Here is a 69,866-nt window from a genome sequence, read left to right on the forward strand (position 1 = left end):
CTGTGTCCGAGTTTTCCTCTCCGCCTGAGCGATGTCTAGATCATGGGGTTCTGGGTGTGCAGTTTCCGCTGTGTTATCATTCCCAACAAATCATTTGCGAGTTCTGAAAAAAGACCCTGAGCCATAAAAGGAAAAGAATAAAAATACCCCACAGGTCACTAAAGCCTGCATCCCCTGGGGCACAGTCATTGCCCAAAATACATCTCTCGGTGCTTTGCTTGACCTAGTTTTAAATGCCGTCACCATCAACGCAGGTTTTTGCTCATGAGTCCAGTTGCACACCTCCAGGTCTGGGAGAAACATCAAGGACTTTAAACACGAAGGCATCGCAAAGACTCTCCTTCTCCTCCCCCAACTCTGGGATCTTTGCTTCTCCTTGGCCTTTGCCTAAAATGAGCCAATGCTCTGAGCAAGCCAACCTTTTAAAACCTCTCATTTTTCAGTTTTATACCTTCAGCTTTGGCACTCCCAGCAATCCCTGGGTTATTTTAGCTCCTCTGAACTCTGCCTTCCTCTAGTCTCTGCCTCTTTGAGAGAACCATCTGGAAAACAGATGAGCTGTCCCTCCCTCCAGGTGTCCCCAGAAGCAGCTTTCCTTTTTTGCAGGCCCCTCCTTTTCCCCCTTCCCTCAAATCCTCCATCCTGTGTCCGTGCGTTGGTGATGTCTGTCCAGCAGCTCACCTGGCTGTTTCCAGCCCTTCGTCCTAACCTCCTGATGTCTTCTTGTATTAGGTCTCAGTTCTCCCTGATGATTGCTACATACCTCATTTTAGTATCATATGCAAATTCAATTAACGTGCAGTTGCCTCCTCGTTCCAGGCCATTAATGAAGATGTTACGGCAGTACCCAGCTAACAATATTTTCAAGGTCATGAGGAGAGGAGCACTAAACTGCTAATACCTCTGCCCAATGTGGGAGACAGAGACAATCAAGTGCCCACATGTGGTTTGAGCCATTTCCTCTGAGTTTTGTGAACTTCCTTTCCTAGCCTCGGGCTGCGATTTTAGCCTCTCCTCCCTCCTCCTCGCCACTGCGTATCCACATCCGCATCCGTGGCAGCTCCCATTCGGAAAATGAAGAACATAGATTATGCCTTCCTTTTCTTTTTGCCCAGTTTCTAGCAGGGGAAACAGTCACTAATTGAGTATTTGTAGGGAGAGACATTGTACATGGTAAAGACAAAGTAGCCGTTATTAGGCTTGTTGTCCAGCCTTCTCTCCATTTCTAAGGCAGAAACCATGACAGTGGAAAATGTTCGACCAACGAGGCCCGAAGAGTGTGATAAAGGAGGGAAAGAAGACATATTCCTGGGGCGAGATGATTTGCAGAGAGCTGACCCACAAGATCTCAGCCCGATGGGGGAGGAGGGAGGCTTCTTCATCCCGGTAGCTTGTGCTGCTGGCGCTGTGGCCCAGAAACCAACCTGGAGCGCCTCCTCAACATACACCCCAGTAGCCTACAGCCTCCTCTTGCTGTAACTCCTTGTGAACCCCGGTTTTCCTTCCTTCCACACCAAACTGTAGGCACACACTGTAGTGCTGCAGATTACTTGAATCAGAAATACCGACTCATGGGAGAGGTCCAGGATAGTACAGTGTTATGCTCAGAAAATTGATCCTGGGTTATTTACTGTTTCCAGGACGTTCCCTCTCCCTGTCCCTCATTGCAAGCCTGTCTCAGGCTCCTAGTCATCTCCCAGACAGAGCGTCTGCAAGGCACCTCTGGACCGGAGCCCAGGCTGGCCCAGCTGAGGCAGAGTATGGATCTCATAGCCTTGGTGTGAGGACTCTTGCGGGGCAGCCTCAACTTTCTCTTGAGGTCCATGGACAGGCCTGGCCCACCAGCTCCATCCTCCTTCCAGCCTAGCTCTGGTTTCTCTAAGCTAAGCTCACCTGAGAACAACCCGTTCCTGTCCTGGTTGGTCAGCTCAGACTGCAGCATGATCCAACACCTTGAAGGGAATGGCTCAAGGAGAGAGCGACAGCCTGGGAGAACTCACACTTGGTCACTGTGTGTGTCTACCCCAGCCATAGATATCCATGTGTTCTCCTGCTAACACCAAGGGGAAGAAAAGGAAGTGGCTAAGCCATGGGTTCTAAAGCCAGATGCCCTGAATTTGAATCTGGGCCCTGCCAATTTCACAGCTGGGTGACTTTGGTTGTCTTGCTTGTTTCCCCACATGTAAAATGGATAACAACCATATGGACCCCCATGAGGCCACTATGAGATTTAAGTCTGGATAATGTCCAGCTATTATTTATTAATGCCCCCAGATGTAGTTGAGGTTGGTAACCAGCAAATGTTTTCCACAAAGACCCAAGTACTAAACATTTTCAGCTTTGTGGGTCATGAGGTCTCTGCCACTCAACCCAACTCTGTTGTTGTAGCCCCAAAGTGGCCTCAGATATAGTGAATAAGAGTGGCTCTGTTTCAATAAAACTTTATTTGTGGACACAGAAATTAAATTTGCATATAACTAAATACTTTGATTTTTTAAATTATTTAAAAAGTGTAAAAACTATTGTCAGATAACAGGTTGTATAAAGCAGGTGGCAGAACCAGGCATGGTAGTACATGCTTACAAATCCAGACAGTCAGAAGGTATGACCAGAAGAATTGCAAGCTTGAGGCAAGCCTAAGCAAAGTTAGCAAGACCCCATCTCAGAAAAACTAAAGGCATGGCTCAAGTGGTAGAGAGCTTGCTTAGCATGCATGAAGCCTTGGGTTCAATCCCTAACATGCCAAAAAAAAAAAAAGAAAAAGAAAAAGCAGTCTAGGTGTTGTTGGAGATGTGGGTAGGTGTTAATGTGATCCACTGTTGCAGGCCACAGTGCTGATAAAGCTTGCCAGAGTCTCCCACCCCCAGCCTAAGTAGGTGACGTTATCTTAAGAGTCCCTCTTGAAACTGGGGCAGCAGACTCCAGTCAGGAAGACTAAGGAAGTCCAACCACATCTACCAATGTCACTGACCCAATGTGCTGCCAGTTATGCAATGGTCTACCCAGCATGCAGAATGGACGCCAGCACAGAGACCCTGCTGGAAAGGCGAGGTTGCCCAGCACCATCTGTTTCCATTACCGTCACTGAGCGGAGAACTTACAGGTTGTCTGTGTTGGGTTTGAAGCACTGCACACATTTGAGGAGAAAAGCCAGAGCAGATGGAAGGACTGACAGAACAGAGGTTGCTAGACGAGAAGCAGATCCCCCTGGAGGTTGGGGCAGCTTCTCTGGAAGGCGCTACTGGCCAGTCTGGTTCCCTTGGGGACATGGCCACTGCCTACGCAGACCCTCCAGATCTCATTCCTCAACCGTTCCTACCTCGGCTTCTCTCTTATCCCAGCATGGAGCCATCTTCCAGCATGACACTTTTGTCACCCACCTTCAAGACATCATGAGGGACCCCAGTATCCCTGCCACCAAATCTAAATCCTTCTGCTCAGATTCTGAAGGCCCCATGCTCCAGCCTGGTTGAGCCATCCCAGCCCGCACAGGGACCTCTGGGAGTGGGCATCCTCCACGTGACTCTGCGCCTGTGTGTACCCTGCATCCCAAGATGCCCTCACCCCACCCTCTCCCACACCTGGCCGTGCCCAGCCTGACCTTTGAATGATGAGACCTTGCAGTGGGGTCCCAGAGGAGCTATTTAATTGTGTCTCAGTTTCCTTCTCTGTAGATTTTGGAATAAGAGCCAACCTCACAGGGTGACTGAATTTAATTAGAAAGTGCCTACGAAAGGTTCTCTGAGTAGTTCTGGGTTCTGGAGACACTGGCCAACAGCAACAGAAGCAGGCAGATGTGACCCCGATGACAGCCACCTCTGCCCTCTTTGCATCTCTAAAGCTACTGTGTGAATTACACAATTGCCACAAAACATTTCCCAGATAGGTGTTGGGTCACCTATCCCATTTAGGCACAAGCATCCAGCCCTGTGGCCCCTCACCTCTTCTGCATTGCCTCACCTCCCTGGCCACATTGGGCCCTGTGTAGTCCTGTGTCTTCAATCATTTTCTTTCATTAATTGATTAAAACACTGCCACACACACTTTTCCTTTCTTGGTTGTTCTGGGGTTGAACTCTAGGCTTCATGCTTGCTAGGCAGACGCTCTACCATTTGAGCCACTCCACCAACCCTTTTTGCTTTTATTTTTCAGATAAGGTCTCACACTTTTGCCAGGGACTAGCCTCAGACCTCAATCTTCCTACCCCCACCTCCCAACTAGCTGGAATTACAGGCATACACCCCCAAGCCCAGCCCCCTGCATGTTCTCTTTACTTAGGGGCTTCAGCAGGAGACTGAAGAGAAGTTATCTTTCTGATAAAGTGCTCTGACAGATCAAAAGAGAAGGCCATCACTGAAGAGCTGGCCTGGAGACACTCAGCAACATCATATATTGAAGGACTAGGAAAGAAAAGACTGTCATTAAAATCATTCTCTGAGCAGCACTGAGTTTTAAGTGGACAGGAGAGTGCTACCTGGGCGGGGCTGGCTTTCCCAGAACCCTGACTGTTGCTCACAGAACAGGCTGTCCAGGACAGTCCTAGAAACCTACAGCTTGGCGGCCCTACCCATGGTTTCCACACACCTCAAGAATCCAGGTTTCCCACACAGAGCCCCCAACAGTGTGACCAAAGGTTAATGGGCCCCAAAGAGAGGAAGGGAGACATATAAGGGCCAGTCAGACCAGCAGAACACCAGAGGACAATCAGAGAGCATTCTCCAGGCCCGCTCAGCCCTGCTCACACAGTAAGTAGTCACAAAAGGTAGGTGACATGGCTTCAGTGTGCACCCTATGGTAGCACAGGATTCCAGCTAGAACCAGCCCTGCCCAGAGCTCTCTGGCTGAGCCAACCACTCCTGTCCCTTGCCACATCTACACGCCCAGCTGGGCCTTAGACCAGGAGTCCTGAACTCATTCCCAAGGAGATGGGTTGGAGCTGCATGTTGTGTGTGAACAGGAGCCGGCTGAAGTGTGGAGGGAGGAGAGAAGCAGGTGGGTGCCATCAAACAGCAGAAGCTGTTTGATGGTGGTTGGCACATCCACACAGACCAGGAACCCAAGGCAGAGCTCCACTTGGCTCTGGAGTTAAGCAGAAGCTGGTCCCAAGGTGACCCCACAGCTAGGCAAAACCACTGGCCTGGCACCACGGCCAGAGGGGAGGAGACAGGCCCCCACACTCAGAGCTGAGCACCTGAGTCCCTGGTGGTGAAAGAGGGCGGTCAGCACCTCATTATGCAGTGACAAGCTCCCTCTCCCAGCTCGTCAGAACATGAGCAAATGTAGGTGACATGCTGACTGCCAGTTGGATCAAGAAAATGAGCAGCAATTGGATTTTGCCTTTTTTATTTAAAGTTTTTATTGATTCTTATGGAGTGAATTAAATGCAAACACCAGAATGGAAAGGGATCTAAGCGTCTCTGCGAAGGAAATGGGGTGCCATAAATGTGACACATCGTCTCCGCTAGAAGGGAGTGGGGACACGGACTCTGCAAGGAGGTGATAGGAATGGGGGAGAAACAGGATCTGGGCTCTGCCACCTCATCCTCTGAGCCCCTCACACCTCCAGGGCTTTCATTGGCTGGTGGCCCTTCCAGCCTCCTGGGCATTGTGCGCAGGTGGAATGAAGACTCTGGCCATCCTGGCTCACAGGGTTTGAACAAAATGGAGGAGAACATAGGGAGGGGAGGATGTAGAATGGGTGAGGGACAGAACAGCAGAGTGGGAAGGAGGAGGGAGTCCTGACTGGTAGTGGAGCTTGCGATGACAGAGACCGGCCCTAGTGGAGAGGTGGGATGCAAGACAGTTTCTCTCCAAAGGCAGAGTCTGAGTTGGACTCAGGACTCAGAGAAGCTTTGAAGCTGGCCCAGAGCAGGCTCTCCCCTACCCACAGAATCCAGAATCTGGGCTGCCTGAGCCCTGGGCAGTGCTTTATCTGAAATCTTGAGATCAGCCCTCACTCACCACCCCCCAAGCTGCCCTGGACTCCCCTCCCTGCTCTAGAGGCCTCACCCCTGCATTCAGCAGTTCACCCAGCATAGGAACTATGTACCCAGCCTTCATTCAACAGTCCTATCCTCCCTCCTTTTATGGGTAGAGGCAACATGAACTGGGTATGGGGAAAACACCAGGCTTCGGAAGGCCAAGGTTCCTGGTACTACCTTTGAATGAGTCACTGGGGGGTAGCAACCAGCCAGACCATTCTACCCCAGCCCTGGGACCATCCTAATGTCTTCCTTGAGTCTTTGTACCCATGTAGTCACCACGCCCACCTGCTCCCTGGCAGGACCCAATCCCTGAAAGCCCCCCAGCCCCCTGCAGCCCCTGGCCTGCCTTCCCGGTGACCATTCCAGATATACCCACTTCCCAGGATGCAAGAGGCACCCACCAGCCCTCATGGTGTCCTGGGGTGTCCACAGCCTGCAGGGAGGAAGCCCCCACCCTGTTACAATCTGGTTGGTGGCTAACAGGCAGCCAGACACACAGGAGCTGGGAAGGGTCTTGCTGAGAGCCTATTCTCACTCAGTAGTGTGGGGGGGCCCCGATCTCAGCTGAATTTTTCTATCTGACTCTTCCTCCCGGTGGGCAGTCAGCCTTTTCCTCTTTAGACCTGGGACTTTGGATCCCAGGTAGAGCTGGGCAGAGGGTCCTGGATTCATCAACCAAATCAGCACATGAAGAAGGTAGAGGGCTCCCTAGGTTCTGTTGATAAACTAAGTGTTCTGTCTCTGCACAATGAGATCCTTTCTGCCTCATGAGGGAACTTGCTGACTCCAGAAGACCTCACCTAACAAAGAGGAGGGCCACCAAACAGAATGACTTCCTTGGAGTGGGGCAGGGGCAGCCTTTTCCGGGAGCTGGTCACCTGCCACAGTTCTGGGGAAGTCAGGGTACTCAGAGCTCATTAGCAGACCATGATACCAGGCCCCAGTTCAGAGAGGCCAAGCCCTTGCTTGGGATCACACAACTACAGATGGGACATGGACTAGATCAGAGGCACCCGCTTTCCATGCAGTAGTCCATCACTGTGCCCTGAGCCTGGTGACAGGAGCCCCTTGTCCTTGTCCAGATCCAGGATGGTGTCCCGCAAGGCCATGGCCATCCTGCTGGTGGTGCACATGGCAACCATGCTGGCCTCCCAGACTGAAGCCTTTGTTCCCATCTTTACCTACAGCGAACTCCAGAAGATGCAGGTAAGAAACCCTGCTGCTCAGCTGGCAATGTGGCTGAGGGAGTTCCTGCCCTGCACAGCCTGGAGAGGGCTGATCTTTCTGAAGCACAAGCATTCCTTTGGTAAACCCATGTTCAATGACCCATGCCAGGGACACCAAAGAGAGCCTACAGAACCAGGACCAAGACAACCCAAACACCAGCCATCCCAGGGATGTCAGCTGCTTGAAGTAGTGACATGTTTTCCAACCCCCACTCATCCTTCAGAGGAAGCTTTCAATCAATAAGCCAATAAATACTTACTGGGCTTCTCTGTGGTGCCAGGAGTCCCCTGGTGAGGAACCTGAACATACAGGACATCTGAGCCCCTCCCCTGTCTTCAAGGAGCAGACTGGGAGCCCCGACACAAACTATGAAAAATTAACTAACAATCTAAAACAAAACAGAGATGTCACCAGGCAGGCCGTGATTAATTGTCCCATAAGTGATGCTTGTGCTAAATGCTGGTGTTCAGAGGAGAGAGAAATCCCCATGGCTGCTGGAAAATGAGTCCAGAGCAGGACTTTGAGAGATAAAGAATGAAGGGTGGTTGTGAGCCACCACCCAGAGTTGGTGGCAAAAGGTGCAGTCCATGTGGCAGTACCACAGCCTCTTCCCTGTGGACCCCGGAAAGAAACAAGGCAGCCCCAATGGAACTCAGGCAGCAGGGACGAAGGAAATTGGACCACTGCCTCTACCTCCTGGTACCTTTTACTTTGGACTTCAGGAGATTCTGGTGGCTGTGCAGACATTTGGGTCCCTTTGACCAAAGACAGGAAGAAATGAAACTTTCATGTCCTACCCAGTCTGCGACTGAGGCGCCAGTGGGAACAGGTGCATGAGTTATCTTGTGTCTCTGTGGCCCAACCTGTCCCTGTCTGCACACTGCATGTGCTAGGCCTCTACATTCCCAGGCTGAATGCAGTTGGCCCTCCAGGGCAGGCCTCTCCACACAGCTTCCTCCCACCAAGAGTCATCACATCTCAGGGCAGGCCCACACACAGCAGAATCCCAGGAGAATCATTAGAGACACCAAAGGAACAGGGTGTGTCTGAACTCAGGGTCCAGGAGCTGGCATGCAGCATGCCGGGTGAGATTTGGGGCTGGACAGAAATAGTCAAACTCAGTAGCGCACGAGCCATCAAAATGCAACCCAAAGACACGTTGCATGAATCTGCACCGTGGTTTTCCTCCTCATAATTGCCAGGCACCGAGATTTTTATGAAGAAGCTGCAAACTCCTTCCTCCATAATTCATTTCCCTGTCTCGCCTCTTATAAATCACTTCCCAGGGACTCTGAGTTCCAGGCCACCCCATGGCGCCCTCTCGGGTTGGGCTGTCTTGCTACCTTTTTTATAGGCTCTCTGCTAAGAGAGACACATTTTCACACTTAATATGCATGAAGGGCGGCCGTTATTCTCAGCGTTTTAACTTAATTAACAGTAACAATCTGGGAGCAATTTTTTAAGCACAAAGGAATGAGCTCTTCAAGATGGCCTGTTGGAGGGCAACTCCAAGGCCATCCTCAAGCCACTGGACATCTGAGACGCTTCATGTGGGTAGTACCTCAGGACAAAGGGGTCTCTTGGTCCTGGGAAGCTGGACATGGGAGGGTTGAAGAAGGCAGTTTTGTGCAATGCAGTGCTCTGCCCCTAGGAAAGGGAATGGAGCAAAGGACAAAAAAAATCCCTGCGCCTCTGGCAGAGGTCTGAGGAGACGGGTCCTCTTGACCCTGAGGAGACTGGCGAGGAAGATGAAAACATAAAGATCAAGGTGAGCAAACCATGGGGATGGTGGAGAGAAACAGTTTGGGGTGTGGTTCCCTGACCCTGCAAGGAGGTGGAATGTTCTAGAACATAGCAGTAAACCATGCAAGCAAGAGTTCCACCCTGGGAGAGAGAGCTGGGCACCAGAAATGAGACAAGCCCATCATTTTAGGCAGCAAAGAAGCAAGTAGAGTAGAGAGTGACTGGGTGGTCTGGGCACTGCTTGTCCAGGGGAGATGAGGGAAGGCTTCTTGGAGGAGGCAACAAGAATGAAGATTGGATCTGAATGGCAGTGGCTATCAGACAGAGCTGCAGCAACCCAGAGGAGCAGCAATTGCAAAGCTGTGCCTAGGACTACTGAGGGGCTGCTGAGAGGACAGAGGTGGCCAGGGCCTGGCATGCCAGCCCTGATGTCAGGAAGACACGAAGTCTTCAAAGCCGGAGGTCACCTGATGTGACTTAGAAAAATCTGGGGCAGCACAAGTGGAGACAGGAGGCTGCTCTGGCCTCAGGAGAGAGGTGGGGAGGGCTAGTCCCTCCCTCCCCTCCTGGGCGGGAACCCAGAGCGCTATGGCCTCCAGACCAAGGTCTGGGCTCGGCCTCACTGAGTCAGGATGCGTGGAGAGCCTGGAGCCTATGCGGGCAGCTCCTTAGCCTCCTGATCCCCCTGTTCAGAATAGCACTGGGGGTAGAGTAGCGAACAAAACAAACAAAATCCTCCACCTTTGGGGAGAAGCAGAAAGAAGACATGGGCCAGACCACAAACAGGTGAACATCAGATTCTATAGTGCGGCAGGTGGTGATAGGCACCATGGAAGAAAATTAAACAGGCAAAGAGACCAGCAAGGTTTGATTTTAAATAGAAGCAGAGCAGCCTCATTCACAGATAGTATTAAGTGCAAAACCTGAAGAGAGGGAGGGCGTGAACCACAGGGAGGTCTGGGGATGAGGTACTCCAGGCGCAGGAACAGCCAGTGCAAAGGCTCTGAGGCAGGAGAGGGCCTGGTGCATTCTGGGATAATGAGAAGGGGCCAGGGCGGAGAGATCCTGGGGAGAGAGCGAGGGTGAGGCCAGAATGTGGGCTGCACAGGGAATTGTTTGGATTTTGAGTTCACTGTGAGGTGGGGGCTTTGGGCGGCTTTTGAGCAGAGTGGGGACATGATCTAATTTACATTTTAAGTGGGTTTGGCTGGGTCAAGAACAGACTGAAGGGGTAAAGGCAGGATCAGAGAGACTACTGGGGAGGGGGAGAAACAGAGAGAAGAGAGAGGGAGAAAAGAGAAGAGAGAGGAGAGAGGGAACCGAGAGGAGAGAAAGAGGGGACAGAGAGAGAGGGGCGCAAAGTGGTTGGATTTTGGAAATATTTTGGAGGTAGATGCCCCAGCATTTTCTAGAAGGATGGACACAGGATGTGAAGAAACAAGGTTTGTGACTAGAGCAGCTGGCAGAACCAATTTGCCACTGAGACAGTGAAGCCTGTGTGGGCTGCACGTGGGTCAGAGGAAGATCAGGAGGTCACGCTGGCCGTGGACCATGTGAAGCTGTTGGATCCAGGTAGAACCGCGCGCACAGACAGATGGAAATACAAGTCAAGAGGTCAGCAGAGAGCTTGGGGCTGGAGACACAAAAGTGGGCGTCACCAAGACTAAATGAGCTCCCTGAGGGGCACGTGTGGACAGAGTTGAGGAGAGGCCATGGCCTGAGGGGACACTTCCATGTTAAGGAGTCTGGCAAGTGACATCCAGGGAGAGAAAGGTCACACGGAGGTCAGGGCAGAAACTGACCTGACTCCTCCCCTCAGGCCTCCTACTGAACTCTCAGGCCCATGATCTTTCCAGTTCTGCTGGGTGTGTGGCCCCAAGAGTGACCTCCAAATTGTCCCTACACCCATCGAGATGGGGGCTCCTTCCTTCCCCCACCCCGCCTTTCCCATGAGGGAGCTGGAGTGAATCTGCAGGGCTGGTGGCCAAGGTTCCCACGGGAACCTTCCTGGGGAGGCCAGGGGTGAGGGGCCACTTAACCCTTTGCGTCTCCCAAGCATGAAGCCGGGTGGCTGCGAGGTACTCCCTGGACTGACAGTCAGCCTCCTCGTTTCAGAATGGGAAGGGGTACAGGTCTTAGATGAGTCCCACAGAGACACCTTTCAGACAACCCTGGCCTGAGGGGCTAGATGGCAGTCCCCACCCACTTCCCACATCCAGGCAGCAGATGGGAGGTGGGGGACAGGAGCCTCCAGGGTAGCTGTCAGGAGAGGCAGGGAATCTCCTTATCTACCAGGACAGTTTGGTAGCAAGAACTTTGAACCAGGAAGCACTGGGGCAAAAGGGAGATCAGTCAGCACCCTTCACTCTGTCTCAAGGCCACAAATATCCCTCTAGGTGGACAGCTGTCAAACAGCTCCTGTAGGTCCCACGTGTCCCCACATGTGAAAGAAAGGGTAGCCTGAGGGTCTTGGTCACAGACCCTGGGGGAAGGCCCCCTTGTGCCTAACCTCTTTCTACAGTGTGGCCTTGAGCAAGTTACTCAACCTCTTTGTCCTCAGTTTCCTCATCTGCAAAATGGGAACACTAGATCCCTGCCTCACAGGGTCACTGAGAGGCTTAATATAGATAAAGCAACTGGTGGTTCCACAGTGTTAGCTATTACATGGAGGAAGGGTGCCGACTGCACCCTTCTGTCCCAGCTTCCCTATCAGGACCCGGCCCTACTAGAACGCAAGAGGTTGCCAGAACTCCCAAGTGGCCCCAAAGCTCCAGAGGAGCTGAGCTAGAGGGCAGGACGCGCAGCTACCACCTCCACCTGGAGGGCACCCAGGTGTTAACGCCCTCCTCCGCGCCTGCCTCTCCCTTCGGTTAACTCTGCCTTATTTCACAGCTGACTGCTCCTGTGGAATTGGAACGAGGATGAACTCCAGGCAGCTGGAAAAGTACCGGGCCGCCCTGGAAGAGCTGCTGAGGGAGGCGCAGCCGCCCACTCCGCACGGTAGGCAGGGGGACCGCTACTGCGCTTCTTTGCAGCTCGGGCAGGGCCGGCTGCAAACACCCCGGGTGTTAGTATTCTAGGAGGCATCGGAGCAGGGTTTGAGGACAGCGATTTGTTTTTCCACTTTGCATTTGAGAACCGTCCATCTCCTCCTCCCCTGGCTCCTGGCTGCCACCCGAGGCGAGCACAGAGGGGAGGGGCCAGCTAAGATGTGGGGACAGGGAGGGGACGGAGCCCCCTCCTCCATCTACGTCTCAAACCTGGCTTGATGGCTCAGGCCCTTTCCAGACACCCTTCTTGGCAGAGGCCACAAGTCAACCAACCCCCAGATCCGCCCACCCTGCAGCGGATATTTTCACTCCCTCCCAGATACCATGGTGAAGAAAGCCCTGTTTCAGTTTATTTATTTAATTTTTTTTCTTCTCATCCATTTTTCAAATCCAAGTCCTGCGCCTCATTTGGCCTTGCCCAGTTCAAGGTCTGCTCTAGTTACTTGTGCAAAGCTAGATCTTGTCTGACAAACAGCCGCTAATTACTTCTCCCTGTCCCCCAGAGGAGAAGAGAGAAATGGAGGAGGTGGTGTTAGAGATGGAGAAACAGGGAGGTTAAATGACTTGCCCCAGGCTACAGAGAGCTTCCAGGCCTCTGGGAAGCCTCCAGCTCCCTGCCCCCAGCCTGCCCCCGCGCCCTCCTCCTTGGCACCCCAGGCAAGTTTAGAAGGCGGGTTACTTAGCAGACCTGCCCACACCATTGAGCTGCAAACTGTGCTTTTCCCCAGCAGCCAAGTGAGGGCTCCAGAAAGAAGGTGGACCCACCTGGGCGCCCCGCCCACCTGAGCAAGGTCTTGCAAAACTGCCGGACCACCCGCTGGCCTGGGGAAGACAGTCCCTCTACAGAGCACATCTCTCCTGAAAATAAACCATAGAATACACAGAAACGCCTCTTTTATTTAATGTTCTAATTTTCAAAGGGTAAACTCAGGTCATGGGGGGTGGGGCGCATAAAGCTTCGAGGCAAGTGGCCGCAATGCTGCATGCATTAGCAAAATGTATGCCTTTGGTAAGTGCCAAGTTCAAATATCAACACAGATCCAGGGAATGCGAAGATGCACCCAGCATCTTACCATTTCAGTGACACCCAGAGAGGTGGCATGTTTGGAAAAGCAGGGACCAAAATCTAGGTCTCCTGAATCCTGGTCCATTTTCTGTTTACTGATGAGCTCAAGGTCTAATGGAACAGAGGATTTTAAGGCCTCTGCACATCACGCCTTGCTGGGTAACTTCCACCCAGCCCTTTAACAAATGACTATCAGTATTATCACCTTGTGACTACAGGCTCCAGCTTCCCCAGTAAAATTGCACAGCCAACCCACTTCTTTCTGCCTTCTGAACAAAACGGTTTGGGAAGTTTCACTCTAACTTAATTTTACATTAATGAAGGTTCATTTATTTATAAACTGGGGCCATATAGGAATCAAAGCTCCCTCCATCCATAGGTTACAGGCAACTAGACACCATGTCCGCTCGGTATTGCCACCTGCCCACTTGAGTTGGTATCAATGGCTTAGCCACAGAGAGTACCAGCACAAGACCCTAACCATCAAAGGGCACTTTGTTTGGGGTGCTTGGAATTCTCCTGGGTACCCCCCAACCTTCCATGGGACCAGTCCCTATCCCACTGCATGTCTCCACACCTTTCCAACGCACATACTGACCAACCCCAGAATGGCAGCAAGTTTTTGAGAACCACTGCCAAGACCTGGGCACTAGATAGAGATGCAGCAAAGCAGGTGAAGGGGAAAGGAGGAAGCCCTTAGGTTACACAACAGGCATGGAAGAAGCTACACCTAGACTCTCCCTCCCCTTCCCAGCTCCCAGAATCGAGTTCTGTCACACACTCCAAGGAGCAGAAAAACAAGAGGGAAACAATTTCTGTACTCCCCTCACCCTCTGCCCACTGGTGAGACATCTTCCCCCATCACCAGAAGGGGGTGCCTATTTCTGGGGTAGAAAGACTGATACCTTCTACAGAATTGGGGGTTGGAGAACAGCTGTTGGAACAGGTGCCAGGGAGTGGAATGGGAATCCCTGGGCCATTTCACCCCAGGCAGTCTGCATTTTTTAACTGACCCCTTGGGAAGGATGCAGTGCTGTGTTTTCTGCAGAAGAGACCTGTTCCGGGCTCAGCGCTGCAGCCCAGCGTCCCAGTGCTTGCCCTGTGGCCTCTGATGGGCCTTCTTGATAATAAGCCGCAACAGGGACTCAACTACCACCTGCATCTGTATGCACAGCACCCCAACCACGCAGTTAGAAGTGTCAGCTCCTTTCTTCCTCCTTTTTCTCCTCCTGCCACTGTTGAATTGCTCACAGCTCAAATAATTCTGTTTTGCTAAGGAGTGCCTCCAGTTTCCAGAACAGTAGACTTCTTTCTTACAGGACATGCACAGCCCTAGAAGAAATTAAAATGGGGGAGAGAGAGGATTCTGTGAGCTGAGCCAAGAGAAAGTGTCCATGTGTTCACACCACAAGAAAAGAGACCATCCTGGTTAAAATTCTAGAAGGACTGAAGCAGAAACCGGCCAAGGTCAGAGATAGGAGAATGGTCAGGGCAACCAGGAAGCCAGGGCACTGTCCCTCCTGCAGGTTCTCCATCCATCTAGTGGAGGTTTATCCCACACAATGTGCAAAAATCTCTGTGATTAACAGAGAAGTACAGATTGGCCCCTGTTGGTCTAGAATGTATTTTACTCTTAACAAGACCACAGGTAATTACAGGGCACCCTGAACCTAACTTCACAAGATGGAGATGATGAAGTATTTTCTCAGTAACCACATCGGTGTGATTTCGTAATTATTGAGCTACGTGGATTTGCCATGCAATTGAATAGTTAAAAGCAAAGAGTAATTGCCTGATATCTGTACTCTGTAATTTAGTATAATCAAATCATGGACAAAGCCCAAAAGAAAATGTTCAGAAAGCATTGCATTTTTCTTCATACACAATTTGTTATTGACATTGGGGAATGGATTCTATGCCTCCAGGAGAACTCTTACCCACAGATGGCAAAGCGTGACAGTGGCCAAAAGAATGAGCATTTCCTTTAAAAAATTTTGAACAGATTATAAAAAGCAAGAGGCAAAACTGCCATCAAACCCAATCTAGCACTTCCCTGGGACTTGATTTACCTCCTTCATTGACCACCCCTAGACCTGGTGAGAGACAAAATGAGGCAACAAGAAGTTGGGTGCTCCTGAGATCATTTCAGCCAAAACCTGAGGCCCCAAGTAGCATTCACTTCTCAACCTGTCTCCTAGTGGCTCCCACCTGCCCCCAGTGAGTTGCCACCTCAATGTTACTGGAAGTAAATCCAGAATAGCTAAGATCGAGGACAAGTCCATAGTTACCAAGCATCTTGGAGGACCTGATAAATGTATGCAGGGCTTTCTTCAGGAAGAGAAGGAGAATGAAACCCACTAAAAGATTTATGACCGTTATTATTGTGGAGCTCTGCTGGGACAGGGAGAGGTCAGCCGGAGGGAAGGCAGTGTGGTGGCCCTCCAGGAATCCAGAGGGTACTCTGTACAGCCCCTGGCCTCCGCTAGCTGTGTGGATGTGGTTAGTAAGTAGATGTAGAAGCCACAGCTTGTCTTTCCTCTTCGTCTTTAATAAATCCAGAAGACTGACCACAGCCTGAGCCCTTAAAAACCCACACAAAGTGATGAGAAAGGAGGCCATGCAGCACAGCCAGCAGCTTTGCAATATTTTCCTGTTCTTTAAAATATGCCTTCCATTCCAAACAGACCTACAGGACATCCATGAAGAAGACACAGAAAGACAGACTCTGAGGCTAGAGGGCCTGGGGGACAGCTCCCTACATGACAAAGGGCAGTGGCAGCTAAGCATTGAGGCCCAGTCCTTCTGAGGGGAGCGGACGTGTGTGGCTGCCACAGATCCACTGAACCAGGGTTAAAGGGTCTTGGGGGCAAAGAGTATTCTGGAGGACCCAGGACCCCAGAGAAGGGGTAAGACCGGAGCTGGAAGTTCAGGAGGAAAATGGGAAGGCAGACACCTGTGAGAGATCATGGGTTGACCTGTGAGGGTTGGGGAGGAGCTGATCAGTAGACCCACTGTGAGTGACTAAGATCTGGATACCTGTTTGATTGCACCACACCAGGCCTATTAGACCCAAAAGACAAGACCGTTGGCTGCCCAAAGGCACTGCAGAGGTGAAAGGGTGGACCCAGTGGCAAAAGGCCACTGCTGCCAACACAATGGGCTTTAGGCTAGAAGAAACCAGCAGGGTTCCAGGGAAGGGCTGTGGGTTGTTTGGCCCTAGGTGTATGTAGCAGCAGCAGGGGCTCTGACACAAGAATTGACAACAAAGTCCCCACTTCGTACCTCTGCAGATGGCTCCAGTTCGTCCATATTTTTTAAGCGCCTTGAGATCCATTGTAATGAAATAGACCATCAGTCTGAAATGCTGCAACGTTCACTTTGTTTAAGCATCAGTTTCAAGCCCTGTTAGAATACACAGGGCCAGTATTGATGCCGAAAGGCTCATTCTTTATATATTGAACTGCACAGCTGCAATGAGTTGCACAAATGTTACCAACTCATTTGTCATGCAAACAGTGCTTCAGAAAGAAATAAAATACTATTATGTGGTATATGTGTTAGGCAATCACTATATCAAATCCATGGCATTCCGTGCAAACACAGGCAGAGAAAAGGAAAACAACACTTGGTAAAAGAAATCTCACCACATGGGAGCAGCTAAGTTGGGGAGAAAGGGAGGCTAACAACAGAAGCCTGACCTAGTGGAGGCTGTAATTTTCCCAGCGATGTGACCAGCGTTGAATACCCCCCACGTGGAGCAAGTGGCAGGAATGCAAAACCCTGACAGAGGAGCATGGCCCAGGGGCCCAGGGAGGGGAGGGACAGACATGGGGGGGCAACTATAGGACTGTTGGATAAAGCTATAGGGAGATCCCAGGGAGGAGGAGGATGGGGAGGGAGAGAAACAATAAATGTTTGGGAAAGGGAGTTGATGAAGGATGTGGAAGGAATAGGAAGAGGGAGGGGGTGGAGTAAGGCAATGAACTGCAGCTCTATTTCCATTTGCCACCACTACCCTTCCTTTCCTTAGGGGTTCCTGCTAAGAGCCTTCATGTAACCAAACCACCTGCCCTGTGGGAGGCTCTGCACAGCACTGGCTGCAAAGATTTGGGTTAAGTATAAATAAGGATGAGCATGTGCCAGGCACGGTTCTAAACACCCTACACAAATTACCGTTTCTAATCCTCACAGCAGCCCAATGAGAGTTTCTGGCAAACAGGCTAGGAATGTTAATTGGATGTGATCACACATCTAATAGTTGTGGAATTGGGAATGGAAATCAAACTCTCTGGCTCCGGAGCCCACATCCCAAACCACCGAGGCAACAAGACTGGGCCTCGGGGTCTCCCCCTACCCATCTCTCCTTATGAAATTCGTGTCACCAGCCCCATGGCTTCCTCTGAATAGCCTCACCTGCTCACCAATGACCAGGACTTTTCTGCCTCCAGGTGGAGGCTTGAGCATAGTGAGGGGCAGAGCCTGTCCTATGGCAGGGCTGCATACACTTGGTGCTCAGCTGTCACCGAGTGCATGTCTGAGGACCATCCGCAGCATTCTGAAGTCAGGACAGGGTCTAGGAGCATACTGGGGCCTACTCTACCCAAATAAAACCCAATTTCCTATCTGTCCCCAAGCACAGAGATTGGCAAATGATCTCATCTGCTGACTCTTGGCAGTGGCTTGTCTTTAACCATTAAGTAATTCATCCATTAAATCAACACTTTATTGAATGTCTACCACGTGACAGTGACAGCATTAGGGGTGGCGGATCTGTGATAAACACAGCTAGATCTAGCTGACAAGGGAAAGAGAGGGTAGAGCAAGAGTTGAAAAGAAAAAAAGAAAAAGAAAAAAAAAAAAAATCCAGTCTGACCTCCCTAACATGGCGGCTCTAGTGCCAAATCAGACCTCCTTATTATGGCGGACACATCGGCCAGGAGCCGACCTTCCCAACATGGCGTCCGGAGCCGACCTTCCCATCATGGCGCGCGGCCCCGCCCGCTCCGCCGCCGCTGCCGGCGGTAGCAGTTCCGGGTGCGGTGCGCGCCAGGGGCGGGCGGGGGGCGGCGTCCTGGCCATGGCCGGCCTGTCGGACCTGGAGTTGCGGCGGGAGCTGCAGGCCCTGGGCTTCCAGCCAGGACCCATCACCGACACCACTCGGGACGTCTACCGCAACAAGCTGCGCCGCCTGCGTGGCGAGGCCCGGCTGCGCGACGAGGAGCGGCTGCGGGAGGAGGCTCGGCCGCGGGGTCAGGAGCCTCTGCGGGAGGAGGCCCGGCTACGCGAGGAGGCGCCGCTGCGCGCCCGGCCCGCCGCGGCCTCTGTGCGGGCGGAACCCTGGCTCTCCCCGCCGGCCTCGGGCCCGGCCTACAGGACCTCAGGGGCCTATGGCGACTTCGGGGCCTCCGCCGCTTCCTGGGCTGGGAATCGCGGCCTTGCCTATCCCGCCCGCCCTGCGCCGCTCCGGCGCCGCGCCTCGGTCAGGGGCAGCTCCGAGGAGGACGAGGACGCCCGGACGCCCGACAGGGCCGCACTGGGCCCGGCCCGCCGCTGGTGGGCCGCGTCCCCGGCCTCGGCGCGGCCGCCCTCCGCCCTCCTCAGCCCTGACCCGCGCCCCGGCCTGCGGGCCACGCGAGCGGGCTCTGCGGGCGCGGCGCGGGCCCGGCCCGAGGCGGGGCGGCGGCTGGAGCGCTGCCTGTCCCGGCTTCTGCTCTGTGCCAGCCTGGGGCTGCTACTCGTCTTCCTGGGCATCCTCTGGGTGAAGATGGGCAAGCCCTCGGCGCCGCAGGAGGCGGAGGACAACAGTACGTCCCGGGCCGGCGCAGGGGAGGGCCGGGGGGCGTGGGCGGCCCCCAGCCCGGGCTCACACCCTGTCAGCGGCCTCCGGACTGTCTCACCTCCAGCCCGCGCTTCCCCTCTGCCCAGCATCTGCAGTAATCTCTGCCTTCGCTCTCCCCTGTTCTTTTCTGCCCTCGCCCTCCCTTATGCCTCTCTCTCAGCCACGTGCCCGATGAGTGCCACCCCAATCTCTGGTTTTCCCTCTGGAGAGAAAGCCACACCGCTCTAAAGAGAGGCCCATCCCTTCCCGTTTTGGTTCTGTTCTTCCCTTTTGATCTCCTGCACACTCACACACTAGTGCCCATTTGAAGGCTCCCCAGATTCCGCACGTAGTATCTGGTTGGGGATGGTTCCCCTCATTCCACTTCTACAGACCGTTGGGTCCTCATTCTCAAAAGAATTCTAGCCCTGCCTGTGGAACAGGTGTGGGAGAACCTTTTGAAAAGCTTAAACTGATACCAGCGGGGGCGGTTATCCTTTCAGCACTCTGGTGGACTCTGTTAGGAGAGGGTATGTGATTTAGGACACTCATAGCTGCCTTCTCTCTACACTTAGTTACACTACTAGACACAACAGGAAGCAACATAGAGATCATTCTATTATAAATTTAGCTATAAAATGACAACTCAGTTCACCAACTTTTAATATTCTTTGGAAAGTTTGAATGTGATTAAAACTCTTCCCAGCCTCCAATCAAGGCCACATCTTTCCATGCCCAGCAGGAACAGCTGAAATACAGGGAAAAGCTGAGTTATGTCTTAATTATTGTGACAAGCAGATGTTTGGGTGTGTACAAGTCTGTGGGCCTAGGATCACAGACTTAGGCAGACACCCAAATGATTTTTGCACTGCAAGAGCAGTTTATAACTCTGTGAATAGTTTATGGATGTGTTGGAGAAATTAACCAGACCCCAGTGTCATGGTACTATAACCACGCTGGTGATGTCACATGGTGCCATATTGGTACTCACTACTGAGATGCTTTAAAACAGCCTTGGGAATGCATACTGGGATTTACCAGGAGGTTTCCTCCCATAATGGTACTAATTCCTGCTTAACATATCATTGTTTATAGTTCATAAAACTGTCCTGTATATTGTTGCTTAACTCTGAATTAAGCAAGGTCTCATTTGATCTCATTTTACAGATGGGGAAACAGGTTCTGAGTGGTTGAATTGCCCAGAAACGTATGACTATTCATTTTCAGCTGGGATGAGGACCCAGCTATCCAAATTCCTAGTCCAGGATTGGGAAACCCTTTATTCTTTCTGTACTTTAAAGTGCCACATGTAGATGACACCTTTCCATTCCCCACCCTTGTGTCAGTAATGTTTTACTCCCCCTGGATTTTGAGAGAGGCTTCTTTTTGTTTTCCTTACCCCACACTTTTAATCTCCTCTGTTTCTTTTCTTGGCCTCAGTGAAATTACTGCCAGTGGACTGTGAGAGAAAAACAGACGAGGTGAGTTTGAGTTTCTTGTTTTTACTATTCTCCTGAGGATGCTAACCTCCATCAGGAGGTAAACTCCCCCAGAAAAGAATCATAACAGGGTCATTTTCAGGGAGTGCTTACCATCATGTACCAGAATCACATCATGTTTTGTGATGTTTGTGTCAGACTCAATTGTGGCAGTGAAGCAATACATGAAATGTAGAGATCCAATCCAGGGCTTGTTACCAAATCTCTCCCATCAGTTGTAGCTTCGGGGACTTTGATCTTCTGCCTAAGTCGGTCCAGGGAGATGCAGTGGGTTGTTGGAGGACCTGTCGAGCTCCCTGGCATCAGGAAGAAGGGCAGGCAGTTTCAAAGCCTCAGGAGGCTGGTTCTCTGGTAGATGGATGTCTGTGGCTCTGAAAATGCGCTTCTGACTTGACACCTTCAGGGGTTGGTTTGAAACACGTAGCGAGTGGAATTAGCCCTCTTAGTCTATGTTTAGATTTGTTTTATGAAGCCCTAATGTTCCCTACAAATAATATTTGGGGAAGGTGAGTGACCCCATCCATTTATGAATCATGTAAGCAACATTAGCAAGCAGCCGGGCTTCTGGTTCTGGTGATAGTCTAGGGAAGATAGGAAGCAGTAAATTTTCAGGTCATAAATCCTACCAGGAGGAGTTGTGTGCTGCCAGAGGGCATGACTTAGTAGTCTAATTATTAAGTGTGCAGTGCCAGGCCTCCACAGCCCGGGGGCTGGGAAAGAAATGATGCATGGTCATTGGGACAGACGCCCCTGCGTTGACTCTAGCCCATGTTAATGAAGGCCACCCTGCGGCAGATAACTGGTTTTATTTGTCCTTGGCTTCTGATGCGTCATATTTGGGGGTGTTTTATAACATTCATTTATTGCACTCATTCACCAAAGATCCTTGCTTCCCAATTGTTTTTGCAAAAACAGATTCATAAATTTAATCTGCCTTCCATCATAAAAGCTGCAGTTGATGATTAGAGGAACCGGCCCAGAAACAGGTGGCCAAAGGGAAAGCTAGAGTTTTAAAGACAAAACAAAACCAGGAAAAAATAACCTGTATGACTCCTCTGGTGATGGTAGTTTTGTTTGCCCTTGAATTAGAAAAGGGTTCCCTGGTTTCTATTTGTTGTTCTTCCACATTTCTAAATGTATCAGACTCTTAAGTGCCCCCTGGCCCTTCTCTGAGCTGGGCATGTGAGCCTAGACAGGTACCCTCCAGGTCCCTGCCAGACGTACTTAGTGAGCGGATGGCTTCTAGCTCCTGCCAGGCAGGGCTTCAAACTCCAGATATTTCACATTTGTAACCAATCTGCCTCAGCATGGAACAGCTGGGTCTAGGCCCTATCCACACAGGTTTGTCGGGCTGACTTCATGGGGTGCCCTTGACCTTTATGGAGGGTGAGCAGGTGGGTGGCAACATTTTTCTTGGGCATGGTGAAGGTCTTGCTGAAAGTTTCCTTCTGTGGGAGTATCCCAGCTCACCTAGAACCCAGACAGACATTTGAGTATCAGATAAGTGTTCTTTCCCCTTCTGGTGGCTGAGGACTTGGACACTGTGTTTTTCTTTGTCTTTGTGCTGTGTAGAATGTGGAGACAGACTGGGAGTGGGTGTGTTGTCTTAATCAGGCCATTTCATCGTCTGGTGCCTTCTGTCCCGTTCCTTTAGGTGGTGTCAGCCCTTGCCAAGTGGTTGTATGTGAGCTCACACCAAGTCCTCACAACAGTCCTTCCTCAGATGGGATCCCCCTCCCCAGGTTCCACATAAACAGATGAGAGTGACCTGACAGGGAGACAAGCCCACAGTCACCGATATTCTGTCCTGTCCCCTCCGAGCTGGGCAAGCTCCAGCAGTCATTGCTTCTTCCTCCAAGGATGCTGAGCTACTGTGTTCACCAGCCGCTCTTACTGGCTGCACTTCAGGGAAGAGGCCTGGAGCCTCCAGGGTGTGATGTCCATCCTTTCATGTGTCTGCTCATGCTTCTGCCTCCACTTTTACAGTGTCCTTCAGTCTCGTGACCTGATATTTATCACCTCTCTCCCTGGGCCCTCACTCTGCGGAATTTGTTTTTATCTTTTAAAATTAGGAGATGTTCCTTGCATCCGAATGTACTGGCAGTGGGGCTGGAGAGGTAGAAACTGTCAGGCAGATGTGTGCTGACCACTTTTCCTTGGCCTTTCAGTTCTGCCAGGCCAAGCAGAAGGCAGCCTTGCTGGAGCTGCTGCATGAACTATACAATTACCTGGCCATCCAAGCCGGTGAGTAGCCACCAAGCCCCGATGGCCCTGATTAGTCAGGTAGTGACATCCCGTGCCGTCCCCAAAAGATGTATTCAGAAGCCAAGTCTCATCTTCTGACTTTCCCACGGACACATCTTTTTTGAGCGTTACACTGGGGGCAGTACATGTTTGGCTATTGCTTCTCTTTAAAGAACCCCATGGTCCTGCAGGTGCACAGGCCTTTCAGCAGATGTTTCCCCTTCTCTGGGAAGCCTGCTGTTTTATATTGGTTGGAGGGACTGGGCCCTGGGTCTTCTCAGAGCCTTTGTCCTCCACCCTGGGGACCTCCCTGAACCAGATGGTTAACCAGACCAAGGGAAAAGTTCTCTTACCTGTGCAGGTAGCATGTGGTCTGTGTGGTAGGCCCTGGTGTTACACCTGGTCCTGATTGTGCCCTCTGGCTGCTGGGACTTGAACAATCCCTGATCTTCTCAGGGCCTCTGTCTTCCTGTCTGACCAAGTGATCTCCATCTGTCTCCTACAAGATGAGAGTCACATGCTATGCTCTAGGGGAGGGCTCCCAGCACCCCAAAGTGCTCTCTGGAAGCCATCTCGCAAGGTCTTCTACTGTTTTAAGATCCACAGGAAGTCTATGTGCATCCTGGAGTGGAGAAACTCCCAACACAGGGTCCTAGTGGCTGTTTCTCCTCCATCCCACCCACCATTTTGGTCCTGGCCTGTGCCTTTGAGGGCCCTGGCACCTGTTGCACTCAAGGCGGGGGCAGTAGGAGAGCATAGGTGTCACTGAGACAGGCTAAGGGGGAGTGTGGGCCCTGACCCTTCCCCCTCCTACTGTTGGGGATCAGCTGTGGCCTGGGCACTGTGCTAGCCCTTGTAGGATATGACGTGGTTCACTCAGGGTTCTGCCTATGAAGAGAAAGACCACTTACTGTCCTAGCCAGGTGATATAAGATTGGATTAGCTGAGAAACAAACAGCTACTCATTTCAAGAGGCACAAGCCTTTTAGTTGGAGCAGTCAGGAAAGTGTCACAGGGAAGGGAGACTCTGTGCCAGCCAGGTAGGACTGGTTATGTGGGGTAGGGGCAGGGGACAGGCCTAAGAGGCAAGAAAGTACCAGAGAGGGCAGAGACAGGGAAATGGACTTTACAGGGGAAAGAGAAAAAGAGGGAATGAAGTTTGCAACTGCCAGTTGGGCCCCACTGTGGATAGCCATGGATGCCAGTCCACTGGAGCTTGATCCAGCAGGCAGGAAGGGCCAGGGCAGTTTTGACCAGGGAAGTGATGTGCTGAGAGCCAGGTGCCAGGAAGGCAAATGCACCAACAGCTTGAGTGGCACAGTATCATTTAAGCAGACTCATTTTAAAATTTTATTGGAAAGGGGACAAGAAGAAACCAATCAAGAGGCTAGCAAGGTGGTCAAGCAGGCCTGGCCAGCGCAGGCCTAGCCCAGGTGGGAGCAAGAGGATGGGAGGTACCATCCTGGTGTTGGGGGACACGCAGCATCAGATCGTCCTTGAAGTGGGAGGATTTGACTGTGTTGGGGGTGAGGAACAGACTGAATTCATTCTCAAGGAAGAACTGCTCCTTCCCCCACCACCCCAGCATGCAAATGCACATGGAGACTAAGTAGCCCCAGTTCCCTAGGCTAGGTCAGGTAGAGAGGGCAATCATGGAGGGCAGGCCATGAGTGAGTGTCAAGGATCTTGTGTTTGCCTCACCCTGTGCTGTCTCTGCTCTCAGGGAATGTAATTGATCCACATGAAATAGTGTGAAGCAGTAAAGTAAATCACGGCCATGTGAAGGAGAGCCAAGGGCTGTAACAGGCTACCAAGTCTAAAGCAAGTTCGCCCCATGGGCTGAGGCTTCTCAGGAGATGACTCTTGAGCTGGGCGGGGAAGCCTGGGCAGGACTAAGGGGGAGTTATCAGTTCCAAGCTAAGTGGGAACTGGCCTCACACTGTGCTCAGAGTCGCTGCCCTTTGCCTGTCAGCTGAGGCCCCACTGCCCAAGACACACACTCTCTTCCTTCTTGGAGCCATTCTAGACATCTCTCTCCATGGCCCTTCAAAACAATGGGCTTGGCATTCCAGGATGCCAGCCCGTGTCATGATCAAAATCCCTCTGGTGCCCACAGCCTTTCTTTTTTCCCAGGCTGTGTTTATTTATAGTGTCATTCTGGTACCTTCCCGAGCTGTCTGTCTGATCCTTTTAGGGATCAATTGCAAACAGACCTTGGTATTGGGCAGCTTTTTAGTCTTTTAATGCAAATCTCCGCACTGCTTTGCAGGTCAGGTTTTAATGATCTGGAATTGATCCAAGCTAAGTGGCTTTTGATCTTGCTGCGGAGTGAAGATGCCCCATGGAAGCCAGAGCTGCCAGGCCACATGCTCCTGATTAGAGCTGATGGCTTGATTCTTGCTGCATTTTTAGTCCATTTCAGAGTAATTTTTTTTTCACCTCTTCTCTATGTTTGAATGTGTCCCTTTTTTTCCCTCTCTCTAAGGTAATTTTGAGTGTGGAAATCCAGAGAAGCTGAAAAGCAAATGCATTCCTGTTCTGGAAGCCCAGGAATACCTCGCGGTAAGTGGACTGTGGCTTCTCCCTTTCCGGGGAGGGAACCGCTGCCTTCACATTGATCCTTCCAGCCCTGCAGGGTTTTTCTCTTTTCGTTTTCATTAGCTTCACAGCTTTTTCACTTTCTTTCTTGCACTGTCTCTCTCTTTTTCTTTCTCTTCTTTCTTTCAACTTAGTGGACATTAGGCTGCCTTAAGTTAAAGCAGCCATGGAGGAAACTGTGCCCCAGAGGTATGCTGAGCACGGGCAGGCGGCCCCTTGCTAAGGAGCCCTCTTTCTTGCTCCTGCTTTTTTCATCCCTCTCCCTTCCCAGAAGCTTTCACGAGACACATTTAACCTGTCCATTCTGTCCCCTGGTCTGTTTGATTTTCTCCGTGCTCTCTGGATGGTAAAATTATGACACCCTGGAGCTGTTAAGGACCTCAGGGGTCATATAGTTCAATTTGCATTTTACAGATGAGGAAACTGAGGCCTGGAGAGGGTCAGGGGCTTTCTGAGGCTCCACAACTGAGACTGGCTGCCAGCCCCTGCTCCTCACCCTGATGCTCTTTTTCATTTCACCACAAGATGAGCTGTGAGTCTCTGGCCTAGTAATTTAGCCTCAGCACTATCCTGTTTTCCTGTTGCTTCCGAATCACCTCCTCTGGAGCAAGTGTCTTCCTAGCTCATCACCGCAGATTTCCTTCCTGCCAGTATGCTGTTCATCTAGTGGGACGGAGCCTTGGGGCCTGTGTAGGACTTGGAGAGGGCTGCGCAGCCCAGCAGTAGAACTAATCTCTTCCCCCCAACCTTCTGCCCCCAGAATGTGACCAGCAGCTCCTCTGCCAGGTTTGAAGCCGCACTGACCTGGATACTGAGCAGTAACAAGGACGTGGGCATCTGGTGAGTGTGGGTGGGGCGGCATAAGGTGACTTCGGGGGGTGGCACACAGCTAGCTGGCCACTGTCTTTCCCCTTCGGCTGCCTCCTGTGCTTAGCAGAGGGTCTCAGGTGTGAGGTTAGTCTCGGCTGTCCCCACTCAGCCAGTGGGCTAGGCTTAGAGCCAGTCAAGAAGAGGCTGCAGGGTAGGGAGCAGTGGATGCTTGCCTGGTGTCTCAGCCAGTGCTGCCTCAAGTCACTATCTGCCTACTTGATTCTTCCACCTGCAATTGCTGGGGAAGGAGCTTTTTCCTGGGATACGCAGTCTCATTTGGAGATGAAATGATTCTGCGTGTTAGTTTACTCAGTATGGAAATTGGTTGGGAAATACTGAATTTTATTCTGACTGGGCAGTTTCCACCTCGCCTGGTTTTTATCATCACTGGCAAGCACTGTTAGCAGAGATAGCTGCCTTTTCAGGAGGCTGAAAGGCCCCATGCAGCTGCTTAGTGGGGGAAGGGTATACCAGCTCACAGCCAGGCAGCCCTGGGGAGGGGACCCCTTACCTGAGTAAAGTCACAAGCCCCTTCCCTGGCTCTGTGTTTGTCAGGATCTCTGCTCGGGCTCCAACTCTGATATTAACATGCACTCAAGGGTTTTGTTCACTTCCTGTATAATCTGCCCAAATTACTAATTCCATCAGCAGTGTATCCAGTGGAGCCCCTTGGGTAGCTCGGCCTAAAGCACAATAACTAGATGCAAGGCACGGTTAAAATATGCTGGCTTAAAATACTGCTGCCCTGAGTGTTAAGCGATTTCCCTGTGTTGGAAAAGGCGGAGGGGAATAGGGATTCTCCCCTCTGCAGTGTGCTGGAGCTGCTAACCCAGAAAAGTGATGACACTTGCCTTTTCATGCTGGGGAAGGCAGCTGGGAGATGGCTGAACCACTCAGATGGTCTGTATTGAAAGTGGGTCTCAAGATATCAGGACACTAGATACCAGTCATTCCAGAGCATAGTGTTATGCTCTTGGGTCACCTGGCTAGAAGAGGGCTCAGGCATATGAGTCCCCAAAGATGCTGACACCTCCCTGTCCATGATGGAGGAGGTGATGTGGCAGGGGCCTGGCCTTGGACAGCCTGGTGGTTCCCATTCACCATGAGCTTCACGGGTGCCCCATGATCTTTACACTTAAGCAGCTTATGTGAACTCATCACGGAGGAAAAGCACAGGCTCCCAGATCCTGTCTTTCAGTTCTTGCCTTGTGATTGCAAAGCCAGAGATTCCGTAAACATTTCTACTGCTCTATGCTGGGAGGTGGGAATCCAATTTACAGTTTAATCTTCTGCACGCTGAGAGAGGCTGTCAAAGACCCGACATAGGGGGACGTCACTTTAACGGTGGGGGTTCAAGCTTGCTGCCGTCTTTAAAGCTGTTGTCTTTCTAAGAAACCAATGTGGGAAATTTCTGGAAAGAGCACAACTAAGATACCAAACTTGTTCCATTAGCCAGTAGAGGCTTCTGGCCCCTCCTTTCTTTACCTCTTACTTCTTCCTGTGTAAAGTAGGGCTTGTACCACAGTTCCCCAGAGCTGTCTGTGGAACACATTAAGAGCCCTGCATCCTGTTTCAGGTTGAAAGGGGAAGATCCGTCTGAGTTGGTGACTACTGTGGACAAGGTGGTCTGCCTAGAGTCCGCTCGACCCCGTATGGGCGTTGGCTGCCGCCTGAGCCGCGCTCTGCTCACTGCTGTCACCAATGTGCTCATCTTCTTCTGGTGTAAGTCCTGTCTGCCTTGTGCTCTCCGTTCCCTCTCCATCAGCCTCTTTGCAAGCAGTGCTCCAGAGCACAGCTCAGCGTCCTCCTGGGCTTGAATGATGAATTAGAGAAATTCACCAGATAGACCTCTGGTGAACCCGAGGTCTATCTTAATAAAACAGAGGAGAAGAACAAGTCAGTCTCTGCCCTGGGCTGTCTTTACCTTTGGAGATTGGTGGTGGGAGTGTTAGGACAACTAGAAATGTCCTTGATATAGGGCAGGGGACTGTGCTTCCCTGAGAGAGAGTGGGCCAGGCAGGAATCAAGCAGCATTGCTTCCTGTGGCTCTGCCAGGATCCTAGCATGCAGACCAGCTCCAGGCTGGCAACACAGTGGGATCTTGGCCTAATTTTACTCCCTAAAAAGTGTAAACATCTCCTGGAGAGCTCCAGATACCTGATGAAAGCAGGGAGGACACAGGGTGCTGTGCTGAGCAAGAGAGCTGGTCTTATCTCCCAGCCTTGAGGCCACCTTTGAGCAGAGACCTTGGGTGTCTCTGAAGGCAAAAGGCCAGAGCACAGAGACCACAGCTCTCCAGAGATAGCTGGTGCTACAAATCACAGGTCACTTTGTGCACAGCACACCCCCATGCCATCAGGCTGGAAATCATTATTGGCCGCAGCATCTCAGAACACAAAGGGCCCAGAGTGGATATGTGTATGAAACACTGGTTCAGGTTCACAAGGGAGGACATGAAAGACCAGATTGAGGTTGGGAGGGGCCAAGGTCTGGATGGCTGAGAATGCTACTGGTCACAGCAGCGGGAGGAAGATGATCACTTCATAGCCCATCCTCCCTCTGTATGTCTGTCTGTGTCCTCATTTCCTGCATGCTCACCTCATACCTAACACAAAGTAAGTGCAAAGGCACTTGGCCTCCCGCATTGTATCCTGCCACAGGGACCTTCACTGAGCCCCTGAATGCCAGAGGAGAGACCAGGAGTTGACAGTGTTCTGTTCTCTCACAGGCTTGGCCTTTCTATGGGGGCTTCTGATCCTTCTGAAGTATCGATGGCGGAAGTTAGAGGAGGAAGAGCAGGCCATGTATGAGATGGTGAAGAAGATCATAGGTGCGTGACCCCCTGACAAAAGGGCTGCCCATGCCGCCAGGGACTCACACTGAACAGTGTGCTCTCTCCTGCAGACGTGGTCCAGGATCACTATGTGGACTGGGAGCAGGACATGGAGCGCTACCCATATGTGGGCATCCTGCATGTGCGCGACACCCTCATCCCTCCTCAAAGCCGGTAAGTCCTCCCTGGTAAGTATTGTTGGGGTGAGGGGAAGCAGGGCCTGACCCCACTAAGCCCCAAAGAAGGAAGCCCAGAGGCTGACATCAGCCATCAGCTGAGGGCAGCTCTTCCCATTGTCTTGAGGGGTCATTGTCCTGCCTCTCATGCAGTAGGCTTGGCTCTATGGCAGAATGAGCTAGACAGGACATACAGAAGCACAGGCCACCCTCCTTAGAGAGGCTGTCAGTGCTGATGCCAGTTGCCATGCTTTGGGCTACAGGTCATAGAGTCCCCTCTCTCAGGCTTCTGCTGTGGAGGGTCTGATGGTCCCCACAGTGGAGTAATGGGAGCTCTGGGCACAGAACAGCCAGCTCTGTGGCTCCATTTCTCTGTGATGCTCCTGACCCCACCTTCCCTGTGGACACTGTCAGCAAGTTGGTCCCTCATGGCTGTGAGATGGTGGCCACCAGCAGCTAGAGCAACGTCTTCCTTGTCACAGCTGCAGAGGAGAAGTTGGCTTCCTGTTGCTCTGTCACAATCCAGAGAAACCCTTCCCAGTGGCCTTGGGGCACATGTGTTGAGGTTCCATTAGTCAGAGTCAGTTCCTTGTCTCTGTGAGTCTGTCATTGGCAAGACCCACAGGACACCCTATAGCACCATTGTCCAGTTCCCCGCATGCACACACACGTGCGCAGGCATGTAATTAAAAGCAGAGCTTCACAGTGGTCTGTAGGATCAGCTTCCAGGCATGTGGCTGTGTTGGAAGGACCAGCCACCATTCGCAGCTGCAGTGCCTTCCACACAGTCTGTGACTGCTGGACTTGTGCACCAGGTTGGGAAGGAGAAGGCAGAGTCTCAGGAGGCAGCCAGCAGTTCCAGTACTGTCATCTGCAGGCTGATGACTAGAGGTCACATTTGCTGAGAGCTTGCTGAGAGCCAGGGTACACCGAGCTCTGCATAGCCACATTTGCTCCGTCCACCACCCACAGAGAGGAGAGCAGTGAGGGCCCATTTTACAGCGGAAGAAATTGAGGATTAAGGAGGTAAAGGACCTTGCTCAGAGTCCCGTGGATGGTGGCACTTTTGTGCTGCCCAAGTGTCATTGTAGACATCACTCTTATCTGTGCAGCCCAAAAGGAATCAGAAGGGTAGAGCATTTGTGGGATTTTTTTTTTTTCGGGAATATTTTAAACATGAAGAGTCTATAGGGGGCATGGCTCAGTAATGGAGCACTTTCCTGGCATGCATGAAGCCCTGGGTTCCATCCCCAGTGTCACAGGAAAAAAAAAAAAAAACAAAACACATTTCTTAAAACACTAGGATGCTAGGATGCTTGACAGCTGCCATGCCCTCCCCTCCCTGAAAGGTGGTAGGCAGAAAGCTTGGCAAGAGTCCACTGTCAGTTAGTGGCCAGTGCTACCCTGAGGAACCAAGTGCTGTGGGTCCTCAAGCAGTCACATGACTGTCCAGCTCTCAGGGGAGGCCACTTGGCGCACTCAAACGCCAGCCTGATTCCTGGCCTGTCAGGAGTCTTATGACAATGGGCAGCTCACTCAACCTCCCTGATTGCATTTTCCACTGCCTTGCTGAAGGCTGGTGAAAAGAGGCTGTCCTTCCTTCATTTATTCTGCAAATGTTTGTGGAATGCCCATTATGTGCATCAGGTACACACTCATGGCAAGACACTGACAATGCAGGAGCATTTGTTCTAGAGGAAGACAGATGACTAGAAGCATAAGGAAAGTGTGTGGTATTACGTAGTGACAAGTGCTAAGGGGAGAGTGCTGAGGAGGTGGCCTCACAGCTTGCTGAGTCAGTGTTTACCACAGGCACACTCTTCAAGACTGGCCATTAGTTCTCTTGAGTAAGACACGGTACAGCATGGCAGGCTGTGCAGCCCATTCACCCAGCCCTGGGCTCCTGTAATTTAACACGGATGCCAAAAACTACCTCTGCCCTTCCTTGGTAACCCTATGTGACATTGGGGCTCATGAAGGATAAGATCTGAAAGCAGCCCTTCCCAGCAGCTCTGGAACCTTCCTGTCTAGTCTGATGGGGAAGAAGAGATGGGAATGGAGCTGTCCCAGGGAAGGACCAGGAACCCAGCAACCCAGCAGAGCGGCTCCCCTTGGAGCTCTGGTTCCCGGGAGTGGGTCCCTGCTTCTTGCCCTCCCAGTCAGATGCTCCACTCATCTCCATTCCCTGCTGTGCTGTGGAGTCTGGATGCAGCAGCCCAGCAGACGGTCTGTAATTGGCCCACATGAGGCATTCAATGTACTCAGCTCAGTGATGGGCAGCCTGGCAATGCAGGAAACAGGCTCCAGCAAGTGGACAAGCTGGGCCCAGCCCTCACACTTGGAGACTCGGGGTGCCTGATACCATGGCCCTTTTTGCTCCCTCTAGTCAAAGGCTTTTGGAACAGAGAAGAGTGAGGAGTCAGTTCTCTATGACTCAAGAGACTACTGTCCACTACACTGGTCATGTTGGTGCCTGACAGCTCTTCCTTCCCTGGATGCTGGGAAACACATCCCCCTTTGTGGGGAGGTCGCACACAGCCAGCTGGACTGGACCTCTGCTTACCACCCCCCTCTATTGCAGGAGGCGCATGAAGCGGGTTTGGGACCGAGCTGTTGAGTTCTTGGCCTCCAACGAATCCCGGATCCAGACAGAGTCCCACCGAGTGGCTGGGGAAGACATGCTGGTATGGAGGTGGACTAAGCCCTCCTCCTTCTCTGACTCAGAGCGATAGGTCTCGCTGGGACCTTGTTCCAGCCAGCCTGTCCCCAAAAGCCCAGGCCAGGGCGAGGGGCACAGACCTGTGGTGCTGCGTTCACACTTGCCTTGACTGCTTATTCCGCCCTGTTCCAGGGGCCTCTATGAGGAAATGTGGGTTTCCTTTTAGGGTGGCAGGGAGAAGCTGGAGTGAGGCCCATCTTCTCTGCCTATTTTGCTGGCAGAAAAGGGAAGGCTTTGTTTTCCCTGAATAGAAAAGAGACAAGGGCAGCAGCAGTAGAACTGCTGTACAGCAGTGGTAGGACCGCTGGGCAAGTGTGAGGCTGGTGAGCTGGAGCTCACTGCCAGCCAGCGAGTGCCGTAGCTTGGGAGGTGGGTTGGGGCAGCAGGGGCATAGGGGAGCACTTGGACCACGTGCCTTCACTGGTGTTAACCTGGGAGCTCAAGGGTGAGGGGAGAAAGCCTGTCCTCCATCTGGACTGGCCGCTTATTAGAAGTTAGAACAAGTGACTATAGAGACCCTCGGGTCAGATGTGAGCTGAGGCATGGCCTCCCAGGAGGAATAGCAATCTGAGCCATGAGCCATGAGGCTGAGACCAGGAGGGTCCAGTTGCTGTACAGCCACCAGCTTCTCAGTGGTGCTTCTCACAGGAGTTGTGAATTCAGACCCAAAGCCAGGCGTTGCATAGGACCTAGAATGCTGGTTCCAGGTCCCTGAGAGCACCTTGTTTTACTGTGACCCAGGCCTCCCCTCTTCTCTCATCCAGGGTTGTTTAAAGGTGAACTTGCAGGGTGGCCAGGTGTGGCACATGGTCCACATGGTGCCCCCTGCCGCCACACTGAGCGGTGCTTGCCGCTGGCTCCACCCGCAGACACCCTCTCCCAAGAAACACCCAGTGGGGGGCCTTATTAGTTTAGTTACGTGCAGAACTTCTCCAGCACACCTCATCGCACATGGCTTCTCCATGGCAGGCAGGAGAGGGGAGCAACCAGAGGAGATGCACAGCTGCCTCCAGAAGACACTGGCTGCCCCTTTCTGGACTTCCTGGCATTTTTGTTTCCTTAATAAAGCTCCAGTCTCCTCATTTGAGCAATACTCTCTCATTTCCTCTAATGTCTGGATGATCAGCTGGGCTGGAATCTGAGCTCTGCCCGTGGCAAGGCCCTGTTCTTACAACCAGGCTCTAGCCAGAATAAGAAACAGGGCAACAGACTTCAGTATCAGGGTTGAAATTTAGATAAATAAACTATTTATTGAAATCAGATGTGTGTTTTGTTCATGGTGCATTTCCTCTCACCCCAAGTAGTGCCAAGGACTGACCATTTGTGGACTGCTGGACTTGGTGGGAGTAAGCTGGGTAGAGCAAGGGCTTGCTGCATAAAGCCATATGACCATCCCCCCTGCAGGGTGGCTGTGAGGAGTGAGACCTTTTTTCCTTCAGCTCCACTTTTACCTCCCCTCAGGTTCCCTGCAGCTCTCCCAAAATGCTCAATCCCAGCCCTGAGAGGGGAGGAGGAAGAGCAGGGAAGGTGAGTGGGATTGGAGAGTCATCCCAGCAGATGGTGATGCCCCCTAAGGAGCAGGCTTATTTCTAGGTCCAGCCATTGAGGAGGCCACCATATGGCAAATATGAGGGGCCCTGATGTTTCAGGGGGTGCATGGGAGGCTGCAGGCATTTTGAATTTGGCACCAAGAGCAGGAGGGAGCCTTCTTCATAGGGACCCCAGGAAGAGAAGGCCACTTCTTGAGCTGGGTCCTTCAGGGTCTGCAACCAGTCGTGCCACCTTCCTGTTCATACCCAGTCCCAACTGTGGGTGACCACTGGTATGTGAGCACCAACCTGTTAGGTTCCCAACTGCCAGAATCCTGGTGGGTGAGTGGACAAAGGACCCAGCTCACAACTCTGGAGGAAAAAAGAAAAAAACAGCCCATCAGTTCCTCAGTGGAAGATACTCTCGGGACATGTTTTGTCTGGAACAAATGCAGAGCTATATTAGCTAGGAAGCTGTTGTAAGAACAGGAACCAGATCAAAATAAAGGGAGTAACAAAAGGCTGGTCCTCCTTACAGTGGGCAGCCTGCCTGGGCGGAGCAGACATCTCTGATCAACTTCACAGCTCTCTTCTGCTCCAGGGGCCATGCCAGGCCTTTAAGTGGCTCTGGAGGGACAGCACAGGATGGCGGGGTCTGTCCGAGGATGGCATGAAGGTATCTCGGTAGGAGCTGTGGCTGAGAAGTTTCCATAGCCCTGCCCAGGGCTGCAGACCTGTCTCCTTAATGACAAACAGCACTCCTGGGCCCTGGCAGGTACCAATAAAGAGGCTTGGGGGAGGAGAGAGAGACTGTACCCCACAAATCTCAGTGTGGACATCTGCCCAGGAGCTCCAGGCCACCTTCCCAAGGCTCTACTCAGAAAGAAGGTAAACACAGCCATTTGTCACTGACTTATCATAAGAGCTGCGGTAGCAGCTGGTCCCCCTTAATTAATGCAATGTTGACTTTGAGCCTCAAAAATTCCCTTCACTAAAGCAGGCTTGTGGATTCAAATCCATTATCTTGTCTGCCTCCCCCAAAGGGAAGGGGCAAGGGAGCAGTTGTAAGTCTCCTCATTGTTCCCAAACAGTCCTCCCCAGGACAGCCAGACCAGCTTCTCCACCCCTAACAAGGAGGTCAGAGTCTGCATGGGGGAGGGGTCCCATGGCATGCCAGGAACAATGGAGGTGGGCTCAGTGGGCACTGAGCCACCTGGCACCTCCGTGTTTCCCTAGGGCTAACACTTCTTGCTCCCCAGGGTGAGCGAGAAACAGGGCTCAGCTCAGGATGGCTCTGCTCTTCTGTGGCATTGGGCAGTCACTCCGTCCCGTAGCCAGGGGAGTTATTAAGAAAGAAATGGTCAGATTCATCTTCAGCATGTGGCAGCATTACGGCAGTTAGTGGAGCTCTTGGTGAACTCACAACAAGCTATACAGGGTAGATGCTCCTTAATGCAGGGAAAGGGGATGGAGTGGAGCTGGGGTATGAAACAAATAGCCCAGCTCCTGAGTCTGGATCTCAGCTGGGCTCCACTTCCCCACAGGAAGAAGGAGCCACTCTCATGTTTGTTGTGTGGCTAGAGATTTGACAAAACTGCACAACACTTCCTTCCAGAGGAAAAGCCAGGATCTCTCAGAAGCTCCAGGAGTCTCAGTGATCTGTCGCTGCTCCACTGTCCTCTCCTCCTCCTGTTCTTCCTTGCACTCTGCAAGAGTCCCACCCTTAGGTGCCCAAGCCCTCACTAACCCGCTCCTGCCTCAGGGCCTTTGCACTTGCTGCCCCCCTGCTCTGCATCCTCCAGACCTCCATGGGACTTACCTCCATGGGACTCACCTCTTCAGGTCTTGCTCTGTTGTCACCTTTCCTGTCTGAGGTTGCACCTGCACCCCCATCCTGTTTGTCCCGTAGGGCCTAGCCCTCCTTTTCTCCACCCTAACACCTGGCTTGCTACATGTATTACTTATTCATGTTGTCTTGCCACCACTTCTCCAATATCAGCATCTCAGGCCTGACTCTTTGATCTATTCCCTGATGTAGGTCCAGCTCTTAGAACAGTACCTGGCACATGGTACACTCTCTGTAAATATTCAAGAAATTAGTCAATGGAAACCTTCATCCCAGAAGCCAGACGCTGAGTTTCTAAGGTCTGAGTTCCTCCCATTTCTGTTCAGACTGGTTTTGTTTTATCTTTATTTTTTCCTTCTTAATCTGAGTGACTTGAGTAAATCCCCTGCTCTGATCTGCCACAGGCCCCTGCACAACCCACGACCTTTCAGTGTGCACCTCTCCCAGGTTACCTCCCCAGGGCTCCATCTCCCACCCCAGGGAAACAACCTCTGCACTAGCCACAGATGACCAGTCTGCACTGAGTTGCGGGAGCAGATGTGCGGGTTGCATTTCAAGCAGGACACTGGTGGAGCAGCAGGACCACCCGGGCCACATACCATGTATCAGAGGCTGTGGAGATGTGTCAGTCCAGGCCCCTCCCCTCTGCCAGCACCCAACAGGACAAGCCCTGGGATCTGGATAAGATGCTGTCAATGCGGCCTCTATTACAGGACTTCTCACCAGCCCCGCTAAGCGACAGCTCTGAGCAGATTTTCCTCAATTGCTAAGAAAAATGACTGGGAGTTTCTCCTGGCCAAGAGTGCGGTCCAGTTCATGGCCAAGACCCTGCAGAAAGCCAAGAGTATCATCTCAACATCACAGGGGTGTGTGAGACTCCAGGTGTGAACAGGTACTTTGCTCAGCTCAGGCTGCCCCCAAGCTAAGCAAATGAGCAAGAACAGCCCTGAGTAGGGTTTCTGGAAAGGGAGAGAGCTGAGGGACAGGCTCTGAGAAGCAAGGGTAGAAGAGGTAATGCTGAGGATCACAGCCCCACTTCTGAGCTGCTTCTGTTTCGTAAGGAGACGGGAAAGTACAGTAATTTTCTTCAATGAAAACAGGCAACAGAATTCCCTTTGCCTCGTTCCCCTTGCAATTAAACCCTTCTCTGCAAATGAAATGATTTGGTTTTCATGGGGACTAATTTAAGCACACTGGAAGGACCGCTGAACTTTTTGATTGCAAACACCAGCATGTGCAAAACAACCCAGTAGCAACGCCAGGCTGGTGAGCCAGCCCTGCCCATGCAGACAAAACATTGGCGGGCAGTCCCACTCTGTCCCCTCCATGTCCCCACCATGTGGCTGACCCTTGGCCCTTCCCCAGGCGCATCTCCTCATCCCAAGTCAGGAGGCTGGCCAGGTGGAGCAGCAGTTTTGGAAGCTCTGGCACATTGGCGATGGCCATGGGCTGAAGATACCACAAACACTGAAACTCCCTTTGCTAAGAGATGGACATTTTCTCTGCCTTGATCTTGGCTCCCCTTGACTGTTTTGACCACTGGACTGCAGCCAGAAGTGCCTTGAGAGGCCCTCTTGGGCCTCAGCCACCACAGAGAGAGGTCCAGCTGCCCTGTAGGACAGACTTTATGGGCAGAGATGCCTGGCCAGCCCCAGCAGTCCCAGGCATCCTAGCTGACACACCAGATGGGAATGAAGCCAGTTTGTACCACCTTCTTTCTGTGTGGACAGATAAGCCATCCTCTAAGCCCTGCCCAAATGGTGGAGTCATGAGTAAATAAATGAGAGTTCTCTCAAGTCATTAAGGTGTATTGTTATCTTTTTGTTTTTTTGAGACAGGATCTTCCTATGTACCTCAGGCTGGCCTTGAACTTGATATCCTGCCTCTATCTCCTGAGCACTGGGATTACAGGGGTGCACCACCATGCCCATCTTACAACTTTTTTATTTGAAATAGTTTTAAGACTCACTGGAAGATGAAGACAGCAGAGTTCCCAGCCTCTCTCAATGGTCATATCCCATGTGACCACAGCAGGGTGTCAAGCCCAGGAAGCTGACCTGGAAACTGCCGGTAAATCAAGTTCAGGCCTTACTTGGGTCTCACTGACTTTGCCTGCACTTCTGCTGGGGAAGGTGTATTCTAGGAAATTTCATCCCTGAAGCCACTAAGCTTTGGGTGGTCTGTTACTCCCAATAGATAACTGACACAGGATGGATGTGTTTCTGCCCACCCAGGAGTGTGTGTGTGTCAGTCTGACTTAGAAGTGACAGAAACACAGCTCAGACCAACCTATACACAAGGTGCCTGTATTGGCCCATCCAGGAGCTGGGAAAGCATCAGGCCCCCTGTATGCTTCCTCGAGCGCTAAGGACACCTTCAAAAGGAAGGAGAAATGGGAAAGCCTCAGCTAGGAGCTTGTGAGCTCGGGACCAATCACGAGACCAATCTGGGGTGAGGACCAGGCCCCAGACCTCTCCTGGGTCAGGGCACATGGTTGGCGTCTGTCAGAAGGGTTGGGAAGAAAGATTCTCTCGGGAAGGGGTTGACCAGCAGAAGTGAGAAGCAGAGGAGAGAGCCCAGCACAAAGCCATGGACGGGAGGGGAGGACATCACACGTGGGACCTGGAAAATGAACACCTTAGTATATCATGGGAACTCAGGCAGCCCTGACGAACAGGAACAGCTGGTGTGCAGAGTATGCCAAAGTCCTGGCATAAGATTAGACATCCCTGCTCCCTTTGAAATTATGCTTTATGTGGCTTTAGCCAACAAAATGTGACTAGGACAGCACTTTGAGGCAGAAATACTAAGCACTCAAACATGGTCTACTGCTCCTTCTCCTTGGCATGCTGAGCCAGGGCTGCCCCTCAGCCTGGGTCCCAGAGTGGTGATGACACAGAGCAGAATCCCCAGCTGCTCCCCAACTGGTTTTGATATAAGCAAGAAACCAATCTGTTGTTGCCAGCCACCATGAATCTCGGTTTTTTTGTTACCACAGCACCAGCTAGTCAGTGCTGACTTTACAGGTAACCAGCGATTGCCAAAGTCTTCCTCAAGGGAAGGACAAACAGCTTGAGTTGCAACAGGGGAGGCATAGGAACATATCTGAGTCCTCTACACTCCAACATCCAATGCCTAGAGGCTGGGAAATGGATCAGAAGGGTCCAGAAGTTCTGTCCAGGCCCTGGACAGGCCTCTGTTAAGCCTTGGAGCAGAGACCAGGCTCTGTAGTGAAGAACTCTCCAATCCGACTACGCCTGCTCTGCAATTACCACCAAGACAAGGCTCAGGGTCCCCTGAAGAGAAGCATCAGGGAAGCTGTGCCCAGCAGGTGAATGGCAAGAAGGAGGCCTCACCCCGCCCCATGTGCTCTACCAGCAGCAGCAGCAGCCGCCACAAGAGAGGAGGGTGGGGCCACAGCGGCAAGGGCTGTGTCTTACCTGCTTAGCAGCGGAACGGGGACACACAGCAGTCCCAGTAGAGCAGAGGCTCAAGTGCTAGGTGGTCACTCTGGCCCCAAGCTTGGTTGACTGAAGAAGCCAGAAGGTCCCCACTAGTCAGTACTTGGCAGTGAGGCAGTTGGAATGTTGCTCCCCTCCCACCAGGGATACATGTGCACAACAGCTGAGTGCCAGGCCTCTGGAAGCAGGTGCCCAGGATCCCCACTGGGATCTTGCAGGACACTGGACAGAGGAAATGAGCCCAGCCAGGGCGGAGGGAGGAGCATGCGTGTGCACATGCCTGTGCTCCAGCCTCCTAGAAGGAGAGGGGCTTCCTCTGAGACAAACACGCTCCATGTATTTTATCAAATTTGCAGATGCCACACAGCTAGGGGGGATAATGGCGAATCTGCCAGATGACAGAGTTGGGATGTAAAGAGAAGGTGACAGGCTGAAGCGATGGGGTGAATCTAACGAGATGAAACTTAACAGGGACAAACGTGTTTATTTCATCTTATTTATTTATTTGTGCCTTGCCTCCATGTGCAGAGGAAAGGCAAGAACAGAAGCTCACAGGAGAAAGGAAGTGAAGGGCCCTTCTCTGGGCTGCAGCCCATCCACGCAGTGCTGCTGAGACCCCTCCAGAACCCAGTATCTGCAGGGCAGGGTGAGGTCATAGCCAGCAGGAAAACATTGCCAACAATGTCCTGGTCAGTGACCAGGCTTCAGCCAGCCTGCCAGGCTCTGGGTCGGGGCTCAGGTTCTGCCCAAACCTGTTCTTGGCGGGAGGGGGAGCTACAGGACCCTATGGACCCATACACATCTCACACACGGAGGGGGCAGTGGCTGTCCCTCAAGGCTTCCTGGAGGAGGGGTTAAATGGGCTGCAGAGCTTGGGGAAAAGGTATACATGACGTGGGCAGCAGGCCCCAGTAGGGAAGGAAGATCCAGCCAGCAGGGGCACACTGGCAAGGGGGGTACAGTGGCATGAAGTTTGTAGCACAGCTTCTGTGACTCCCTGACTTCCTAGCTATGTGGTCTTAGGTGACACACTTCTGAGTCTCACACTTCTGGGTCTCATGTTTCCTTCCCATCTGTAGAATGGAGACATTACAGGTGCCAACCTTAAAAGCATCAAGTGGTTCGGGCATGGTGACACAGGCCTGTAATCCCAACACTCGGGAGGCTGAGGCAGGAGGACCACAAGTTCGAGGTCAAGCTGAGCTACACACAGAAAGAGAGAGAGAGAGAGAGAGAGAGAGAGAGAGGAGCAAGTGACATAATGCACTGTGCCTGGCACTGTGCCAAGAATAAACAGAAGGAAGGAGCCAGTCTGGAGGCATCTGTTAATTAAAAGAGCGATCCCTCCCCTCCCCTCTCCTCCCCTCCCCTCCCGTCCCCTCCCTTCCCTTCCCTTTTTAGATGGGGTCTCACTAGGTCACCCAGGCTGACCATGATCTCCTGAACTCAAGTGATCCTCCTGCTCAGCCTCCCTGGTAGCTGGGACCACAGACATGCACTGACTTACTGAGAACATTCTGAGAGGCAGAGGTGTCCCTGCTGGGGGCAGCTGCAGCACTCAGGGGTGAACGCCACTCCCCGCCAACCATCTGCCATTTTAGAGGCATTTGAACACCAAAGCACCAGTGGGAGAAGGGGTATGTGTGTAAGGATGGCCAGCAGGGGTCAGCAGCACAGCAAGAGGGAAGGGAGGGCATCTGCAACCTCCCCACCAGCTCTGGGGACAGCAGTGACAACTGGGTCAGGCTGCCTTGCTTCAGGGCAAACAAAATCTAGACTCCACAGATTCAGGTCTAGGATAGTCTGATAAGTGTCCTGCAGGGCTCAGGCCGGAGTCCAGCCAGTAAGAGGCCAGGCTCTAAGGCCTCCAGGCAGGCTGAGGCCGGCAGGATAGGGGCACTGGCTTCCCAAAAGAGGAAGTTCTCTCAGGTGACCGAGATAAGCCTTCAGATAGTGGGATGAGAACTTCTTCCCCTTCTGAGCTCTATGTTTGGGTTTAGCCAGGCCCACTGCACCCACCCCGCAACGCTGAGCCCTCTCCTGGGGCCAAGAGCTTAAGGATGACGGTCCTAGGCCCAGGGGGGCCAGGGGCTTGGCTATGTCTTCAGGCCCATGACCAGATAGGGCGGAGAACATGAGATAAAATTGGGCTGCTTTGAGAGAGAGGGCACAGGGGCGGGGTAGGCCAAGGGGAAAGCTGCCCCAATTCAGGAGGGGAGAGCTGGATACATCTCTCAGCCTGCCTGTGGAGCTGGCTGTCAGAGGGACCCCAGGGCTGAGGACAGAAGAAGGAATCATCCCTTCATGTGACCCTTAGGGCCTCCCTATCAAACAGGCAGTGGGAGCTAAGTTTGGGTAGGAGCTGACACTGGACAGACCAGTCCAGTTCCACCTGTCCACACAGATATAAATATGGTTCCTAGACCAGCCCTGCCTTCGGGGGGGGGGGTGTGGCCACTCCCGGTCCCTGGAGTGCCCCACTTTCCCCTGGAGAGGTCAGGGCGGGGCAGGCAGGAAGGTGAACAGCAGGTCAAAGGCAGTGAGCAGAGGAGCTGGGACAGTACCCATCCCTGGAAGGTGGCCCATCTTGGCGTGGATAAAGCTGATGTTCCCTGCTTCCACCCACACCCCAGGAAATGCCCTGACAAGTGATGGAGAGAGTGACCTGGCTCACAGTGTCTTGGAGAGACCCTGGGACTTCAGGGTATTTCCAGAGACACACAAAAGTTTCCCTTCCAAAACCAAGGTCAAAACCCAAATAGAACCTCTACTAAGAGAAAGAAGCCTAAGATTTCACCTAGAGATTCATTCCTTTAGCTTAACCCTTTGTCCTTTTTAAAAGCACAAACATATCAGAGTCAACATACAAAGAGGTCACTCAGGCTTTGGCCAAGGTCCAGCCCTAAAATCCCCTACAGGAGAGGGAAGCTTGAAGCCTCCCAGTGCTGCCCTGTGTGCTCAGAGTGAGACTGGACCAGCCAGACTCACGCCCCTCCAGTCTAAGACATCACTGGCTATTGTGCATGCCTGGTGTGTGTGTGTGAACACATGCACACATGAGTGGCAGAAACTGCACGTGTGAACCTGCACCCTCATCTTCAGGTCACGCACGTGACATGGAACTCAGAAGACATAGGATTCTGGACCCAGAGAACCCAAATGGGGGTGCTCAGTCTTCACCACTCCCTCTCTCCCAGCACCTCGCTGGAGCAGTGGGCAGGAGCTGCATCCCACCCCAAGGCACTTTCTGACTTGGGGCGGGAGCTTCCAGCCAGGCAGGATTTATGGAGTGTCTGCGGGATGCTGCTGAAGTGCCCTTGTGATAGCTGAGAGGCAAGCGATTAACCCATTAGCGGGATTGGCTTCCCACATTAACATCTGCACTGACCTCCCGCAGGGCTCTGCTCGCAAGCCTCAGCCGGGCATACCTGTGCCCTCCACCTGCTTCCAGGCACCCCCTGTGGGCTTCAGCAGGGCCAGCGGGGGTAGGGGATCACGGTGACACATGGGGCCAATATATTGGGGGGCCTCTTCCTTTCCTTTCCCCTCATATCCTTTTTTCTTTTTTAAGGAAGTTTAACTTTATACAAGTAACCCAAGGACAAAATTTTTAAAGCCAAAATTAGTGCTTCATGGTTTATAATGAGAGAGCGAGCAGCTGTCCTGTTCCACTCCAGCCCATTTTCTTACATCAGTTCTATGTAATATGCTTCAACCACACCCCAGTCTTTTGTTTGAGGCATTGGTTGGTTGGTTTGTTCTGTGGCACTGGGGTTTGAACTCAGGGCCTCATGCTTGCCAGGCAGGCTCTCTACCACTTGAGCCATTCCACCAGCCCCAGTCCTTTTGTTTATATTTTGTTTTTGACATGGGGGTCTCCATAACTTTGCCCTGGCTGGCCTTCAACTCTGCCTCTGCCTTCCAAACAGCTGAGATTATAGGTGTATGCCACCATGCCTGGCTTGATTCTTCCACTTTGGGTTTCATCTATTGACCTCTTAGACATTTTTTTTTATTTTTTTATTTTTGGTGTTACTGAAGTTTGAACTTAGGGCCATGCACTTGCTAGGCAGGTGCTCTACCACTTGAGTCACACTCAGTCTCTATCTATTGACTTCTTAGGTGATTAAGTTTCAACTTACCACTAAGATTTACCTACTCCATCACCTGGTCTGCCTCCTCCTACCTGCCTGTATTCCTATCGTACAGTTTTTATTAAATTGGCACCCTATGTTTATATTACTGTCACAATGGGTAAATATTATTCTAGCTGAGTCATATAGTATATCAGAATTGCATTTCCTTTCAGGTAAAACTTTGTTTCCTAAAGTTAATTAATTTGTCTTTGATTGTTGTTGCTTATTCCCTGAGACTTTTATGTACCTGTCATCAGATTATCCCCAAACTCTCCGACCAGACCTTAAACCTCCTCTCAGTGGTCGCAGCCCTTGATAATCTGACCACTGTTGTTATCTTGACCTTGCCCTCCCTCCCTGATGGGCTCTCAGGTCCTGAGACTCCCATCCTCCACCCTCCAGCAATGGGGTCCCTGCTTCCCAGGCACCACATCATCCTGTTTCTTGGCTTGGGGGAGGTCATCCTCCAAGAGCTTTCTGAGACAACTTGTCTGTGAGTGCCATCTTTTGACACTTTTGTGGTAAATGGCTGGTAGCCACCAGAACCCACTCTCCCTCCTTCATGCTTCTCGAGTGCAGCTGCCTAGCTGGGGTTCTTACCTTCTTCCACAGTTAAGAGTGGCCAGGGGACCAAACATGGTCAGCATATGAAAGTGACAACTGCTACTTCCAACTTGGCTTTAGATGGTAAGCTCCCTCTTGTATTTCCTCCTCCCCTCTGTCTAGTGGAGCCTGGACAAGACAATAGCCCACCAGACTGCAAAGGCAGCTCCTTGTGTAGTCTCCACATCTAGAAAAAGGGTGTTGCAGCAGTCAGGCCCTCCAGTCTCAGAATCTTTTTGGGGGGCTGCTGGGATTTGAACTCAGGGCCTTGTGCTTGCTAGGCAGGTGTTTTACCACTTCAGCTGTGCCCTCAGTTCTTTTTGCTTTCATTATTTTTCAGATAGGGTCTCAAGTTTTTTGCCCAGGCTGATCTTGGACTGAGATCCTCCTACCTCTATCTCCTGCGTAGTTGGAATCACAGGCAAGTACCACAGTCTGGCCTGTCTCCTTCTCTCCGCCCCCCCCCCCCCCGCCACCTTCTCTCTTTCTCTCTTTTTGGTGGGTTTGGGGTTTGAACTTGGCTTCACACTTGGAAAGCAAGTTCTCTACCACTTGAGCCAAACTTTCAGTCCACTTTACCCTGGTATTTTGGAGATGGGGGTCTCAGGAACTATTTGTCTGGACTGGCCTCCAGCCTCACTCCTCCTGATCTGTCTCCCAAGTAGCTATGATTACAGAGTTGAGCCTCTGGCACCTGATTTTGTTAGATCTCTTGATGGCTGGCCTTTCCCAGAGCAGAGAAAGCCAGAGTGTGGTCATCATTCCTCTGTCCCTTTCATCTCCCAGAGCTGCCATCTCTGTCTGCAGTTCTCTGTTGCTCATCCTCTCTGTCCTTGTGGGTGTACACCTCTTTCTCCCTTGCTATCTTTTAGTTGGGCTCTTGGATAGTGTTTCACCCATCATATGGGTTGACTGGAAGCACATCTCTGAAATCTTTTTATAAATCCCATGAGACCCAGCACAGTGTCTGGTACGTAGCAGATGCTGTATAAATGAATGAGTGAGTGAATGGCAGAGAAGTAACCCTCTCTACTCAAAGAACTCACAGCCTGGATGGGTGGACAAAGCAGGTTGGAAGGAAGGGGAAATAAACATACAAACAACTGCATCAGAACTCATCATGGGACACGTATGGAAGGTGGCTGTGAAACCCCTGTGCAAGAACTCAGCGAAGGGCAGGTGCACTAGCCTCATCTGCAGGAGGGTTCCCAGGAGGAGGCGACCTGCTGATCAGGGTAAGATTTTGGAAGACAGAAAGGGGAGAGAGATAGACAGAGGGGACAGCTAGACAGGAGTGTCTGTGTAGTCAAGCTCAGACAGCAGGCAGGGTGGGAAGGAGGAGGCGTCCTTAGCTGGCCTGCCTCTGGCCCCTTGGTGGGGATCTCCAGTGCTGGGGGACCACCACAGCCATGGGGAGGGTGCATGAGGAGGCTGTGCTTAGAGCAGTTGAGTGTGCAGAGAGGGGTGTCCTCCACATGGTAGGGGAGGGTGAGGCCATGTGGAAGTGAAGGGGTGGAGAGTGAGGTTCTGCCTGACCTCAGGGAGGAGGCAGTGTGTGAAGTACCTGGCGGCAGGTAGGAGCAGTAGAGGGCAGCCTGGAGTGCATTTCATCTCCAATGCCAAAGGCCCCCTGCTGAGCAGTGCAGAGCTGGGATGCACCTTTCCCAGGGTTTCATCCTGGCCTGAACATTACTGGCTTGTACCCTTGGGCTACTGACTTGTGGCTCTAAGACTCGGTTTCCCCACATAAAAATGGGCTGTTCTGGTCACATCGCTCCATCTCCACCATCTGAGCCCCGTCATCTCCCGTCACTTGTGTCCTCCCTTGACCCCAGGCTTGGCTTCAAGATGCACAACCTGTGCAGCTGGCCCCACACGAAGAGGGATACCACGCCTCTGCTATCACGTTTTGCTGTTGCCAGCTTGAAATTCTAAATCATTTTTGAAAAAGTCCCCGCTATTTAATTTCTCACCGGCCTCTGCAAATCGTGTACATTTGTCTCTATTCAAAGTAGAAGCCTATGTCACACACACCCCTCTGATCCTCCTTCATCCCACCTTCTCACTCACTCTGCTCAATCACACAGGCATCCTCACTCCTGCCCCAGGGCCTTTGCTCTTGCTGTGCCTCTTCCTACAATGAGGCCTTCCCACATCCTCTTCTCTCAAACTGAAGCCCAGTTCCTGCTCTATTTTTTCTCTAGCACTCACTACCATCTTCCCTCTCGTTTTCCTTATCTCGTTTATTGTCTGCCTCTCACCTCATATCCAGAATTTTTGTTGTTTTTGTCCCTGCTCAGTCCCCACCACCCAGATCTGCACCTGGCGTGGAGAGGGGGCTCAAGTAAGTTAGTGAGAAGTGAATGATTGATTGAACACTATTAACCCTCTCCATGTGAGCCTTAAATGAGATGACAGATGCCAGGAGGCTGGCCAGGCATGTTGGGTACGGTACGTGCTCAGCAAAGAGGAGCCTTTCTGGAGGACTCTTCAGATCCTCACCACAGGGCACCCCATGAGTGCTGCAGGGGATACTAACATCCTGCTTGCCAGGCCAGAAAGTCGAGGTCTGGGGGCTGCAAGGAAGGTGGCCGCATATATACAGGCCCCCACTTAAGCATCCCAGGGGATGGGCTTAAACAAGAGCATTTGCTATCTGAAAAGTAACAGGACCTTGTATTTTAACTGTAGTTGGGTCTCATCCAGCCCTCATCCCTGTCCCTTCCGGTCAGCTCCCAGTCACTCATACCAGCATAGCACTGGGACCATGTCAGCTGCCCCACTCTGGGAAGGTGAACCAGCTTTGCACATTCCAGGCCTAATTTTATCCTCAGAAGGATCAGAAAGGCCATAGCTTTGGAAACCGAGTTGGCCTGAGCCTGCAAGAGGCCTCCTCCTGCCTCAGAACTTAGGGTCCATGCTTGTGCCCTGGCCTTGTCCCAGAGGGCAAGGTGTGGGTGGGCAGCTAGGCTAAAATCAGACCAGAGTGAGAGAGAGGATGCTGGCAGGCCTATCGGGGGTCAGGAGAGATCCTCACAGCCAAGTCTCACTAGGTCTCATCTAAATAGCTGCTACAACCCCTCATGGGGCACTCCAGAATCTCAGAGCCTCCAGACACTTTTCTGACCAGTGCAAGAATTCAGGAGCCGATGCCTCAGTTTCCCTACTTGTGATATCTGAGATAACAACAGCCATTCCCCAAGAGGATATTGGAGGTATTGGAGGATTGCTGAATCCATGCATGTCCCTTATGGCACCTAGTAAGGATTTTAATGTGTACACTGATGTTGCTGCTACAAGTGTCATGATTTGAACTTCTGCTCTTACCACTGAGCCCCAAGCAACCCCCTGCCCTCCTGGGTCCCCTCAGCCCATTCTGCTGTTTATAGCAGCCTCAAGGGCCTTCCTTTGGCAGAGATGGGGAGGTTAGGCAGTAGACCACCCCAAGAACAAATTCCCTGACCGCCAACCTACCCAGGCCTAGGGACAGGGTGGAGGCTGGCCAAGGATGGATGGCTCCTGCAGCCCTGCTTGCCCAGCTCAGCAGAAACCAGGGCCAGCGATAATGGGCTGGCGGCCCCCAGCTGCAACCAACTTCATTTTCCGCCACAATTAAATGATCGCCTGCGTTTGCTCATGCTCACTTATTCAATTACCTTAGCGGCCCTGAAGGACTCACCAAGAAACAGCCATAAATAACCCATGCCAACCGCTCCCAAGCTGTCACCCCAGCCATCTCTCCGTAGCCCCAGGCCAGACCCTCCTTTGGAGGGGATCCCACCGCCTGCCTCCAGCTCCCCAGTAATTCCTCCCACCTCCTGCTGCCTGTGCCTAGAAGTCCAACCCCCACCTCAGGGCTGGCAGGTGCTATCTACCCCTGCCCAGTGGGGAGCCCCTGGAGGGGCCACACCACCTTGGGCCTCCATTTCCCCTCGGCAAAACTAGAGAAAGAGTTCTATGAGCTATGAAGTTTGCCCTCACAAAGGACTAGGGTATTGGCGTCACAACTGACATATGGGCAACCCCAGGAGGGAAAAGAGATGGTATCCTCCCTCCACCCCACCCCACTGCAGCTAACTTGTAGCTGTCCAGAAATGCCATGGTTTTCTGTGCCTCAGTGCCTTTGTGGATGCTGTTCCCCTTGCTGTTCCCTTCATTCTCTTCTTGTCTGGAGACTCCTACACACCCTTCAAGGCCCACTTTGTATATCGCCTCTCCTAGGAGGCTTGCACCCCTCCCAACAATCCCAGATTCAAATATTCTGGGCCAGACGTGGTAGCTCACATCTGTAATCCCAGCTACTCAGGAAGCAGAGATCAGAAGAATTAGAGGTCAGCCCAGGTAAAAAGTTAGCCCTATCTCAGCAAAATAACAGGCATGTGCCTATAATCCAAACTATGCAAGAAGCAGTAGGTAGGAGGATCCCAGTGTAGGCTGGTCCAAGCCAAAAAAACACAAGATCCTATCCAAAAATAACTAAAGGAGGAAAAGATTGGGGCATGGCTCAAGTAGTAGAGCACCTGCCTAGCAACCACGAGGCCCTGAGTTCAAATGAACAAAAAAAACTAACAACTATATATATGTATATATAGGTACACACACACACACACACACGCACACACACACATTCTGAGCCATGGACATAAGCTTGTCACTTGGAAGGTTGGAAGGTGTGGATGTCATTTTTTCCCTCCCCCATGGAGGCCCATCCCCATGTGGCCTGGCTCACCGTTTTTAATTATAACAATAGTTAAGGTTTAGGGGGACTTTGTGTCAGACACTGGGCTAAATGGTTTTTACTTGCATTATGGCATTGAAACCCCAAGGAAACTTTGCCCAGTTTGCAGATAAGAAAACTGAGGCTCAGCAAGGTTAAGATGTTTGTTCATGGTCACATCACCAGGAAGTGGCAGAGCTAGGACTAGCCCAATTATGTCTACATCCACAGCCAGTCCTTGATTCTGTGATACTGGTCATCATGAGACTTGGATTCAAGTCTGAAGGCCTCATGTCCAGGAGGCAGGTGGCACCTGTTCCCTGAAAGGAAAAGGCACCCCTGAACCTAGAAAGAGCAGCAAATTCTCCAGGGAACTGCAGCAGAGCAGGACAGGTCCCCACCAGCCTTCTTCCTCTGACAGCCTTTCATGTTGGCCACTCTGGGGCCTCATCAATGCTACTTGTGGCTTGTTTGTTTAAGGAGCACAGGAGATGCACTGCATTATTGACGACACGCAACTGGGTTCTCGTCACCACATATCGGCTCTTCCATGGATTAAAAATCCATAAAACCCACCTTCCTGACAGCTATCTCACATTGGGAAGTCGCAGATCCAGGTCCTCTGCATCCTTCCCTCTGTGTGGCCCTGGGTGGGTCATTTCTTCTCTGGGCCTCAGCCAGCTGTAAAATAGGGGGACAGCAGCTCCACCTGGGGGCGTCGCTGTAGGGAGGGTCCACACGATCCTGTGTGTGAAGAGCTGAGGGCAGGTCCTGCATCACACAGGTGCTGTTGCAGGCCTGCTGTGCCAACAAATGATGGCGGTGGTGGATGTGTGGCTCTGCTCAGGGCCTCCCTCTCCACGCCACACTCCCACCCAGAGCTGGCACTCTTCTTCATGCAGGTGCTCTGACCTTGCCTGTCCTGAGGACCCCAAGTGGTGGCACCCTGCATCCTAGGCAGTGAGTTTATCTGACTCACAGTTTGACACCTCCAATTTTGCAGTTTGTGGATTGTGGCTCATTGTCCCAGATTCCCAGGTTCCCTGGGGCAGGTGGAGGAAAGGAGAGGGAGGAGTGGCTGCGACGATCTAGGGCCTTAGCTCTGTAACTGTGTGAGCTCCAGTGGGGCTCAGGTGCAGAACCCTAGACAGGGTCCAACACCCAGGCTTGAAGTTCCTGGTGGGGGTGGGGGAAGAGGGTGGGGCATTGGGGCCAGGCCAGGCCTGTGCAGAGGTATTGCTGTGGAGGAGCACCAAGCTGCTGGCCTCCAGGCTGCCCCCTCTGGAAGTTCAGGTGTGCTCCATCCTGGCTTTCTAGGCATTGGGATTGGGTGGCAGGAGGAGGAGGAAGGGACAGGTTGTGCTAGGCTGGTGTGTGGTGAGAGGACAGACCGGCAGAGGGGGAGGGACTTTCACTGGAACTAGAGCAGGTCAGCAGTGTCAGGTGATCACATGTCCTAGGATGACAAGATTGTTGTCTTAGAGTCAGAACTGGGTCATGGGAGCAGGGAGGGGGCAGCCGTTAAGGAGGGATGTCATGGGGCTATGGCAACCCAGCCTGAGGCCTCCATTCCTCAGGGTCAGGAGAGGAAAGGAAACCCCCATTATTCACAGCAGACATTGAGAGGCTGGGAGGGGAAGTCAGAGGTGCAGCCCGAGTTCACGCATTCATTCATTCGTTCATCCATCAAACACCCAACGGAAGACTGGCACTGGGATAGGTGCTGAGGACGCAGTGTTGAGCACAGTGACGGGCCAAGCCATCATTCTCAAGGAGGAGAGAAAGGTAACAACATCTGGCCTAAGTGGCTCTAAAGAAAGGTGCAGATGGCAGGTCATGGCAGAGAGGTCAAAGAGGGCTTCCCGGAGGAGGTTATACTCCAGCTGGCATCTGAAGGCTGAAGAGGAGTCAGCCATTCTGAGAGGAGGGGGAAGGGCATCCAGGCCAGAAGGAGCAACAGAACAAATGGACCATTGTAAGCGAGGGGGATGCCATTGAGGTGGGCTGGAAAGGTGAGCAGGGGGGATTTGGACAGAAAGACACCAAAGAGTGTTGAGCCTCACCCCAGGGAGAATGAACTATAGGATTAAGAAGAGGGACACCCTGATGAGTGGGAGAGGGTGGTATGGTGGGCCAGGGTGGGCAGTGGAGAATGAGGCAAGGGGACTATTTACAGAAATGTTTGGGCTGTGCAAGGCCAGGCTGGGGAAGATGACTGTAAAGAGGCCGGATAGATGAAGAGGGACCAGTGACCCCATGCTATGAGGGGACAGCCCCTAAATAGTAGGTGAGTGCGTGTGAGCCCCAGCCTCCAAATGGTGGCATCTAAGAGCTGCAGCAGAGGGAGAACCACACTGGCCAGGGATGACTTCCTGGAGGAGGAGAGACGGGAGCCAGGCCAAGGTGTGGGTGGGAGTTGTGGTGGGCACGGTTGGGCTCCAGACATGGCTGTGGAGAGCAATTTAGCAGTCAGGCATCTTGGGAGTACAACAGAGCTCAGAAAAATGACACCGAGAGAACAGAAATAAACAGAAAACTCCAGACTGCCTGTTCCCGCTTATTTTATTACTGCTGTATCTCCATCATTTAGAAAGGGCTCAAAAATGTGAAATAAGTAGATGAATGAGTAAAAAGTCAGGTGGAACCAGCTTTATAACAACAACAATAGAAAGGAAGCCCTGCCCTTCCAGAAACCTGGGATCCAGTCCAGGCTCGGCCACTTGTGGCCACCTTGCTCATGTGGGAAGTCCTTTCCCTTCCAGACCCCTATAAGTGCCTTCTGCTCAGACCTCAGTGGCTCCGAGGTGAATCCAGCCAGATGGGAGAGCAGAGGTGAGGAGGGCGGGGGAAAGCGGGTCACATCCTCTTCCAGGCCAGGTAACTGGAGCCAGACACATATGGGGCAGTGGGAGGACAGGGCTCACAGGAGACTTGAGACTAGAGGGCAGCCTGACATTTGCCTTCCCTGGTGAATGTGACCAGCCAACCTGGGCTGGGCAGCAGGGCTGGGAGCATGCATGGGACTCCAGCCCACTTTCAACCAGGCTTCAGGGCACCCTGGAATTCCTGCCCTGCCTGGGTGGTGGAGGCCTCTGTCTGTCTGCAGCAGAGGACTTGCTGCAAAGATGGGAAAGGAGGGTGTGGGTGCTGCACAGGCAGCTGCACACTTACTACACAGGCCTTCCCTGCACATCTGTGCTCTTGCCACTAACACATCTGTTGGGCAGCTCCTGCCAGGCTAGGCTGAGGAGTTTGGAGGACGCTGAGTAGACAATACCCACAGTGAAAGCCAGGAGACCCAGGTTCTAGTCCTGACTCATCTCCCATTCTACCTGTGTGGGTGGAGGGAGAAGTCATCAGAACACGAGTGCTCCATGGACACATGTGAAAATGAGCAAGGGTGAAATGACACTGTACCCACAGCTCTGGGGGACCAGATGGGGACAAGAGCCTGAGGGGTGAATGAGAGGCTGGACCAGACCAGGAGCAAGCAAGGCCTGAGAGGGCTAGGCAGAAGCTCCGCCCAAGAGGAGGCTAAACCCATAGACTGTTGCCGAGGGTGTCACCCTCACACAAAGAGGCCAGCAAGGACATCCAATTCAGTGCTTGAAGGGACTTTTACCAGCTATCCAGAGTGCTCGAGCCACCCAAAGGGCAGAAACTAATACGGTCACTCAGACCTGAAGTCTGTCCTCACTCTCAGCCCATCTGTCCACATCCTCACAAGCACCAAAGCTCAGCAAAACTGTCTCTTCAATGTCTCAGGAACTCACTCACCTGCCCACCCTACCATCTACCTCCCCCCACCAGGTAGGGCTCACCTGGAGGACAGCACCTGCCACCATCTTTGATCTGCTCCCCAAGTCTACTCTCTTCAAAGCAGAACCAACCTCTAAACACAAATCAGGGCCTGACTTCCTGGCATAAAGGGTGTTAGTCCATCCAGAGGAGCTCAGCACAGGGGCCTGAGACACCTCCCGCCAATCTCTCATTGCTCCCCAGTCACCCAGCTCCTACCTCCCTCACCCACCCAACCTCCCCAGTCACCCAGCTCCTACATCCCTCATCCACCCTGGGCCTTTGCTTTTCCTCTGGCTACAGCCCTCTCACCATCCCCCCACCCAGCCCAATCACCCCATTTCTCCTTTGGGTCTCACTTGGTCACTTTCTCCAGGTCACCGTCCTTGCTCCCCCCCCAGGTTGGGTGAGGGTCCCCTCCTGAGATCCATGTTCTAGAATTGCCGTCCCACTTGCTAAGTTGCCCAAGTGTAACCCCCTGACAGCAAGGGCTTGTCTACTGATTCCTTGTCACCCCCAGCAGAGAGTCTGGCACACACAGGGCCTCAAAAAGCAGACAAACTGTCCACTCATCAACTGTTGACTGACTGAAAGGCTTACATGAACTTCCTTCTCTCTGGCAACCATAGCTTGAGGCAAACTGCCATGAGGTTGTCAGGAATGGGGTGGGGCAGGGGCCACGGAAAGAGAGGGCACAGCCCCCACCCTAGCCTTGTCCCTTTCCTTCTGAACAGGGACTAAACATAACAGGAAAAGGCTGGGGGTGTGACTCAGGGGGACAGCAAGTGCTTAGCATGTCAACGCCCTGGGTTCAACACCCAGTACCAAATAAATAAATAAACAAACAACCACGGGCCTTGTGGCAACTTAGCCCTTGGTGCCCAGAGCCAGCCAGCTGGGCTGGCTCCTTCTCCTTCAGACCACTCCTGGTCCTCCTCCTCCTCTTCTCCCTCTTCCCCTCCTCCTTCCCAGACCCCTGGCCCTGCCCCAGACCAGCAGAACACCCAGCTGACAGCTGGACATTCCATCCCTGCCAGCCCTTCCCCAGGGTATCAGGTGACCCTCCCACTCCAGGCCACTGGCACCCCAGCCCTCCTGGGCAGACCTGTCCACCCCGGCTCCAGTGAGCAAAGGACTCTGATGCCTGCAGACGGTGGGCGCTGAGAGACAAGATTCCTCTCCTTGTACTCCCTGTGCTGTCCCTGGAAGGACACCTTGGTGAGTACTGCCAGGGGGTTGTATGGGCAGGAACAGCTATGCTGAGCCCTTGATGGTGCCTCAGTGAAAGAGAGAGGGTGCCCTGGACACAGGTCTGTTCCCTCCCAGGGGGAGGGGGTCTTCACTTCCATGCAGGGCTGGCTGGGATCCGCCCTGTGGAGGGGTCAATGCTCCATAGGGGTCTGCACATTGTGTGTGTGTGTGCGCGTACATGTGTGTGCGCGTGCTTGTGTGTGTCTGGGGGGTGGGAGCTGGTATGGTTCAGCAATCTAGAAATTCTGGCATTTGCTCTGCTTCCGTCTCTCCCCCTCCCCTACAGTAATTCCACCTCCCCTCCTAGGGTATCCTGGAGTCCTCTGTCTGGCCCCTACACGGAGGCAGGGAGGCTGGGTAAGCTGGGACTGCAGAGGAGGCTGTGGGCAATGGGTACGGGGCTAGAGCCACCAATTTCTGCTCCCACACTGAGTTAACTCTTACCAGAGGCAGGGAACCTGGAGAAGTTTCCAGCATTCCCTGGGCCCCAGGATCAGTATGTCCTGTCCCAGCAGCCCCAACCTTCTTCCCGGATGGGGCCATGGGGTTGGATGACATCAGTGCCTGTGGGCAGCAGCATGGGGCCTGGGTTTAGGGTGTCCCCTGGAAAAGAGTAGTAGTGGTGGACCACCACTGAGTGGGGGTGTATGTGGCCATCAGAGGTATGTCACCACCAAGCCTGGTGATCTCTACTGTCCTGGGCAGTAGCAGTCTTGGGGACCTCACCTCATACGGTTCTTCTAGGCCTGTTGGTGAGCCTGAGACCTGAACCTGAGCCAGCCCTCGGGTCTTCAGGATCCTAGGGTTCTGAAAATCACCCATCCAGCCTCTTCCCCAGAGACTTTGGGCAGATGAAGTGAGACCTCTATTCTTCTCTATTTTCTTTTTTTCAAGCTACTAGTTTCTTAACCTTTTTATTATGAAAGACTATCCAGGGAAAAATAGAGGATGGTATAATAAACCCTTGCATAGCCTGCACCTGGATCTCAATGGTTGTTTTAAGTCTTGGCATATTTACTTCACTGAGTTCATGAAGGATAAAGGGTTTTGAAGTGATTTATGGACATCACAGCACTCAGAAAGTACCTCGGTAGGGTCTTATATAGCCCCATCCCATTATCCCACTAACAAAAAGAACAATTTCCCCAAATTGTATCCAGGCCATGTTCTTATTTGCCTAATCAATGCTTTGCTAGACCCAAATCCAACCAAGACACATTCAGTCAGCACATCTCTTAAATCTTTTTTAACCTGAGAGACCCCACCACTACCCTCCCACTCCTCCCATCTCCCCCACCATCCTGACTTGCTGAATTGAAGGGCCAATTGTCTCATTGGACAGCAAAGGCATGGCTGAGTCAGACAGTTCTTCAAATTGAACAGGGAAACTGAGGCCCAGACAGGCAGAGACAGGGAGTTTGAGGCAGGACCAGCTCTCCTGGACCCAATCCTGTGCTGTCTCACCATGTCCTTGCCAGGGTACTGAACAAATCCTCCTCTGCATAAGGCCTGGGGCCCCTGGGACCCTCCCTGTCCTTTTCCCCAGTGCATCCTGGGGCTGAATCCCAGGCTGAGCCCACCTCCCAGCCAGCAGCATTCCCTGTTTCTTCTTGCTTTGAGCAGGGGACTTTGAATAAATCCTTCTCAGACAGAAACCTGTATGGTTGCTGTCTTGTTCACTAGCACCACCGGGAACAGCAATAAACTTTATGAGCATTGGTTGTTCGGGGAAGGAAACCTGCATACTGGCTGGGGGAGGTAGGAGCGTGGGCAGGGTGGGGCTGGGCAGAGCTTTGGGGGATGGGGCTCACTGAAGTGCTGCATTTGCCTGCTTTGCCTCATACTAGTTATTTCTCCCCATCCGGGGTGGGAGAGGTTCAGCTGGCAGCTAAGGGGAGTGGGGTTTGCCTGTCAGGTGTGGGGCCTGGGTGGGAGGCACCGATGGAGTGGGGTTTGCTGGAGACCGCTTCTGCTCTGGTCACATGTGATTGAGTGCTCCCAACACACATAGCTGCTGCTCAGCCTCTGGAGTCCTTGGGGCATGGGGAGTGACAGGAGGAGACAGAACATCAGTTGGTGTCAACTTCAACCTTCATATTGACTTCCAAGCTTTTAAAAGATGCCTGCCTGGTAGGAGCAGGAAAACTTCAGCCAGCAGCATCTGAGCATTCTGGGACAGTCCTGGGCAAACCCAGGGTAGGCAAGAGAACAAGTCCCCTGGTTGCTTGGCATGGAGGTGGGTACTGGCTTTAGTTTTCAGAAGGTGTTAATCCATCTCTGGGCATTCCGGCCTCCACGTGTCTGCTTCTGCCCTCTGCTGGTGAGTGGCCTTGCTTGCATTCTTCCTGAGAGATTGGCTCTTCAATTGAGTAAAACAGGGCTTCTGTTGTAAAGGAGCACACACACTCCATCCCATTATTGTGCCTAACCTTAAAAAGATGTTCCTAGCTGGGCGTCAGTGGCTCACACCTATAATCTTAGCTACTCAAGAGGCAGAGATCGGGAGGATCATGGTTGGAAGCCAGACCAAGGCAAATAGTTCATGAGACCCTATCTCAAAAAAAAAAAAAAAAAAAAAAACCATCACAAAAAAGGGCTGGTGGAGTGGCTCAAGGTGTAAGCCATGAGTTCAAGCTCCAGTACCACACACAAAAAAAAGTTTCTATCTTGCATCCGTACAATTGCCATGTTAACCATTGGCAAAACTCATGTCTCTGGCTCACACACCTCTTGCACAAGACAGGTGGCCAGGATCACATTACTCAAAGGCAACAGGCTCGGGAACAGGGATTAGAGGCTGGGAAATGTGCAGGTAGTTCTGGGTGTGCAGCAGTGTGCAAGATCCTAGGTACAGCTTCAAAAGGCAAGGCCCAGGGCAGCAAAGCCTGCTGGGAGAGCAGTCACTGTTCATTCCCCAGGACATGGAGCTGTACAGAGGTCAGGATCTACTGGGGACAGCAGGAGGGAGGGAGAAGCCCCAGAACCTTGCTTTCCCTAAGAGCAGTCCTTCTAGGGCACTTGGCTTCTTGACGATCTTTCCCCCATGATTTTCCCACCTTGACAGCAGGATCAGAACATTGCTGGTACTGCTAAGTACATTTGTCAATGGCTGAAGGGCTTCTAAACTTATAATTGCTGTATTAAAATTGTATTTAGTCCTCAAGCTGGAGAAACGTTGGGAGCTTTTAAAAGTTAAGAGAATAGGAAGAAAAAAAATCCTCTCTCAAAAGATAAAATCAGTCCTGAAATAAGTTCTGTGACTAAGGAATATGAAGTATTGCTCTGTGATTTTGGAGATCTTGCCTTCCCTAGGAAATAGATGCTCTCCAAAGACACATATTTCAGCCATGGCAAGGAAGGTGATATGTGAAGTCTCCTGGTGCTCGGTATTGATCCCACTGAGCCAGAGAGCTATGCAGGGGACAGCACACAGTCTTAAGGCCCTTGTTTTTAGAATGGATTTCCAAATACCATTTTTTCCCCCTCTGGAAAAATAAGCCTGTGCCTTCTCAGCCTGGATGGCCCAAATGATGCACAGCCTTCAGCCACGTAAGAAACTCCAAAATTCCCTAGCCCATTACAACCTAAGTGGTTTTAAATGGTTTTCAGGTCCTCTCATTTCTAATAGATTAAAAAATGTTCCCTTGGGCATCACAAGGACATTGAATGGTACTTGTCCTGAACCTCTGGCTCCAAGAGACCTGTGAAACATACATTGGAGCTTCGGAGGCGAGAGGGCAGGCCATAAACCATGCTGCTTGTGAACTGTGGAGCGCGCCATGGTTTCTACTGCAGTCTTCTTTCACTACAAGCTCTTTCTTAATTATCTTCTTCACAGCACGCCCTCCCTCCATCACCTAAGATTTATCAGGATATTGTCTTGAGGCTTCGACACCTCGGTAATCTCAGGGGAGCATCTCCTCTCCAGGCTGAGCAGGGGGCTCAGTGAGCTTCTCTGGCAGATGGGGCTGGGCTCCCTCTCCAGCCCCCTCCACTGCCCACACTCCAGGTTGCAGTGACCTGTGGCAGGTATGAAAATGGGCAAGGCCAGCCCCAGCATCCCCATCCTTCCTGCTCCAGTCACCAGTTCCTGCCCCATCTGTCCTGTCCTATCACTCTGTATACACACACACACCCTGAAGCAGTCCCCAAGACTGAACCTAACTCTCCCCCGATCCTGGACCCCTTGCCAGGCCCCTCCACCAACTTCCGCCCCAGCTGAGAGCAGTGACTCCCCTAATCTCTCTACTGGTATTCTATTTTTTTTGTTTTGTTTTATTATTCATATGTGCATACAATGCTCTACTGGTATTCTTTATTATTATTAACACATATTAATTGTACATATCAGTGGGACCATTATGACATTTCCATACAGGCATGTAGCATGCGTTGATCATATCCACCCCCCTTCTTCTACCCTTGCCTCTCCTCTGCACCCCTTCCCAGTCCCTAGCAACCACTATTGTACTTTCAGGCTGACTTTTTTTTTTTTTTTTAAGTTTCCACATATGAGAGAGAACGTGCTGTACTTGTCTGTGTTGTTTTGTTTGCTTGCTTGTTTGTTTGCAGTACCGTGGATGGAACCCAGGGTCTTGTACATGCTAGACAAGCACTCTACCACTGAACTACACTCCCAGCCCCTAGGACTCATTTTTCAACGTGATTTTTTTCCCTACTAGTCCCTATGCAATACTCATTATGCTTGTAGTGTCTGTTGATTGAGAAAATAGATGAAGACAAAAACCTCCAGGAATTCAATAATGCCTTTAAATGAATTTGTATTTTGGTAATCACCAGAATGCTTACACACACTGGAGGAATCATTGTGCTTCTGGGCATCCTTTTTCTAGTCTGCAGATCAGGCTGTGGTGGTGTGAATTTGGGTAAGGTCTTGGCCAGCCCTCAGCGGGGGACTCTCACCCCCCATCAACCCTGTGGATTCATGCTGCCAAGGTGGTTCCCGGGAGTGAGGATCTTGCTGTCCAGACATGGCAGCTCCAGAAAGTCTCTCATCCCTGACACGGGTCACTGAGACACATGGCATGGAGAGGAACCCTGACCCTAAGAACTTGACTTGGGTTTCAGGATGCCCAGAGACAGCCAGTGCAGCTTGGCAGTCACTCTCCCTAGAGGGGACTGCACAGTGGGACATTAACTTTAGGATGATAGGCCCTGACTCTGAATTCCAGCTCTGACACTCCCTAGCTCTGGACCCTAGAAAAGCTCTTCAACTTTAATGACCCTTAGTTTCTCCTTGTGAAAATGATTACCTTGAGAAACAGGTGTGATTGTAAAGTCAGGGGTCCACAATCGATGCTTAACTATTGTACAGAATATGCTTGTGCAATGAAACACATGAGCACCTGACTCTCACAAAGAGCCCCACACTGGGTACTGGCTGTGAGTTGGTGAATTGGTCACGATGGACTCCAGGTTGTGCTGTACAACAAACACCACCAAATCTTAATGACTGAATATAGCAGAGATTTCCTTTTCTGTCTTGCCACGACTCTGGTATGTGTAGTTGCTCAGGGATCCAGGTGGCCAGGTCACATGCTCCCATGATCACTATGGCCAAGGAAAGATAATGTGGGGATGGATTGTCAAGCTTCCACTTGGAAGTGACACATGGCACTCCCCTCCATGTTCTGTTGGCCAAACCAAGTCATGTGGCCATGTTTACCTTCAAAGCTGCAATCAGGCCATATGCCCCAGGGTACACCAGAGCAGCTGTGAACAGCCTAACAATGATCAAGGCCAGCCAATTTATTTCCAGATATAAGGAGCTTTGATATGACATAGCTCATGACCAACTTGTTCCAGGATTGAGCCCTTAAATGTGTGGTTTATGGTTTTGCCTGCCACTTTGTCCTAAAAGAGGCCCTGTCCTGTAATTTTCAATGGGCTCAGGCTCAGCATGTGGGTAGGGTCACATGTACAAAGACTCTCTGGGAATAAACTGTGCCAACTAGTAGCGACAGGTCAGGATCTCTGATGCACCTATTTGGTGGGTGACAAAGGTCATTCTGTCTGGCATCAGTGAGGTCTTAGGTTCTACAGTCACTAATATTGTCATTTGTTCCCACTCTGAAAGCCAAGTACAAGCATGGCCCTGCTGTTGATGACCCTCCTTTCAGGTCAGAGAGTATCTCACATGGGATGGCTGTCACTGGGGTGCAAGGCCAGGCTTGTTCTGACACAGCAAGCACAGGCCCTACTCAACACCAGCTCAATGGTTGCACCCTGCAGTAGAAGTTAGTTAGCCCTGAGTCTCCTGGAGTGAGGCCCAGAGTTGTCTCATTCAGGACTTAACTCAATGACATGGCAAGAGGACACATCTGTCCACTTCCTGGAGGTGAGGGGCACCCCTTAGCTGAGTTTTTCAGGGTTGGGACACCACACTCCCTCCTTCTTATCCTCGCTCCCTCTCAGGCCTCCCCAAGGAGGGGTAAGGGGTCTGACTGGGACTGTAGAAAGAGGCGTGGGCTGGAGAGGGGGATATTTGTCTCCTTCAGAGCACTAAAGGAGCTAGGGCACTTAGCAAGTATGTCGGATCAGAGGCGGAAGCCCCCCTCAGGCAGGCGCCCCACCTGCTTTCCCTGCACCCCCGCTGACTCACAGTCGTCCTGAGAAGAACCCACGCAGTGACAAACTCTGAGTGCTGGAGACGCACAGAAAGGGGACTCCACAAAAGAGTCCTGTGAATTCTGTCATCTGAATCTCATGACAAGGCTGTGGCAGTGGGCGGGAAACCAAGACTCAGAGCGGTCACCCAGCTCATCCCAGGTTCCCAGCAAGCTGTGGATTCCCAGGTCAGACCCTGGGCTCCTGACTCCTCCCCATTTGCAGGAAAGAGGAGGGCCCAGGGGCAGTGGCCAGTACCCATGGCAAAAGTGGCTGCATGAGGCCAAAAGCAGCTCTGGGCTGAGGAAGGGCCTGCCAGCTGGAGTTACTGATTTGAGACTTCCGCAAGAGGAATGGGAAGAATGAAGGTCGTCCCTGGCTCAGTCCCACAGAGTTGAAGGCCACTTGCAAAGGCAGAAACAGAAAACGTTACACATCCTTGGGAATCCAAGGTTGGCATCAGTGGATGTCATAAAAGGCTCACAGAGTCCATTCAGCTGCTTCTCCCCCTCTCCCACTCTTTCCCATCAAGCTGTGTCAGAACTGCAGGCCACGTAGCTCAGGAGTTGGAGAAGCCTCAGACTCGGCTAACTACACCCTAAGATGACCCGCCTCAGCTTCCTCAGGTGTAAGTAGGGGCTGGTTACACAGCAGACACCTGATCACTGTCCCCATCGCAGTCTGGGAAGCACTGCACTGCTAGGTGGTGGGGGGCGGTGGGGGGTACAGGTCTTCTGTGCTGTCTAGAAGGCACAGCCAGGGCCCTGTGAACACCTGACCTCGGAGAGGAGAGATCCACACGCTGCATCAGGAACCATGTTAGTGCTAATGCGGCACCTGTCAGGCCTGGCCAGAAAGCTCTAGAGGGGCCTCCACCTGCCTCCTCATTGTGGTCTCTCCCCTCTCCAGCCCACCTCCCTCCAGGACACACAATTGATGTCATGAGGTGAGAAGGACAGGCCAGGGTAGTCCAGGCTTAGGAAGTAAGAAATCCTGTTCCAGAACCACCATTGATTGCAGGTGACTCTGGCCAAGTCCCAGCCTCTTTGGGGCTTAATTTTCTGATTTAAGAGTAGATGGATAACCACCCTTAGCATCTGCCTGGCATGGCTGGTGAGCGTGTGCTGGGCTAGTGCCTTGGTTCAGATCCCCACTCTCCCCATACTAGCTGAGTGCACATAGGATCGTTTCTCAAACTCTCTGCCTCAATTTCCTCATCTGGAAAAATGGGCTGGTGGGGTGTCTATGAGGCTTAAATGGGTTAATCTGCAGAAGGCTCCAGGAACATTGTCTGATGTACTACCATTGTGGGTGACATCCAGTCCTTAGGGATCCTTGGAGAGACACAGATGCGATGAAAAGGGGGAAGCAGTGGACTGGCTAGTTTGGCAGTACGAAGACCCGCATGAGCATGTTCAAGACATGGCAACAGGCCTGGGCTGCCACCTGGTGAGGCCAGGACCAGGCCCTGGTGAGACAAGTGTGAATGAACGTCCCTGAGTAGCCACCCCTCTGGTTCCCAGAAGTGCTCCTGCCTGGGGACAGGTCACATGGCAAAGGCCGACATGCAAGTAAGCCAGTGAGAGGACAGAGTAGGCTGCCGGGTCTTTCTCTTCTCTCCTTGTTCTTGCTTTCTCCAGGTTTGCAAATAGTCTCAAATAGACTGCAGCACCTCAGCCCATTCAGTGAAGTTGTCCTGAAGACATCACTGGGCTGTTGCTGATCCCCTTCCTGTCTACACCCCTCCCCACCTTCTCTCAGCTCTGCAACGCCATAGGGCAGAGCTGAGGAAAAGGCCTTTGAGGTCCCAGGCCCAGCCCTTCACCTCAACCCCAGTCCTTCCCTCCCCCAATACCTCACCCAGTCACCCCAGTCTGTCCTTCAGAGGCTCTGGAAGCCCCCCCCTTGCACTCTGCACAGGCAACAGGAAGAACCCACCCTCCCCTCCTAAGCGGGCTCTTCATGGACAGAAGCCAATGAGGGGCCCCATGTGGGGAAATGAATGGGCTGGGCTGAGGCTTTCAAAGCCATGGCTGCCTGCTGGAGGCCCAGGTGTCCGTATGAGCCTCTCTAGGCCAAGAGCCTGGACAAACTGATGGTCACTGCTGTGCATGGAGCCAGTTGACCGTGACCAAGGCCTGGACTGAGAGTCAATGAGAGGGTTAATTGCCCAGTGCTGCCCAGCCTGGCACATCGTGGCCTAGAGTCCTGCAGAGGGATAGGGTATTAATAACTCAGTAGTGACAGGCACCGCTGTGGGAATGTCCTTTCGGATGGGACAATGCGAAGGCAAGAGCCTCCCCTTGTAGTGTCTAAGATGAAGTCAAGAAGGCCTTAGGGGCTGCACTTCCAGCCCAGACAAGCCCACTTTTAGGGAGGATAAAAGGAGTGGCAGAGGGAAGAGAGGACCACTTTGCCACATGGCAGCTATATAGCACCTTTTCCACCCAGAGCTGTTGGGGGAATATGACCACCACAGCAATAATGACACACCCATTTACGGAGCATTTTGCTCCAAGCACAGAGACAACCTTCCCACAGCCCTTCTCTCAGTTCTGTCCCTGATTCCATGAGGTAGATGTCATTATTATCCTGTTCTGCAGATAGGCAACTGGGACCCAGAGTGATTTAGTAACTTCCTCAAGGTCACACAGCAATGATGGAATGAAGCCATGACACAGATGGATGGTGCAAAGTTTTGGCACACAAAAATAAAACATTCCTGAGCGACAGTGAGCACCCCAACAGCAGGGGCTCTGCGGGCTTCTTGTTGGGCCTGGGATCAACGTTCCCAGAAGAAAGAAAGCAACATGACAAGCGAAGTTAGGAACAGGCTCTGAACTCTGGAAGCTTACGGTTCTGTAGGTTGCTTGATTTTTAAAAATGTTTGATATTTAAATTCAAAAGGTACAAAATGACAGTCTCCCTCTTAACCCTGCTCCATGGAGGAAAACACCAGTTTCTCATGACAGATTATTCCAGAAGAAATCAATGCATTATTTATGGTCTTGTTTCAGGTGCCAGCAAGGGATCTGCTCGGTTGTAGTTGGGGGTTGGGGACTGTTTGGGTCCTTCTGAGTGCGACCTTCCCAGTACCTCTTCTTTTGTGTGTGTGTGGGTGGTACTGGGGTTTGAACTCAAGGTCTCATGCTCGCTAGCACTATTACTTGTGCCACATCCCCAATCCTTTTTGGATTTTAGTTTATGTTTCAGGTAGGGTCTTGCACTTTTTGCCTGGGCAAGCCTTGGACCAAGATCCTCTTACCTCTGCCTCCCTCATAGCAGGGATTACAGACATGAAACATCATGCCTGGCTTCTTGCTGAGCTAGGGTCTCATTAACTTTTTGCCCAGGCTGGCCTCAAACCACAGTTCTTCCATCTCTGCCTCCCTTGTAGCTGGGATTATAAGCATGCACTACCATCCCAGCATAGCACCCTTTCTTTCTTACATAATTTTCTCCTTTCTCCACCTTCCAGAGAGCCAGCCTTCAGGAGACAGTTGTGCTGTGACAGTAGTAAAGGCTTAGAAAGAAAGCCGAGGACCACGGACAGACTGTGTTGTCTGGGTGCAGCTGCTTCCATCCTTCACCTTCCACCCCAAGGTTCTGCAGCACCATGGTCGTGCAGGAGAGTGCGGGTCCTGGGGACACCAGGGTGGGTGTGCAGCTGGAGCCCTTCCTGCACCAGGTCGGGGGACATGTGAGTGTGATGAGGTATGACGAACACACAGTGTGCAAGCCCCTCATTTCCCAGGAGCAGAGGTTCTACGAATCCCTGCCATTGGCCATGAAGCAGTTCACCCCACAGTACAAAGGTGAGTGCAGCAGCCAGGCCACTCTGGGCCCAGGCTCATCTGCAGATGAGCCAGCCTCATGGTCCTGGCTTATCTGATGTCCTCAAAGCCTCCAGGTCTGCCACTTGTCTTTGCTTCCCATTAGCTCAAGCCATGAGGCTTCTAGGAATTGAAAATGAACTAAAATGACTCCCGGTGGCACTTAGTTCTGAGGGACCATAACTAAACACAGGACAGGTTGAGGCCTCCTTTACCTCACTCTGGAGGCTCAGGAGGGGATCAGGTTGGGACAGGGCATGGAGAAACTGTGATACGGCTTATTCAGGAAACCAGAATTCCTGCCTTCATCAGGAAGGGCACAGCAATGGGTAGGCTGCCATTGTGGAGTGTGCAGCTGGGGAAACAGGCACGGGCAGTGTGTGTCCTGCAGCTGAGTGTGAGCTGGGGTCTGGGGGAAGAGAGTTGGGTGAGAGGGCTGCTCCCACTGACTCCCCACTCCCTCCTCAGGATCCCAGGGCAGCATTCTGTTCACCCCAAGTCTCATTAAATGAGGCTCATAGGGTGAATGCCAGGCAACCAGCCCAGCTGGGTGAGCACTCAGAAGAAAGACCTCCTTTCAGATTTCACCACTGCAAGCTGCTGCCCTGTTGTCAAAAGGTCTTTCAGGGAGGCAATAATGATACCCAGATCAGTCCATCAGAAGCTCACTTGCATTCCAGTGACTAAGACAACTGGAAAGCCAGGCATGGAAGCAGATGCCTGCCATCCCAGCTGCAGTGTAAAAGGCATAAGTAAGAGAATCACAAACTGAGGCCAGCCTGGGCAAAAAGCATTAGACCCTAACTAAAGCCAAAAAGAGCTGGGAGCATGGCTCAAGTGGCAGAGTGCTTATGTATTAAACACAAGGCCCCGAGTTCAAGTCCCAGTAGCACCAAAAAAGAAAGAAAAAAAAAAAAGACAACTGGGAAAGATGGGCCCATCCACACTGGTGTTTCTCAAAATATGACCTGGGGTCAACCAGATCCACCAGGATCTGCACTTACAAGTTCCCAGACCCATTCCACACCTGCAAATCAAGATCCTGGGGTCCTGGGGTCAGGGTTCAGGCATCCATATTTATCATGGTCCCAAATGAGAGGCACTGCCAGGGGATGAGCCCTAGCTTTGCTTCAGAGAAATGCTTCATTGCCTGGACTTCAGTACAGTTCAGCATCTCACCCTGAGAAACAAGGGAGACCACCCACCCACCTGTGCAAGCCCCCTCCTGCCTGGCCTGGCCTTCCCAGGAGTCTTCCAAGGCCCCAGGCCCATGTGGCCTGGTTGGTTGTGGGTCACTGTTCATCTTGTCAGAGCACCCACTGGAATTAATGTCTGTCCTTTGCAACCAAACTCAACCCAGCTAAGGGATGGCAGGCCCTGGCGTGGAGTGGTCTTCTGCCAGCAGCGTTTCATGCTTATTTGGCACAATTCCAAAGCTGAAAAAGACTGCTGGGACCGCCACAGACAAAGCAAGGAGATAAAGAGGCCACTCTGGTCTTCAGGAGACTCCACCTTGGCCCCTACCCTGTTCCCTGTCTGCACAGGGCCAAGCCTCTTGTGGGGGGTCATGGAGCACTGCTTTTGGGCACCCTTGGGCACTGGTCTTCTGCCCAGACCTCTACTCTGCCTGGCTTCCTCCTTTGGGCTGGGCCATTCTGGGGACATCCCCTTGGGGGATTCTAATTCAATAAATCACAGATGCTCCATGACTTACTATGGGGTCAGGTCCCAGTTAAACCCATTCAAAGTTGAAAATGTCAAAAGGCATTGAATACCCAAACCTAGCAAGCAGCCTAGCACACAGTGTGCTGTAGTCTTAACTGCTCACCTCACAATCGTGAGGTTGCCTCTGCCCAGCACCCTGGGAGAGGACTGTGCCCATGTTACTAGACCCAGAAAACCAAAAGTGAAAAATCAAAGGACTCTTTTTACTGAATGCTTATCACTTTCTCATTGTCACAGGTCAAACCATTCTAAATTGGGGACTGCCTGTAACTTGAACCTAGGGTCAGAGCTATATGGATGGAGGCCACGGGGGATGAGCTGGCCTTGCTTTGGGGCTTTGCACAGGACACGGTGTTTCTAAGGGAAGTGGGCGAGGCTCGCTGGGTCAGGGAACTTCATGACACCCTCTAATGAGACTAATAACTGACCACCGGCTCTGCCTGAGGGTGGGCTGTGGTGACACCCAGACGTGAGACTCTGATGAAGCAGAAACACCAATCCCTCGCTGACTGGGACATGATCCATGTGGCGCCGGGGTCCAAGCACCAGCTAGCCAAGTACGCATGTGTAAGGAGACACTGGAAAAAGGCCCAAACCAAGCAGGACCCTCACGTTGGTTCTTGGATGCCTGGAGTAGAGCAGAAGGATTGGGAGCTGAGGCCAGATTGTCCAGGACCCTCCTCAGGGGAGGGTCCTGAAGGGCTCTCAGGCTGTGCAGGCTGCTGTTTCTACCAAGTAACAAAAGCAGTGCAGGCCAAGCCTTAACCCTTAGCATTCTCTCCAGACACCGCAAGCGGTTTCTGCTCTATAACTTACATAACCCTCACAACCCTCGGGGCAGGCACCTTTATGACCCCAATGATGTAGATGAAGAAACCAAGGCATAGAGAGGTTGCCTGGATTGCCTTAGGCCACAGGGCTAGTGAGAGGCAGAGCCAGGATTTGAAGCCCTGAGGTCTGCGCCCCCCACCCCCAATGTTGGGTTCTTGGCCACGTAGGCCCACTCCACCCAGCTACACTGTCACCAACAGGGTGGACTCTGGGCGTCAGTGCTCAGGGGGTCATCTAGCCCAAAGAGAGAGAGGACATGACTTGCTCAAGTCACTCAGCCAGTATTCTCATGTTGGGAGGACTCAAATACCTACAAGTCTGTCACAGGAATCGTCCTTTTTCTCCTCAATAGGGAAAGTCCCACTTAGAGAGGGTCTGTTTCTGAAGTGGCTGCCACATGCCAGGGAGCACATCCTCTCCCTTCTCACTGCCTTGTCCCATGGTTGCATCAGAGAGAACCCTGGGAGGTAGACATTCCAACGGGCAGCCTCTTTGTGCCAGAAGCTCACTTTAGACCTTTGCTGAGCTCCTCAGGTATCACTGCCTTGGGGCTGTATCCCTCACTTCCCAGTCTGCCTGCTGGCCTTGGGCGAATGAGGACATACACTCAGGTCCAGTTGGCTAATGGGTTGGCCAGATTCATATTACAGACGGTGACGAGTAGATGTTCTCATAAGCTTAAAAATAAACACATGATAGAATATTCACTGAGGCGCAGGAAGCCGCTCAGCCAAACCAAAATTGCTGAGATGCTCTGGGCATGCCAATCATGGCAGTAAGCACTCTTGCCTGCCCAGCTGGCATGGGCTTGGGCTGAGGTGCATGAGGAGAGCTGGTGAGCCGGCAGTCAGGGGCTCTGGCTGGCCCTGAACACTCCTGGTCAGACAGCAGCAGCAGAGCTCTGGGAGCCCGTGGGCTTCCGAAGCCCTAATCCTCCTTGACACACAGGACAAGCTGAGGCTGGGCTGGAGCTGCTGTGGCTCTTGATTAAAAGAACAGCTCAAGCAATGAGGAGTCTGGGATCCTCTGGCATGCCGCTCAGTACAGGGCAGGCAGCTTGGGACTATCTGCAAGGTGGCACTCTGTTATGATCTCATGGCAGGTGGGGGCAGCTTTGGAGATAAAGTCTAAGCTGAGCCCCAGGGCAGTAACAGAAAGGGAGAGAAAGCCAGTTAGGAGACAGAGATGACACTGAGCCCAGAAAGCTCTCAGAAAGACTCTCAGAAAGACTGAGAGAGGCCGGGACACAGAGCTGGCAGTGTGGCTCTGACAATATGAGCAATGGAAATGACTTTTGGATTTTATTGGTTTTGGGTTATCTGCACCTTTCCTCTCCTCCATTTATGCAGGCACTTAGAACAGATGAGATCAGACAAGAGCTAGAGGCTGGAGAAGCGGGTGAAGGTCACATTTCTTGTCCCTCTGGGAGGCCACCTGGGCCTGAGCTTCCTAGGATCATGTTTTCTGGCAGGCTTGTCACCATAGTCCCTCAAGTGGAAAGGCCAGGGGCTGCCAGATGCTAGTGTGAACTTTACAGACCTGAAAGGGCCATACTCTTAGCTGGAGTACCTTCCTGGGCCCCTCAGGCATCCAGAAGGCCCCCAAGCTCCCCAAGGACAGCTTGGAGGACAGCTTGCTGTCTCCCCTTGTCAACAGGGAGGGATGGGCACTGAGGCCTAGTGTTGGCTTCCAGAAAGTCAGTTCTCTCTAGAACAAGCACCCTCCTTCCCAAGGACACAAGACTGGAAATGCAAACCCCATGTCCTTGGGCATCCTGTCACTCACAGCCCTCTGTGCTCACAGAACTCTCCTCCTGAGAAGGTTGAATCATGGCTGCTCTGTTCCCTCCCACAGAACAGAATGACCAGAACCAGTGTGACTGTGGACCCTGCAGGAGTGTTCCACATGCATGCTTGGGTAAACACAGTGTGATGACTCCAGACCCTCCCCATGGAGTCCTCAGCTCTGTGTAACATTGTGTCCCTTATTCCATGCCCGGGTGTGGTGTGGCCTTCTCCAAGGTCCTTCTGTAACAGCTATGCAACCTTGGCTTTTTGATCTCCTGGAGCCCCTCGTGCATCATCAACAGCCTTATAGTGTTGTAACTTAGAGATCACAAATGAAAAGCACACAGTGCCAGCACAGGGCCACACACAGTAGGTGGAAAAACATGGTAATTATGGTCACTGTTATGATTATGTCCCCAGCCTGTTGTCAGTCCCCTGCTCCAACAGTGATGGTCTTGGCCCAGGATGAATGCTAGTGTCAGGTAAACTGCAAGATGCCAGGCTCAGGAACCATGTTACTTCACCTATCATAATTACCTCACAGGACACAGGAGCCTGGAATGGGTTGAGGAAAAGCAACCCATTTTCAGGAGTTGGAGAGAACTGAATGTCCCTTCCTGGCTGTAAAACTAGGTCACTGGGAATCTGAGATGCAGGACTGGCCCAGGAAGACTGCTGAGCTAGGCACAGGCAGCTCTGGAGAGTGACTTGGTAAATTGCAGAGCAGCCCTGGAAGCGAGGGTCTGCACTAAGCAGCGTGGAGGCCGGGCAGTGATGTGGCCTTCACTGACTGCTGTGCAGAAACCACCACTTACACTGGGAAGGTGACCAAGTTGCTGGGGGGAGGAAATAAAGAGTGTGCAGCATATACAAACACACAACCCCCTCCTCAAGTCAGGGACCCAGCAGAAAACAAACAGTGCATTCAAGAGAATTTTTCCAAGAGGTTATTTGCAAAAGGCTTAAGGAAACAGCCAGGAGTGGGTGCACCCAGGAGTAGGCAGCACCGGAAACTACAGCCCCCACCCCTTCAGGCCCAAAGGACTAGAGGGAGAAACCACTGTCATGTACAGTCCCATTGAGAGAAAAGACATGGAGAGGGTGAGAGAGGGAAAGGGGAAGAGAGGATGAGAGACAGAGAGAGAGAAAGAGAGAGAGAGATTGAAAAGGCCCTAGAGCAACAGTACTAGAACATGGACCCCATGGTGACACAGGGAGGAACCATGGAATAAGCTCTCCACCCTGCAGGGGCAGTGGCCAGAGCCACTGGGAAACAGAGAACAAAGAAGCTCTTGGGTGCTGCCTAGAGTCAGCCCCTCAGCACAAAGCAGGTGGAGAGGGCGGCAGAGTAGGCAGGGTGGGGAACAGTCAGGGAAGACTCACAGGATAGAGGCAGGCCTGGGCTCTACCACCAGAGTGAGGACTCCACAGGGTGACCCCAGAGCACTAAGGCACCTGCCAAAGTCTCTGAGGACAGCGAGCAGCATGTGTGTTAAATGGGGTTTCCAGGGCTCTTCACCTGCACTGCCTTGATTATGAATCACAAGTGGTAGGAGGTACCACAAGTTGGGGACATCTTATAGGTCTCTGGTTTCATCAAAGATCGTGTCCGCCAAAAGAAGCTTAATGTGCTGATGTGTCTAACCAAAGGCAATGGCCGGGTGTCTGTACGAAAGGCAGAGATGGGAAGAGTGAATGGATGGGGACAGAGAGTCCAGAGCCCAAAGGATGCCTGAGGAAGCTGTCAGATGAGGACAAATGGTGGGAAGTGAGGATAATGAGGGGGGCAAAAGAGAAGGGGGAGGGATGTGATGGGCCCAGCTTCCCTTAACTGCTGTCCCCTGGAGGTAGGGAGGTACCTTTGCAGAGAACCAGCTCTGAGGCCTCCCAGGCTG

At 52.2% G+C, this 69,866-nt stretch overlaps 3 protein-coding genes across 7 annotated transcripts in view; all 3 read left to right on the forward strand.

Moving 5' to 3' along the window:
- Nucleotides 1-7,073: 7,073 nt before the first annotated feature.
- On the forward strand, nt 7,074-12,563 carry Mln (motilin). Its single transcript, XM_020164182.1, is given in 5 exon segments — nt 7,074-7,190; nt 8,863-8,979; nt 11,847-11,862; nt 11,865-11,954; nt 12,508-12,563. Coding segments are annotated over 5 exon segments (396 nt in total).
- Nucleotides 12,564-18,097: 5,534 nt separating this feature from the next.
- On the forward strand, nt 18,098-33,087 carry Lemd2 (LEM domain nuclear envelope protein 2). Of its 2 annotated transcripts, none has more exons than XM_074082413.1 (9): nt 18,098-18,874; nt 20,329-20,369; nt 22,556-22,631; nt 25,117-25,193; nt 25,990-26,069; nt 27,676-27,821; nt 28,828-28,929; nt 29,004-29,120; nt 31,690-31,824. In XM_074082413.1, exons 1-8 carry the CDS (start codon nt 18,148-18,150, stop codon nt 29,108-29,110), a joined length of 1,356 nt encoding a protein of 451 aa, XP_073938514.1. In that variant the 5' UTR covers nt 18,098-18,147; the 3' UTR covers nt 29,111-29,120; nt 31,690-31,824. The 2 variants fall into 2 exon arrangements, with proteins under 2 accessions (XP_073938514.1, XP_020019735.1); XM_020164146.2 differs by having other exon boundaries at nt 18,130-18,874; nt 29,004-29,106; nt 31,690-33,087.
- A 19,702-nt stretch (nt 33,088-52,789) lies between these two features.
- Nucleotides 52,790-69,866, forward strand: part of Ip6k3 (inositol hexakisphosphate kinase 3) — a 24,023-nt gene continuing 6,946 nt past the window's right edge. The window contains exons 1-3 of one of the 4 annotated variants that reach the window (XM_074082415.1): nt 52,792-53,135; nt 57,007-57,197; nt 63,274-63,610. In XM_074082415.1, coding sequence (XP_073938516.1) covers nt 63,412-63,610 — 199 coding nt within the window. In that variant the 5' untranslated portion in view covers nt 52,792-53,135; nt 57,007-57,197; nt 63,274-63,411. Of the gene's footprint in view, nt 53,136-57,006; nt 57,198-60,327; nt 60,424-63,273; nt 63,611-69,866 lie in introns of all 4 variants that reach the window. The other 3 variants (XM_074082414.1, XM_020164147.2, XM_074082416.1) reach the window with 3 other exon arrangements.

Source organism: Castor canadensis, chromosome 8 (genome assembly GCF_047511655.1).
Source record: "Castor canadensis chromosome 8, mCasCan1.hap1v2, whole genome shotgun sequence".
Taxonomy (NCBI): domain Eukaryota; kingdom Metazoa; phylum Chordata; class Mammalia; order Rodentia; family Castoridae; genus Castor; species Castor canadensis.

Excerpts from the sequence above, each read along its gene's own strand:
- Lemd2 (XM_020164146.2), top strand. The coding sequence starts at position 18,148 with ATGGCCGGCCTGTCGGACCTGGAGTTGCGGCGGGAGCTGCAGGCCCTG. Across the intron at positions 20,370-22,555 it reads GTGAGAGAAAAACAGACGAG|TTCTGCCAGGCCAAGCAGAA; the intron begins GTGAGTTTGAGT and ends TTGGCCTTTCAG. Across the intron at positions 22,632-25,116 it reads TTACCTGGCCATCCAAGCCG|GTAATTTTGAGTGTGGAAAT; the intron begins GTGAGTAGCCAC and ends CCTCTCTCTAAG.